This window comes from Ursus maritimus, unplaced genomic scaffold (genome assembly GCF_017311325.1).
Source record: "Ursus maritimus isolate PB19 unplaced genomic scaffold, ASM1731132v1 scaffold_9, whole genome shotgun sequence".
NCBI classification, from domain to species: domain Eukaryota; kingdom Metazoa; phylum Chordata; class Mammalia; order Carnivora; family Ursidae; genus Ursus; species Ursus maritimus.
Window position 1 is genome coordinate 45913776 of NW_024427107.1, and position 72089 is coordinate 45985864.

General features: G+C 44.7%; 1 long non-coding RNA gene across 1 annotated transcript; it reads left to right on the top strand.

Annotated features, from left to right (window-relative positions):
• Positions 1-6811: 6811 nt before the first annotated feature.
• Positions 6812-16764, top strand: LOC103661513. Its single transcript, XR_568143.1, has 3 exons — positions 6812-7844; positions 14029-14089; positions 16500-16764. It is a non-coding gene; the product is annotated as an uncharacterized LOC103661513 (long non-coding RNA).
• Positions 16765-72089: the final 55325 nt, after the last annotated feature.

The window sequence follows — 72089 nt, forward strand, 5'->3', positions numbered from 1 at the left end:
ACAGGGCACTCAGGTGAACTCACATGGGGGTAGGAGAGGGAAGTGACAAGGTTTCCCCTGCTTTTCTGAGAAGTAAGATGGTTCACCCACCCAGAGGACTGTTGGGAGTGTTTTCTGGCTTGCTGAGTGAGCTCCGCTCCCTATCTTGACTGGACTTCAGGTAGCCGCCTGGGACAGTACCGACCCAGGGCCTCCAGGATGCAACTGGCCAAAATGTCAGTCAGACAGCAGCGAAGAGTCGCTGACACCTTTCTGGAATTCTATCACGGAACACTTTTCATTCAGCTACAGGAAAATTCTTATGAAGGGGCACGATTTCCTGCTGAGGTATTTAGAGTTAATGGTTCTCAACGCTGGCTGCACTTTGGATCACCTGGGAGAAGTAAACCCCTCCCCACCTCCAGTGCCCAGACCCTGCCCCTGCCCCTGCCCCTGCCCCTGCCCCTGCCCCTTAAGTCAGCAGGCCTCAGGTGGGCCTGGGCACAGGGATAGTAAAAGTTCCGCAGGTGATTCCAAGGTGCCCTTTTTAGAATCATTCAGGCCGCTGCTCACCTGTCATCCCCCAGAAAGCCTTTCTCAGACCAGCCCACTGAAGGAGTCTGCTTATTTTCTCGAGTACCTACTGATGACAGAGATGACGTACAGAGTTATGTGTATATTTTTCTCATCCTACTGCTTAATTAGAAAGTTCTGTATGGGAAAGGACATCATTTAATCATCTGTTTTCCTCACCACCATACCCCAGCTCTAAGAACTGCTCCTGGCATACAGGAGTCACTCACTAAAGGTTGCTGAATGAATGCATTAGTAGGAAGCAGTTTTTATACATTTTATGATCCATTCACGGCTTGTGGTGACTGAATAATGTCTGTAAGATTGCAGAGGAGAGGAGAGTGGATCAGAGTGGAGCCTGGCCCCAACTCTAGGCTTTGGAAGGACAACCCTCCTGTGGGGAGGTTGTGGAGTCCCTCAAAATCACCGTTAGGTGGCCCAGCAGAGTGCGGTGCACAGCGCCATCTGCTGGATAAAACAAAACTGGGTTTGTTTTTCTCACATCTGAAGAGTTGCCTGAAAGCAGCTCTTCTTGGAAAAGAGCAGAGAAGGCAAACTTTATCCTCATCCACCATCATGAGTGTGTGTGTGTGTGTGTACAATGATTAAGATTTTACCTAATGCGCAAATGCAAAACCAAAATCCACCACTCTTTCAGGATTGATCCAGTGAAGAATCTCTGGGTCTGTGCCAGCAAAGTCAAAACTAAGAATCTTCAAATGACTCTCAAAAGTGAAGAATGCCAAGCCCCCACTCTGTGGGAGATGCTGCTCTTTCACCCCTTTCAACATCTGCTGTTCTGAGGCCAGACTGAGGTGACCACATAAAGGGCTAATTGATGGTCTTTGATCAATTTCCTGGAGCTAAAATGACAGAGGGCCCAGCTGTTAGAAGAGCTATTCCAAGTTCTTAAGTGGGTTTCCAAATGCTTACCGTATGTTCAGTCAACTTCAGACTAGTTTATTATTTTTATCCTGTAACCTGATCTTCAGAATGAAAGCTCCATAATCTCTCGATCTCTCTCAGACATGCACACACACACACGCACACCACCACATACACACACCACGCACACCATGCCCAGATCCACGCAGGACTTAATATACTTAGAAGCTCCTCTTAGACCTTGACAAGAATTGTTCTTGACCTCAACTTGAAAACATTGGGTGAGGCCAGAAATAATTCCTGAGAGAACTGAGATTATTTAACCAAGAAGAAGAGAGTTGATTTAATAGACCCTTCAAATGAAGAACAAGCCTTGATTAGATAAAAATAGGACTAAAATGTGTGAACTCGTCATACGGTGGGGGTTTCCACTTTATGAGGTTCTGTTCGGGGACATCACGCTACCCTGTGTGATCGCAATTCCTGTTGTAACAGGATTCTGAGGTCTGCCAAAAATTGTTATGCCAAATATGGACACCAGGTGTTCAGTACAGAGGTGATGAAGATGACAACCAAAAAAATCAACTTACCTGTGGCTGGAGAAGCTAAATTAAACATCAGGAAAAACGTCCCAGCAGTGAGTGATCATATTCTAGACCAAGCCATGGAGAGAAGCAGTGAAATACCTTTTCCGTGAGTCTTTTCAATATATGACAGATTTGAGATTCTCAGGAGTTGGAGGCACTGAAAAAATAAGTAAATTCTGCAGTCACTCAACAAATAGTTGATGAGTCCCTCGTCTACATCAGGGCCAGTCCTGGCCCCTGGGGGGCACGCAAGCCTGTGTATGACCCAATCCTGCCCCCCTGGGAGGGAGAGATGTTGCAAATAAGCACTAACCACCCCAGGAAAGGTTGTTTCTCATGGGCATGACCAGGTTGTCCTTGACCTGCGGGTGGAAAGATGGGTCGGATTTTGTTTGATGGGACAGATGAGAGGGAGGTGAAGCAGGTGTAACCAGGCCAAGGCAATGGTGGGAATGTAGACTCAGCCCTAGGAATACATAAGTCAGGTCTAAGGGATAGTGGGTCATGTGGGCTGGAGAAGTGATGTGTGGGGCCAAGTTGGGACAGCTGAACTGGGAAAGGTAGTTGTGGGTGGCCTGGAAGGCCAAGCTAAGGAATTTGGACTTTGTTCGTGAGCCACAGGATGTTAATTATGACCTTCAAGATGCTAAGATGCAAAATGTCAAACATAGGTGTGACTCACATATGTTCTGAGCCTGGGTGTTGGGTCTCAGAGGGGTCCTCTCTGTGTCCTGCACATCTGGGTACAGGCATGGGGGGGGGGGTCCTCTTCCGGAGGAAAGGCAGCTGTGGTGCAGGAAGATGCGGCATCCCAGCAGACATGCTCGAAGCCCAGCTCAGAAGGCATAACCTGAGCAGCTTTGCCTTGAAGTGTCATCGATGGATTTCTACTTTATTATGTTTATAGATTACAATCTTACAGAGATAATAACCCTCTATTCTAGAAGCTAAGAGGTCCATAAACCTCTTGCTATTTTTCTGGGGGTAATACCCTTCCTTGGTATTTTGAGACCGATTTATCTCTGTTATTTTAGATTTTTACCTACACTGTAATTGCTCCCTCTGAGAGGCCTAGTGCTATTTGAAGGCATGTAAAAAACTGAAATCCAGGGGCGCCTGGGTGGCTCAGTTGGTTGAGTGTCTGACTCTTGATTTCAGCTCAGGTCATGATCTCAGGGTCATGGGGTTGAGCCCCACATGGGGCTCTGTGTTCAGTGCGGCCTGCTTGTCCTTCTCCCTCTGGTCTACTCGCCACTCTCTCTCTCTCTTAAAAAATTAATTAATTAATTAAAATCTTTTAAAAACAAAAAATTGAAGTCCTTCCCATATTTCTGGGACAAGAGTAGCAAAGTTGTTAAAGTTGGGCTCTTGAGTCAGACTTCCTGGGTTCATAACTTAAAAATATATTGTAGGCCTATTACTTATCTCCTCTAGGCCTCCATTACCTCATCTGTAAGATGGACATAATAATGGTACTTACTACCCAATAGGATTGTGAGAACTAAGTGGCCTAATACATGTCAGGTGATTACAAGTGCCTAACACAGAGTCAAAGCCCGTAAATGCTCCCTCTGTCAGTCTGCAACCTGTACTTGGGTCAGAGTCAGCCTCTTGGTAACCGCGTCTGACTCCCATCTGGCCTGGTGCTCTGATTCTCGCATCAGGAGCCCCACCTCGCCTGACTCCTGCTACCTCCTGGGCCGCAGCTCCTGCCCTCTCCCTTTGCCTCCGTACTCAACAGTAATGTGTGCTTGTGCATGCTTCAATGCCTTTGCGTAGATGTTCCCAGGACTTTCACATCTCTCCATCACCCAGACCCGGCACCGGGGTCCCTCCCCGGTGAAGACGGCCTCGCTCCCCCGTCCACCCCAGAGCGTGCACTGTCTGCTGTCATGGCCTGGGCCCTACTCGTATGCCCATTCCCACATCCGTGCCGCTGGCGGGCACTCGCAATCCAATCCCACTTGGAGCTCCGGGCATGTACAAGATGCTGTCTCGGGGATTTCCGGTGGGAGTAGGGGGCACACGGACTCAGTCAGCAGCGTTCCCTGATCCTTAGGGGGGAGATAGGGACCCGGGGCCCATAGGTCCAAGGCCCGCGAGGAGTGAAAGAACAGGATGAATAAGCACACAGTCATGTGGAACGGATCGATACCAAGTGTCAAGGCTGCAGATGGGATGGGGAGAATGGGAGGCTGGGATGAGGGGAGCAGGGACCTGGGTTTGAGAAGAAGGTGGAGGGGGAGGCAGCGTGGGCAGGGCAGTGCCAGCTGGATCCCAGGATAAGGACCTCGGAGATGCCCAGGAGCCCCTGCTCGGGTCCACAGCCTCCAAGCCGAGCCAGGTGAGGGGAAGGCTCCGAAGTAAGGATCAGATGGGGAAGACTACCCTACACTTTTGGGCAACGGACCTTCCTGACACAGGTCTTGTCTGCTAGTTTTTAGGTTCTTTTTTTTTTTTTTTAATTTCACTTATTTATTTAGGTTCTTTTAATATGACCCTTTAAAAATAATTTATAGAATGAAAGGCAAGGAAGGGAGCAAGATATAGAAGAAAAAAGATGAGCTATGAACTCAAATGGACACCTGGGTTGGAATCCTAGATCCCTACCTGCCAGTTCTGTGATGTAGGCATGTTCCTTACCTTCCGTAAGACTTTTCTTTATCTGTAGCCTGGGCAATGGCCACATGCTTCATTTTGGGGCAAGGTCGGTTTTATTTAAATTTAATTTACATACAATAAAAACTTACCAATTTTAAGTGTTCAATTTGATGAGTTTGGTTTTATATGTATAATGGTGTAAGCACCCCTGCAATAAAGATGTTGAACATAATCACCTTAAAAGCTTTCCTCTGGGGGCATCTGGCTGGCTCATCAGAGGAGCATGTGACTCTTGATCTCCGGGTCATGAGTTTGAACCCCACGTTGGGGGTAGAGGTTACTTTAAAAATTAATTAATTAATTGTGAAAGGTTTCCTCATGCCCCTTAGCAGTCTAACCCCTCCTTCCACCCCAGCCCCTGGAAACTAGTGATCTGTTTTCTTTTATTACGATTTTGCTGTTTCTAGCATTTCTTACACATGGAACCATACAGTATTATAATCTTTATGTCTATTCTTTTCCCCCACTTTGCATAACTCTTTTGAAATTCGTCCACGTTGTTGCTATTATCCAGAGTTCCTTCCTAGCTGGTTGGAGTATGGTGGTTTATAATTAATTGTCACGACCAGTTACAGGTTTCTTGGTTCCTTCTTCCCTCCCCGTGCCCCACTTGACCAGCCTAAAACAAAAATAAAGTCATATAAAATAAAATAGTTCATTCTCTTTTATTGCTAAGTAGTTTTCTATTTTATGAATATTCTGCAATATATTTATCTATTCACCAGTTGATGGACATGTAATTCCAGCTTTTGGCTATTATGAATAAAGCGTTCATGAACATGTGTACGTAATTCTTTGGGCAGATGTATGTTTTCATTTCTCTTGGGCAAACACCTGGGAGTAAAAGTGCTGGGCATATGGCAGGTATGGGTTGAACTTCATAAAAAAGGGTCAATCTGTTCTCCAAAATGGTGATACCATTTTACATTCTCACTGGCAATGTATGAGAGTGCCAATGGCTCCACGTCTTCACCAACATTTGATATTATGTGTTTTTAAAACTGTTCACCATTCTAAGGTGTTTGTAGTAGTCATTTATTGCAGTTTTGATTGTCATGTTTTCTGGTAACACTTTTTATATGCTTAGTGCCATTTATATATTTTCTTTGGCACAGCGTCTTCAAATATTTTGCCCATTTTGTTTGACTATGAAGTTTGTTTTCTGAATATTGAGTGGTAAAACTGCTTTATATATTCTGGATACAGTCTTTCATCAGATATGTGATTTGCAAATATTGTCTTTTCATTTTTAAACAATGTGTTTTGAAGAACCAAAGTTGTTAATTTTGAGGTTTATTAATGTTCTCTTCTGTAGTTCATGGTTCCTGTGTCCTAGGTAAGAGATCTTTCCCCAACTCAAATCACTAAAATTTTTCCTGTGTTCTCTTCTAAAAGCTTTATAGCTTTTCTTATCCTTAGGTCTTATGATCCTATGATTCAGGGTTAATTTTTTAATATAGTGTGTGATAAAGTCAAGATTCTTTTTTTTTTTTTAACATATGGATAACCAACTATTTCAGCCTCATTTGTGGAAAAGATTATTCTTTCCCCATGGAATTGCCTTGGCCTCTTCACCAAAATCCAAATGATCATGTATGTGTAAGACTATTTCTGAATTCTCTAGTCTGTTCTACGATCTACATACCTATCCGCACCAATACCACTTTCTCCCTATAGCTGTAGATTTATAACACATCCTGAAATCAGGTAGTATAACTCAAATGTTCTTCTTTTTTTTAATTGCTTTGCATATGCTAACTTCTTTGCATTTCCATGTATATTCTAAAACCAGCTTGTCAATTTCTACAAAAAGCCTGCTAGGATTTTGACTGACATTGTGTTGAACTTATATATCAATTTGAGGAGAATTGATATCTTAATAATATTGAATCTTCTGACCCATGAACATAGTATATCTATTCTTCCTTAATTTCTCTCAGTAATGTTTCGTGATTTTCAGTGTACATGACTTGTACATGTTTTATGAAATTTACAACAAAGAATATAAAATTTAAAGTTATTGCATATGGCATTTTTTATAATTTCAGTTTATGATTGTATTTAATGATACAAATATTTTTTCTGTATTGTTGTATGCTGTGATATTGCTAAATTTACTTTTTAGCTAGTAACTTTTTTTTCTAAATTCCTTAGGATTTTCTGCATTGAAAATTATGTCTTTTGTGAATAAGTCATTTTGCACTAACCTTATTGCACTGACTAGCACTGCCAATACAAGGTTGAATAGTAGTGATGAAAAAACATCCATGATTTGTTTCCAATCTTAGGCATACAATCTTTCACCATTAAGTATAATTTGCTGGGTTTTTTTTTTCATAGAAGCTTATTATTAGGTTGAGGAAATTTTCTTCTATTTCTAGGGTTTTTTTTAAGTTTTTTAAAATCATGAATTGGCGTTGAATTTTGCCACATGATTTCAGTTCATGTATTGGTAGGATCCCATGGATTTTCATTTTTAGTCAGTTAATGTAGTGAATTGCATTGACTTTTTTATTGTTAAACTGAATTTTCCTTCTTGGAATAAACTCTACTTGGTTATGATGTATTCTCTTTCTTTTATACTGCTAGATTTGCTTTGTTAAGCATTTTTGCATCTATGTTCATGAGAGATTTGTCTATACCTTGTGATGTCTGTGGTTTGGTATCAGCTTTGTCTCATTTATGGACTCCATTGGGCTCCATCTGGGATTCCCCCACTGTGGCCTGCAAACTCTCTCAAGGTATTACACTGGGGCAACTGTAGGACTCATCTTACTCATTTTCAGTTGCACAGGGATCACTGTCCTTCATTTAGCATCATACTCTAGGTGGCCTTGGGTTCTCCAGAGCACTTTTTACCATCTAACTTGTCCCCACATACTTTCTATGTTTGTCTCTTTATCAGCTCTCTCCTGCGGTAGAACATAAGCTCTCCGCCATTGTTGTCCAACACCCAGGACAGTGGATGGCACGTAACGGGCACATAACACAATATATTGTTTATGGAATGGATAAATGAATATTTTGTGTTCTTGTACTCTGTTGTTTTATATTTATTTTTTCTCTTTTATGCTTTATCTCCCAAACTGGAGTCATAGTTTCAAGGCACCTCTCTGATCATCGATTCAGGATTATTATGAAGATTAAATTAAATTACACGTAAGTGTCTAACCCAGAGTTTGGTGTATACAGATGCTCAAGAGATATCAAGTGTTTGTTTACTAATCCATACTTTCTTCTATTCATTTAATCGAGATTTTCTTGCCAGCTACCATGAATGGATTTGCAAGGCAAGGCCCTTGGGCAAGCATGACATCTAAGACACTAACTGAGGTGTATCATCAGTGTTGCTGCATGAAATGGCCATATTTTAAACTCTGCAGTTCTGCAGGAAAGTGGTGGTATTTTTGCCACAGCCCACATCAAAGTCCAGATGGAGTGAGGGAGGGATGGAAATGGAGCCCCATAACCCCCAGGAACTCTTAAGATTTCATCTCCTAAGTAGTATGGTCCATCTGTTTCTGCAACTTCCTTAGCAACTTAACAAGTAAATCCTTAAATAGTAACTGCCAGCAATATTTCAGGGTTTTTTGTATTTCTTATTAGGTATAAGAGCCATGAAGGTAGCCCCTTATAAACTGTTCTGCTATTAGAGATGTCTATTCAGCTGCTCTACTAGACCCACATGCCCTTTCAATCTGTCTCTAAGGGGAGGTTTCTACTTGGTTACACTGAGCCAGCACTCACAAATCCTGCATATGGACATCCATTGTTTCTTCCAATCCAGCATCCAACACCCCTTCCTCAGGCAGCAGCTCCCTGGGGCTCCTTGGGGCCCTTCCCTGTCCGAGACTAATGGTTAGGGTGAAGATGGTGCCCCTTGGATAATTACTTATTTAGCAAATCATTCTGAGAAGCACGTATCTTTTTTTTATTTAAATACATAAAAGCAATGTTTGTTCTTGCAACTTTGACATCCTGGATGGTTCTATCTTTGAAGAGTTTTCTTAAAAGGTACAGGGAAAACATTTTGTTATACACGTAGTCTGATTAGAAATGTGTTGGTCAGGGTGGCTCAGTCATTAAGCGTCTGCCTTAGGCTCAGGGCATGATCCCAGGGTTCTGGGATCGAGCCCCACATCGGGCTTCATGCTGGGAGTCTGTTTCTTCCTCTCCCACTCCCCCTGCTTGTGTTCCCTCTCTCGCTGGGGGTCTCTCTCTCTCTGTCAAATAAATAAATAAAATCTTTAAAAAAAAAAAAAGAAATGGGTTGGTCAGACCCGAAGATATGATGATGAGTAAGTTCACACATCACATAGATTTCTTATCTTAGATGATGTTTTTCAAATCAGGTCTTTTGGGTTTTATTTAATGTTACTTTCAATATGACTCAAATTTCAGTCACCACCAGAGTAGTCAGTGTTGCTTATTATTCAAACTCCCAGTAGCTGGAATCCAAACCTCAGAAAATGTGTGTTCTTACATTGTTGACCATGATGAAATGACATCAGCAGATTGGAATAGGAGCCTTCGTGTTCTTCATTTTGACTCTTAGGCCCCACCAGCAGGTTCCCAGTACCTGTGAAATCCAGATATGACAACCATAGCTATTTTCAGATTTTGCAGTCCTGAATTCTAAAATGCCTCTTTGTCTCCAGCCATATCTACTTGGCCAGCTGTCTTGATTTTTAGATTGGAATTCAAAATCACTGTAAGAATAGAGCCCTTGTTTTCATCACCCAAAGTCTCAGCTCCTTCACCCCACTTCCCCTACTCCTTGTCTCTTTTGTTCTGCCTGCTTCTGGAAGGTGAGTCTTGGGCTTTCAGTCATCCCTTTGGCAAACTGATGACCTTTGCTCCAGATGACTATTGTAGTAGACAGTGTTGTGCTTCTTGATTCTCTTGGGTCCCCTAAAAAATATTATTTTGATGTGTTCAACTGCACAAAGACACAGCACTTCACGTGCTCAGGAGTTCCCATCCCCTTCTCCACAGTCGCGAGGCCGTTAGCCACTGACTGCCTGTGGAGTTAAATGAACACCCAGCTCAGGTTGGGACAACCCTGAGGTGTTCCTTACCCCTGTGGTTCCCCTGGGGGGGTGAGGCTGAAGTTGAGCCATGCAGAGCCTTCTGCCTGAGATCTCACCCTTGCTTGGTGTTACAGGTCGGATTTGCCTCCCCCCTACTGCCCAGTTCACATGTTGAAGTCCTGACCTCCAGTACCTTAGCATGTGACCTTACTTGGAAATATGGTAGTTACAGATACAATTAATTAAGATGAGGTTATACAGAATAGGACGGGCCTTAATCCAATATGACTGGCATCCTTATATAAAGGGGAAATCTGGACACAAAGGCATACACACGTGCAGAATACCATGTGAATGCGAAGGCAGAGATTGGGACGAAGCATCTACAAGCCAAGGAAGACCAAAGACTGCCAGCAAACCACCGGAAGCTGGGAGAGAGGCGTGGATTCTTCCTCGCAGCCCCCAGAAGGAACCAACCCAGCCGAGACCTTGGACTTCTAGCCTCCAGATCTGTGAGAATACATCTCTGTTGTACAAGCCACCCAGATTACAGCACTTTGTAATGGCAGCCCTGGGAGACCAATACACTTGGTTTCCTACCTTTCCCTGTCCCACTTCCCAGTCCCTTACTGGTCTTTTCTGGGAGCATTTCCATGATCAAACCACTTGCACACGAATTCTCATCTCAGGGCCTGCTTCCTGAGAACCTTGAACAGATGTCAGATTCCAGATGTCTCTCGCCAGCCTAGATCTCCCAGGCTAGACAGCGGAGCCACCTGCCCACTGGACACCTGCACCTGGACATCCCTCAGCTATTTTAAACTGAATGTGACAAAATCAGACTCGCCACGTCTGATGTCTCTGTGCAACTGAGCCCTGCTGCTCTGAAGTGTACTGGCGCCATCAAGCTTCAAATGGCTTGTGTCAAAAATTTGAAAACTACCGTTGCCCACTTTTCTTCTCACTCCCTTAGAGCTCATCATTGTCCAAAGCCTGTCAGATTTCCCCTCAGCTCCCAGGTCTGTCCTCCCTACGCCATTCCTCCCTGCTACTGCCCTGGCTTGTCCTTCATTTATCTCTCTCGGATGATTACACTAGTTTTCTTGTCCGTAGTCTTCCTTCTTCTGTTCCCCATAGGACTGCCAGAATATTTCCATGACAGAACCCAATGATGTTACTCTTTTTCTTAAATTTTGTCAGTGTGTCTCTATCACCAACAGATGAGATCCAAACTCCTTGACATGCTAAGCCTAGCTCTCGCCCCACGGGGCGTCTTCCTCATGGGCCTCACCAAACCACCAGGAGTTCCTCGGGTGTTTGCCATGCGCTCCCCTGCCTCCTGCTCTACCCCTGTTTTAAGTCTAGAACCATCTCCACCCCCCCTCCCCTACAACTTCATTCTGTGGCTAGCTAATTCTCATTCGCCCTCCAATCTCTTCTGAAGCTTGACCAGCTCCGTGGAGCCTCCCAGCCACTCCACCCGCCACCTCTGCTGTGCCCTGGATGTCTTGGCCACACTGCAGGATGTTGCCCGTAACTCTGGATTGTAATTGTTTGCTCTTCTCACTAGACTGTGAGCTCTGTGAGGAGCGAAGGAGAGAACAATGCCAGAGCCTGAGGGAGGGAGTTGGGTGGAGTCTGCAGGAAGATTTTCCAAACCCTGCTTTGTTTTTTACCAGCAGTATTTTCTTTGATAGCGTGTTCCTGAACACTGTAAGTCCAAAATTAACCTCATCTCCATCCCCCACTCTCCTTTCCTCGATTGATGCCACCCTTTCCTGGGACAGAGCATGTCTATTACTCTGGTGGCAAAGGAAAGACAAGCTTCCTTCCAAGGCTTTAGGGGTTTATCGTCATCCTCTCGAGTAACTGAGGAGGGCAAAATCAGACTCAGGAAGGTGAGCTTAAGCTCATCTTTCGGCCTGTTAGTCTTTCTGTCTTCCACCTCTTGCCTCTTGCTTTAATGTAAAGATTTCCATCCTTGAAGAAAGGAGAAGTCATTTGGACTTTGAGATTAGAATGCAGGTAATGAGTATCCTCAATTCACTCCTTGTATAAAACACATTTTATTTTATCCTTACAGACTTTACCCTGGAAAGTTTGTGCTCTGTGCCTCATTTCATTTGGTAAGCATTTACTGAGCACCTACCAGGTGCCAGGCGCTAGGTGCCAGGCTAGATTCTGGGGATGCAGATTCGACTAAGAAATGGTACATCTTCACTAGCAGACACCAAAACACTAAAGAAAACATGGTGTGGCTGGCAGATGGCCAGTTGTTCCCCAATCTGTCTTCTTTCCTTCTTCACAGTAATAGAGTTTTCTAAGCACTGTCGAGCACCTGGGGCAGATAGTGAGAGGGGACTGGGACTCTGAGAGGCCAGAAGGAAAGTGGGAGTGGGGGTAGTTCTCAAGAGCAGGGAGGAATGAAACTTCGAAGCCATAACATGTGACCCGACTTCAGAAATGAATATTGGATTTTTGTTAAATGATTTTTGGTGGTCTATTGAGATGATTCTATGGCTTTTCTTTGTTAAGTTCTTAATAAAGTGAATTACATTAATTGATGTTTGAATATTAAACCCATCTTGCACATCTGGGATAAACCCCATTTGGTCGTGATTTATGTATTGTTGGATTTGAATTGATAAAATTTTATTTAGAATTTTTACAGCTATATATATGATAGTTTTTGGTCTGTAGGGGCACCTGGGTGGCTCAGCAGTTAAGCGTCTGCCTTGGGCTCAGGTCATGATCCCAGGGTCCTTGGATCGATTCCTACATAGGGCTCCCTGCTCCATGGGGAGACTGCTTCTCCCTCTGCCTGACATTCCCCCTCCTTGTGCTCTCTCTCTCTCTCTGTCATATAAATAAATAAAATCTTAAAAAAGAAAAAAAAAAAGAAAAACACAACGTTTTGGTCTGCAGTTTTCTTACAAAGTCTTTGTCTGATTTTGGAGTCAGGGTAATATTGGCTTTATAGAATGAGTTGGGAAGTCTGGATTTCCTGGAAGATTTGGTGTTGATTTGGTATTATTTCTTCCTTAAGTGTTTGCTAGAATTCACTAATGAAGGATGTGGGGCAGGAAGTTTTGTGGGAAGGTTTTTAACTACAACTTGAATTTCCTTAGGAGAGTTAGGGTTATTCAGGTTCTCTATGTCTTCCTGAGTGAGCCCTGATAGTTTGTCTCTTTCAGGGAATTTGTCCATTTCATGTAAATTGTCAAGGTTATTGACATAAAGTTGTTCATATTATACCATTATTATTTTGTAAAAAGCTGCAGGATCTGTAGCAATGTTACCTCTCTCACTCCTGATATTGATAATTTGTGTTTTTTCTCTTTTCTTTCTGATTAGTTTGGCAAGAGATTTATCAATGTTATTGATCTTCTCAATTCTTCATCAATTTTTCTCTATTACTTTTCTGGGTTTTTTTTTTCTTTCATTGATTTTTATTCTCATCTTTATTATTTTCCCTTTCTCTTTACTTTGGATTCCACTTGCTTTTCTTTTTCTGGTTTCTTAAAATGAAAGCTGAAGTCCTTTCTTTGAGACCTTTCTTCTTTCCTAATATATAAATCTTTGGTGCTATGAGATTCCTTTTAAGCATTTCTTTAGCAGAATCCCACAGATTTCGTGTTTTCATTTTCATTAAGTTCTATTTTGCCTTTTGATTTCTTCTTGACTCATGAGTTAGTCTAAGTGTATTATTTCATTTCCACATTCCTGGGATTTCGGAGATCTTTTTATTACTGATTTCTAATTTAATGTCATCATTGTCAGAAAACATAATTTGTATAACTTGAATTCCTTTCATATTTATGGAGTCTTCTTTTGTTGCCCAGAATATGGTCTAGTCTTATAAATGTTCTATGTGCACTTGAAAAGAACACACGTGTGTCCTACTGTTTTGGGGGTTCTGTGTCAGGGTAAGTAGGTTGCTAGTGTTGTTCGAACTTTCTACATCGTCACAGGTTTGCTGACTACTTGTCCTATCAGTTATGGGTGGGGAGGGTTATTGCCCGTAATTGTGGGTTTATTACTCCTGGAAGTTCAGTCAGGTTTTGCTTTGTGTATTTTGAATATCTGTCATTAGATGCATAAACATTCAGGATTTTTATGTCCTCTTGATGAGGTGACCCCTTTGTCCTTAAGAAATTGCCTTTTTAAAATTCCTGGTAATATTCTTTGTTCTGAAATATACTCTAATATTAATATGGCCACTCCACCTTTTTTTTTATTAGGGTTCACAGTGTGTAGCTTTCCCCATCCTTTTACTTTTACTTTTAACCCCATTTGTGTCTTTATATTTCAAGCGGATTTATGAAAAGCACCATGCCGTCGGGTCTTCCCTTCTAATGCAAGCTGACAGTCTCGGTATGTATTTAGACCACTTTCATGTAACACGATTATTGATATCATTTGTTTAAATCTACCATGTTACTGTTTGTTGTCTAGTTTTACCATTCTTGTCTTTTTTCTCTCTTCCTGCCTTCTTTTGGATTACTTAAATATTTTTAATGCTTCCATTTATGTCCTTTATTGGCTTATTAACCATAATTCTTTGTTTTCTTTTATTAGTGGTTGTGTTAGGAGTTAGAGTATATATTTTATCAGTCTACCTTCCAGTGATAATATAGCACTTCATATATAGTACACAGACCTTCCAGTAGCGTATTTTCATTTCTCTCCTCCAGACCTTTGTGCATCTAGTGTAAGCCTGGGAAGTGATTCTTTATTTCAATTTACTGCTTACTATAATACTACTATTAATATGATAATAGCTAGCATATATTGAGCGCTTTGTATAGGGCAGGCGCTAGGGTGACTGCCTTACATGTATTAGCTCATTCTCATTTGGGAACTTGTTTCATCCAAGTAATCTCAGAGTGGCATCTCCCGGTTACAAAATATATAAACAACATTGCTGAGCACGCACTCTGTGCCCGGCGCTGTTCCAGCTGCATGCACTTGCACGCACTGATTCATTTAACCTTAGTAATAACCTTACAAGGAAGGTAGAGGGAATCCAAGTAGCTTGCTCAAGACTGGAATTTGAGTCTATCAGTCTGACTCCAGAATCTACCTGCTTAACTGGTACACTATTAATAGGGACTATGTTGATCTATTAAGTTAAAATAAATAATTGTAGGAGATAGGTGGGGGAAGGGGTGATGGGCATTAAGGATGGCACTTGATGTAATGAGCCATCGTTAGGATTTTTGTCGAATGCAACTAATGTCATATGCAACTGATGGATCACTAAATTCTACCCCTGAAATTAATAATACAGTATATGTTAACTACATTGAATTTAAAATAAAGAATTTTTAAAAATAAAAACAAATAAAACAGAATAAATAACTAATACTTTCAGAAGGAGATACTTCATGTCAGGAGAACAGATAAAGAGAACTAGGAAGTCATCTCTGCTCTCTGAACGGAACATTGGTCTTTTGAAGACCCACATGCCAGTCCCCTCTTTGAGGCTCGCCTGCTTTCGCAGCTCATGGAGATCATGCACTCAGGCCTCTTTAGCTGTCTGCTTCCTCAGATCAGAGTCTTGGGTTCACTTTAAAAATGAAAGTATGTTTTTAAGAGCATAACCTTACTTGACTAAATTTCATTTTTTGATAAGTTATTTAGTAAAAATCATTGTCCAAGAACCATGAAGTTAAAAAAAAAAAAAAAAGACCAAAAATCTATTCTACCATCTGAGTTCTCCTTTTACTTCTAAAGTCTTGTATGGGATTTATGCTTTAGGATGATATTTTTCTTCCCTATGACCCAGCAATTAAGCTACTAGGTATTTATCCAGAGGATACAAACAGGGTGATTCCAAGGGCACATGCACCAGTGTTCATAGCAGCCATGTCCACAAGAGCCAAACTATGGAAAGAGCCCGGATGTCCATTGTTGGATGAATGGGTAAGGAAGATGTGGTGTGGATATACAGTGGACTATCACTCAGCCATCAAAAGGAATTAAATCTTGCCATTTGCAACGCCGTGAATGGAACTAGAGGGGATTATGCTAAGCAAAATAAGTCAGTAAGATAAAGACAAATACTGTATGATTTCACTCATATGTGGAATTTAAGAAACTAAACAGATGAACATAGGGGAAGGGAAGGAAAAATAAAATAAGATAAAAACAGAGAGGGAGACAAACCATAAGACTCTTAACTATAGGAAACAGGGTTGCAGGAGGGGAGGTGGGTGGGAGGAAGGGATAATTGGGTGACGGACCTTAAGGGGGGCACTTGATGTAATAATGAGCACTGGGTGTTATATGCAACTGATGAATCTCTAAAGCCTACCCCTGAAACTAGTAATACAGTATATGTTAATTAAATTGAATTTAAGTAAAATATTTTTTAAAAATCATATTGCTCTTAAGATAGTTCTAGAGGAAATATGGTGGATGGGTGCATAGTTCACAGAACGCTTGTTTCTTGAATAAAAGAAGGCTAGATCAACATGTACGGGAACCACTGGTGCCGTGGCCCAGGTTAGGCGCTGTTTATCCTGCAGGACTGTATGGTGCGTAGGTATTCTCAGTTCCATTTTACAGATGAAGAAACTGAGGCTCAGGTTTGCACAGCTCATACATGGGGGAGGGGAACGGCAAGACCAGGTCTCTCTTCAGCCCCCCCCCCACTTCCTCTGGTTCCCTCTACCACCAGATACAGAATCCACGACTATTTTCTTCCTACAGTTCTTATTCAGTCACCGTAAAGGCTAAAGTAAATTAAAAAATAACTTATACTTGCGGTTTCTTATTTTAGATGGAAGCATATTTCTGAAGAAGGCAAGAAAGGGAACGTGATCTGACGCCGGGTGAAGCCGGGAAATGCTGTCGTTATTCGGGGCTGGGACGCAGATCTCTGAAAGGTGGAGGCTGAGACACGTTCTGCACCGGCCCCCTATGCGCACGAGGTCACTGTTTCACTTTGGTCAGCAGGTGGCAATATTGTGTCACAAGGAACATTTAATATTACTACACGCGGTAAACAGTGACTTTATTTTCATGTCAGTAACTGTATTTTACAATAAAATAGTAGGTTCTGATTTGATCTCTTGAATCCTATTTCTTCACATGAAGAAGGCAGCACAAATATTTCCGGCAGCTTCTTTGCAGCGGGGCTCGGAGGGCAGGTTGCTAACCCCCGGACCTCAGTGAGGAATGGGACCAGCGTTCTTAAATCCTTGCAGGAGAGCCACTGGACTCTGATGGTGACCCCTTGAGTCCCGAAAGCAGGTGCTAGTCACAGGGCTCAGAGTCACCTAGCGGAAAGGTAGGTTCTTGGAGCGACGATGGAGATGATAGTCACATCTCATTTCTTTGGAGATCCCCCAATTCAGACTTTCAGTTGTTAAGATCCCATTCTAAAAGTGAAGCAAGGTGGGGTGGGGGAGGGAGCATTTACACCAACAAAATGGTTGCAAAGTGGGCACATAGAGACAAATTCATGTAATTTATGCCTGAGAGAGACACTGAGCTCCTTACTAGGAGCTGTTTACTCTTAGTTTCGACATAATTCTAATCAGGCTATCTCCTTTTCTGGTACGTAGCAGAACTGGAAGACAACAATTTGGGGGGTGCAGGTGCAAAGACAGACTCAAGCTCAGAAATCAGAGTAGTAGGCCTGGGAACAGAAAGACGAAAAGAACAGAAATGAGACTTAAGGCCTGGGACTGCAGGGCTGGGACAGACAGCCCCCGGGGGGAGTCACTGTCACAGGGCTCAACCCAGTTATAAAGGCCCTGAGCCATCCATCTGAGCAAGAGTTCTAGCTGCGATGCTCTGTTTCATAAGGCAAGTAAATGCGTAATGAGATAGAGATGAAGAGATTTCTTTCCAAGTGGGGAAAGAGGAAAAACGGTCTGCTGCAAAGAGTAGTTTCAGCGGCTGGGCAAATGCATTCCTCACCCAGCGAGAGGCAGTGCGAGCCCTTGGGCTCAGGAGGCAGACAGACCTGGGCACAGATCGGAGCCGAGACATGTTAAAGGAGCAGCAGCCGCCGCTCAAGCTTCTTAAGCCTTGGCTTTCTCGTCTATAAAATGGGGATTAGAGGGTTATGGTGAGAATGCAAAGTGCTTAGCCCAGGCTGGGCATCCAGCAATCATTTTTTATTCCAGGTAAGCCAAAGTGTAACGTGTGGTCATGACCTCTACCACTGTTGGGATCCCTAGGACCACAGCCACGCCTCGGATTGCCCCACTCCTGGACAGGTGTTGGGCTGGGTCCCACAACTGGGCCCAGGGTTCTGCTGTTGCCCACAGGACACTGTTCTCTGTGCTTGCTGCACAGCGTGACCAAGGGTCCCGGCCCACCTCTGTAGTACGGGGTGCCTAGCCATACGGCTACTCAGCCCCCTGCACCCTTGGCCATTCCCGGTGTTGCTTCCGTCTTGTGCCTGGACGCTGCCGTCCCCTCCCCCCAGCAGGGGCGCCACTGAGGCCCGACATTAGCGCGACCCTCTCTTTCAGCTTCCAGCAGAGCCTCAGCAAAGCCAGTGTTGCAAGACTGAGCCTGACCTCATGGACAGCACTGACCTCAGGGTGAGTCCTTCCAACCCGGGTAGTCCCTGACAGCCTGGACCCTGTCCCCTTCTTTAGGTGAAATTCTCATTCCCCATACCAGCCCTCCTTGTTTCTCCCGGGAAAGTGTTTTAGCCTCTGGTGGCATTGATGATAGCTCAGGGTTCCCACACTGGATTACAGCATAGACCCCCGGGTGTGCCTTGTTCCCAGACTCCACATTCGTTTTTTGTGGCTGCGGTTACCAAGAACCGTTAACTGGGTGGCTTAAGTCAACAGAAATGTATTCCTTCACAGTTTTGGAGGCCAGATGTCTGAAATCAAGGTGTCGGCTGGGCCATGCTCCCTCTGAAAGTTGTAGAGAGGAATCTTCCCCTGCCTCTTCCAGCTTCTGGGGGCTCCAGACATTCCTTAGCTGTGGCTGCATTGCTCCAACTTCTGCCTTTCTGTGTCTTCTCTTCCTCCGTCTCTTATAAGAACACAGGTCATTGGATACAGGGCCCATCAGGGTAATCCAGGATGATTTCATCTCCAGATTCTTACCTTAATGACATCTGTAAAACCCTTTTTACAAATGAGGTTGCATTTGTAGGTACCCTATCTTTTGGGGGCCACCCATTCAACCCAGTACACACTCCATCCCTTAGTGACCACTGAAGGTGGAGGGAGAACAGTGAAGGAGGGCTCTGGAGTCTCTAGTTTGGGTTCACTTGGGCTCTTATACTAATCCATTTGAGGGACCTACTCACATTGCCCCTCCCCACCTTTCTTCTTAATCCCAGGGCCTTCCACCAATCCGGGCCACGGTCATGCACGCTAACAACTGATTGGAAAGATCTTCAGCATTTCGAGATGTGCCCATAGGAGACACTGTGGTCTCCACCCTCATGCCACACAGTTTCCCCAAAGCAAGCCCCTGTGAGTTCCACCAGGGGAGCCCCAGCACCCCTCAACGCTCTTATCTTCAACCTATGAACCCAGCTGTAGCCCCAGTGTTCTTCCCTGGATGTTGACATCACACCATGAGCGTCCAACCGCAGCCTCCCCAGGCTCCGTGTATTAAACCGCCTCCACCTACTGAAAGTCCATCACACACACCCACCCACACATCAATGCTTCAAGGTAAAGACTAGCACCGTTAGGGGCGCCTGGCTGGCACAGCGGTTAAGCGTCTGCCTTCGGCTCAGGACGTGATCCTGGCGTTATGGGATCGAGCCCCACATCAGGCTCCTCCACTATGAGCCTGCTTCTTCTTCTCCCACGAAAAAAAAATAAAATCTTTAAAAAAAAAAAAAAAAAGACTAGCACCGTTAATCCTCACAGGTATTCTGAAAAGATTACATCCAAATTGGACTTTTGGAAGTTACCATCCATTTTCCTATGGATCTTTAGTATTTTAGCAATGATCTACATTTCCTTTCTCATCACTTGTTTCACAATTTACATGTTTCTGTGCCACTCCAAGTTGTGATTTGTAAATGTTAAAGCGAACCTTCAAAAGTCATGCAGGAGGTGAGACGACTCTTCATCCAACAGGACTGTCCCTGACATTGTAGGATGTCTCCCAGCCCTGCCCCCTTCAAGGCCCCCTTCAAGGCCAGCAGTGCCTCCTCACCAGTGACAACCAAGAGCACCTCCAAAGAGCAGAACGGGCCAGGCAGTGGGCCTGGGAACCAGAGCCCCTTTGCTCAGCGGGGAGCAGGGCAAGCCTTCCCAGCGAAGCTGGGAGCTTGGGGGCACCCAGGCTTGTCTAGGTTTCTGAAATTTCTTCTCAGTTTCGTTTTTTTTTTTTTTTTAAGATTTATTTATTTATTTGACAGAGAGAGAGAGACAGTCAGCAAGAGAGGGAACACAAGCAGGGGGAGTGGGAGAGGAAGAAGCAGGCTCCCAGCGGAGGAGCCTGATGTGGGGCTCGATCCCATAACGCCGGGATCACGCCCTGAGCCGAAGGCAGACACTTAACGACTGATCCACCCAGGCGCCCCCTCAGTTTCGTTTCTAAGAGTATTCCCTACCTTAAAATAAGATCTTGGTTTTCTGATACACATCTTGAAGCCTATTTGTTGATTTCACTGATGGGTGCTGAATAGACTCCAGGTTTCAATCTTACTAACATCCAACAATTTGAAGACCTGCCGATCTTTATGTCTAGATGCGGAAATTTACCTAGATGCAAATGGCCACTTCTGCTGAGCCCAAGCAAATGCAAAGCAAGCCTTCAGCTCTTTCTAACTCCACCAAACCAAGGTCTCCAGTGGGGATGTCTACCCAGGTCCCCAGTTTTGCTGATTGGGCTTTCCCCTGGGCAGCTCACTTCACTTCTGCATTGTTAATGACCCGCATTCCCAGGGGGCCTGTATTCCCCTGGGGTTTGGAAGAGCCCTTAGAATTGTTACTTTTCCGAGCAAGATCATCAGGCCCCGGGCAGCCAGGCGCTCCTACACCGTCTGCTGGGAGCTTGCTTTCACCTGGCCTTGCTCTGCCGGCAGGTAACTCCCGGAAGCTGTAACCGGAGGAGGAGGAGGAGACGGAGCTCTTTCCTGACTGGTAAATATTGACTTGTGGTTTTGTATCATGGCAATCAAGGCCTTTCTTGCCCTGGCCCTCCCACACTCTGCACTCCTACTCCCTTCCACACACTGCCCCTCGCCGTTCAGTTTGTGGCTCAGCCCGACTAACACTATCCCGCACAGCAGCGCTTCGTGCCCAGCCTATGTGGGACCAGGTGTCCCGCCAGCTTTGGGCCGCCTGCCTTCGGGAGTCTCGGTTAGCTGCTCCTCACATGTGCTCTCTTAGCATCTGGGCAAACATTTCACCGGAGCCCGTCTCTGTATCATCGTGGCCCCCTGCTATCGGCAAGGCTGTGAGCTTCTGGAAGGCCGGGCCGTGTTTCTGTTTGATGGCTTGTTTCTGTGCCCCCCCCAACGCCCCCCCGCCCCCGATCCTGAGCACAATCAGTAGCACAGACAACACGTGTTCAGTTAAAACTGACTGAATTAATTAGAATGTCAAAGCTGAAGAAAAGATCATTTACTTCCGCTCGTCCGCTTCAGAGATGATCACGTGTCCAGAGAGGCAAAGCGGTTTGGCTGCGTTCACCAGCCTGTTACGGTGGCGGAGAGACTAAGCCAAATGTTGTGAGTAAACTGTTCCAGAACACTTGCCTTTTATTTAGCACTCTGCCCAGCATCATGGGGTCAAAAGAGAAACAAGAACCTTTGATGTTGTTGTTGTTGTTGTTTTTCCATAAGAAACTTACACTGCAACCCACTAACCGTTAAATCGTATCATAGCCAACCCTCAGCAAGGGCTTCCTGAATGAATTAATGAAGAGATCAATGAATGGGTGAACGACCATCTTTTTATCATTTAAACTCTCTAATGTAAAGTGCACACATATATGGGGAAATGCACACGTTTCAAGTCTATAACCCAAAATTCTCACAAAGTGAGCACTCTTTAACCACCATTCCCATCAAAAAGTGAAACTATGCCGGGACCCCAAAGCCCTCTCTGTGCTCTCTCCCAGCTCCTGCCTGTGCCCTCCTCTCCAAAAGTAACCACTTTCCCCATTTAACCATAGATTGTTTTGCCTGGTTTTGATCATTGTGTAGATGGGTAATGCAGGATGGTGCCCTTGGGTCTGGCTTATTTTGCCGAATGTCGTGTTTGGGATATTATCTCATGGTATATTTGTTGTGGCTTGTTCACTGTCATCGCTGTGTAGAATTTCATTGTACGATCACACCATCCTCACCACCACTAACTAGTCTGAACCCTGACATGCCTGGTTTTAAACACTGTCTCCACCACATGGTACCTGTATGATTTGGCATAAACTGAGAAATTTCTGGTGCCTCCATTTCTTCATCTGTAAAATGGGAATAATAGTAGTTTAAAAAATATAAAAAGGATTGCATTATGCACACAGGTCTACACCTCACTTTTTAAACCTAAAATTTTATTTAGGTTATTCTTCCTATATTTACACAGATCTTGCATGGATCTGTATCATTTTTTTTAATGGCTACACAGTATCTCGTCATATAAATGCATCATGATTCATGTGAGCAGCCTCCTGTTGAGAGACGTCTTAAGTTGTTGACAGATTTTGCTATCGTAAACAATGCAAGAATTACTAAGAATATACTTTGCTGAACTTTTGCAAATAGATTTTGGGTTAAGTTTCTTGGCAATAGTATTGCCAGATCAAAAGACACATGCATTTGAAATTTTGATCAAATTCGTCTCCAAAGAGGTGGTGCACATCATGCCTTCACGTCGGACAACCTGATTCTCATCAACAACGGGCATTGCCAAATGTGCTGGTTTTTGCAAATTGGATGGGTGTGACAGTTTCATCTTGTTGTTTGGTTTTATATTTAAAAAATCATAAGAACCATTTGCACCTACCTGCTCTTATTTTTAGTTTATTTTTCTACTAGATTGTTTTGGGTTTTGTAAGAAAATTTTAAAACTCTTTGTAAATTAAAGAAGCTTATACATTCAAGAAATATAGGGCATATAATTTCCTCCCCAAGTGTCATTTGTCGTTCAATTATGTTTAATGTACATAGTTTAACTATTTTCTTGCACAATTTATCAATACTTGCCTATGGCTCTAGATCTTGTGTTTTGCTACACCACTCGGAGATTACATATATTTTTTACTTCTATAGTTTTTCTTAATGTTGAAATCTCTGCCCTATTTCCATTTATTTTGGTAAGTGAGGAAGGCAGGCATTGAGCTTTATATTTTTTTTCAAACAGTCAGTTTTCTCATAATTTATTGAATAATCTAACTTCTCCAACTGGTTTGGAATGTTGCCTTCATAAGATACTATGTCTATGAGTTTGACCTCCCTCGTGAATTCTCTTCCATTCCTGAATTCCTTGTCCATTTCCTCTCCAGAAGAAAATGGGACTTTATTGGCTCCTAGGCTTTAATATCTGCTGGGGTCACTTATTCTCTCCACCCCTGCCCCCCCAAACTTTGTTTTCATTTCTTTGAATCCCAGTATCATTTTATAATATTCCTTCTCTTCCAAGATACTATTTTATTGAAATGACACCATTTATGGGCTAATTTAGAGAGGTTTGATTTTGTATTATTGTTTTCTGTTCCAAGAATAAGAGAAATCTTCTCTTATATTGCTCAGTTATTTAAAATTTTTCTGTGTATATGTTTTCCACATTTCTTCTATAATTTATTTCTTGATATTTTATTTTTTTTTTACTTGAGATGGTAAAACAAGATATTCTTTCTATTGCATTTCCTGGCTGGTTATTGTTTATTCATATTCAAACTATTAATTTGTATACTTTAGTGAAATCACTACCTTTTGATCCTTTTAGTTCCCAAATTTTGGAGTGAGCACCTTGACCCCTCTCAAAATATAACCCCATCATCAGTCACTCTACTTTCCAGTATTTGTACGTCTCCTTTCTTTTTCTAACTCCATTGGAGTGTGCTTCGAGAACTCTGTTAAGCAACAATGGGAGAGTGAGCATGCCATCTGTTCCTGATTTTCATGTTGTGCTTCCCTTTGGTTTGTGGGAAGACATGCGGTCGAGTCAAGATCGGACCCTCTTTTCTTCATCCTAGGCCGCGCCAAGAAACTAAACTTTGGGAAGGGAATTTTCCAGGAGCCCAGTCACCTCACAGGAGCTTGAGGTCAAAGCCCCCCTCAGCAGTGAAGTATTTGTTGTCTTGCTTCGTGTACCGAATGGGTCTGTGTCGGTTTCTGTAGAGGTGGGTGATGTGGAAAGGGTGGTGCCTGAGACCACATTTCAGCTTCCTGGTCTCCTGGCCAAGCAATTTCCCACCCTGTTACGTCATTTCCAATAATACATTTTTCACTTATTAACTATAATTCACTTACCATTTGACATTTGTACCTCATGTATGTTTATTCAGTCTGTTTTCCAACACTATTTTATGTTTTTAAAGTTCTAGAACCAAGTTGCATTTCCCCATATATACCCAGTCCCCAGTATAAAGTTCCGCAGGCAGTGGACCCCAGACAAATAATTAACTGAAGTGAATTAGGTGAGGGCACTTTGAAATTAGGAAAATATACTTTCTGTAAAACATGAAGATCTTAATAGCCATGAGAATGGTTCCTTCAGTCACCTCTTAGTGTTGTTTCCAGAATCAAATGAGACCAATGGAAAGGAGACTATTTTGATTATTTGTAACTGTTGTAGTGAAATGATGATTTTTGTTTGTTTTCTTGACTAGACCATGAGTTCCTAGAGGACAGGACCAAGTCTTATTCGTCCTTGAATTCCTGGTACCCACCCCAGGTCTTAGCATAGAGTAAGTACTCAGTATTTGTGGAGCTGAATAGAACAGCAAAAGGTCTTATTCTGATATGGGGCCAGTGGTGCTCTTGGTCTGAGGGTCACCTGAGATATGGCTCTAATTCGAAATGGCCACCAAAAATGGGACCCAGCTCTGGAGATTGTCAGTGCCTGGGAGCTCCCCACCTTCGGTTTCTGATGGTTCATCTGGTAATTAATCACATGGTGCTTGGGGCTCTTTCTTCTGCTGTTAAATGCTATTAATTATTTTATAATTTGTTGTTTTTTTCTCGTATATTTAGGTCATTTCCTAATCAGCTGGCATGCAACTTGGGGAATGGTGTATTATTATATCTCTTAAAGATTCCTGCACTCCTGGTATAAAATATGGTCCCTGGCCCTGACCCAAGCTCATCAAAAAGTCTTTTTTTCCTCTCTTCTATTTCTGGACTGATCTTTTGACTTCCTCAGCTAGATTCTTTTTATATTTTTCAAAATCCAAATTCTTTTTTTGCTACCCTTTGGATTCCTGGATCACTCCATGAGAACAATAATTACTATTTATGGAGGCCTTACCATATGCCAAGCATTGTACAGGGCACTCGTCATAGAGAAGGTATCACGACACATGCTTTGCAGACAAGGATATACTTGGAAGTTGCCTTTCTCTATTCTGCTTGAGCAGGGCAAGACAGTCTAGCTGCCTGTATTTCAGGATGCATGCGGGGTCCCCATAGAGAGCACCGAGGAGGGGTTGCACGTCTCAAGGTGAAGAATCACGTGACAATTTTAAATGATTGTTAAATTGCTCTGGTGACTTAGAAGCACCTTGAAAACTAGGTGTCATAAGCGCCAAGGCATGCGGTTTTCCAAGGTGCAAACTGTGGTTTGGGAATTTTGAAAGAGCACTTGCTGCTTTTGCTCTGCCTTTGTGAAGACCTTATTTGAAAATCGTATTCTGTGTGAGGCCTCATGATGAAAGCATATTTCAAGGACCTTGGAGAGGTCTTAGGAGAGTGAACCAAAGTGACTCTGCAAACACCCAGGAGCCTTACTGGGAAAGGCCTGCCAGGGGTTTGCATCGACCTGGATGGGAAGAGTGGGTGCTGAACTTTTAAAATCATGTCTCTTACCAGTAATACCAAAATAAACATTTGTGCCCATGCCTTTGTATTTGTACATTATTTAAAAATACACATATAGGGGCGCCTGGGTGGCACAGCGGTTAAGCGTCTGCCTTCGGCTCAGGGCGTGATCCCAGGGTTCTGGGATCGAGCCCCACATCGGGCTCCTCCGCTGGGAGCCTGCTTCTTCCTCTCCCACTCCCCCTGCTTGTGTTCCCTCTCTCACTGGCTGTCTCTATCTCTGTCAAATAAATAAATAAAATCTTTAAAAAAAAAAATACACATATACAACTATACCATCATATTATGTATGATAGAAAATACGCAGAAAAAAGGATATTTTTAAAGAATGAGAAAAGGGAAAAATAATATTTTAACAATAATTGAAATTATCTATGCAATACCAAATTACTGAAAACCGTATGACTAAAAGTCCATTCTTAGTAGTATGTTTTTATTATTACTATTTTTTTTTAAAGATTTTATTTATTTTTTTGACAGAGATAGAGAGAGCCAGCAAGAGAGGGAACACAAGCAGGGGGAGTGGGAGAGGAAGAAGCAGGCTCATAGTAGAGGAGCCCGATGTGGGACTCGATCCCGGAACACCGGGATCACGCCCTGAGCCGAAGGCAGACGATTAACCGCTGTGCCACCCAGGCGCCCCAATTATTACTATTTTAAAACCTTATTTCAACGGTTAGGCCTAAAGTCAATTGATTTTTAATACTAGGTTTTAATGGATGTCCTAGTTTTAAAATGGTTCCTCATAAAGATACACGAGGCCAAGTGCAAGAATACGCCCTTGGTCACATTTACTGAATCATAATATTTGTTTTTCAATATGTTTACATTGTCTACTTTATAGAAAAGAAAACAAAAGTGCAGGGAAGTCCAGAACTTGCCAAAGCCCCCAGCTAGGGCCAGAACCTATGTCCTGACTCCCAAGACAGCACTCCTTCCATATTCCAAGGAAAAACATTTCCCACCCAAAGACATCTTTGCTTTGCAAATACTCTCATGCCCTTTCACTTGTATATATTTGGGGTTGTGTCTTCCAGGTAAGTGTAGGATTTTTTTTTTAAGGCAAGAACTATGTCTCTATTCTGTTGTATTCCGCTGGTGCTCGGTGGCCAGTGGGAAGAAAGAAGAAGAGAGGTAAAGGACTCTGCTTTCACACCTCCACATGGGGCACCCACTAGCTGGGGATTACCAGAATATGAATGTTCCCTTCCCGGGGGGGGGGGGGGGGGAAGGTTTGCTCTTTGTACCCCAGATGCATTTTTTTGTCTTGGCTTTTCCCATATGTTCCTGGCACCCTAGACCCAGGATATAATTACCAGGGATTAAGCTAACTTTACTTACCTGTTCAATCATAGATGTTGAGGCAGTTTTTTCCTTGTGTGCAATGGCTCGTTGAATGGCACATCAATTTATTAAGCACTGCAAGGCTAAAAGTTCAAGTGGCAGATTTAAAAGAATCATATATTCAAGTTAAACCTCAGCAACAGGATTAACCAGGACCCAGCCTGCTCCTAAGGGAAACCTGCAAAATGACCCCCGAACATCTTCATGTGGCGTTTCTCCCATTTCTTGATATATTTCTTCTTGTTCTTTATGGCATACCATTTCCAAGAACACGTGAAATCACACCTGGCTATTTTCCATTGGCCTCCTGAGAGTGTCAGGTGAGACCAAGTATCTCTGAAGACAGAAAAGAATATGGTGGGGCTTGCATGGTTCCAATGCCATTTCAGTCCAACAAAACTGAACTGGAGCCCTATGGGAGAAATAAATTGTTTTGTTTGCCTAATACTCATGTTAGCTTCTAGTAAATTCTATTTCTCTCCTCACCTCTATTGGGGAAATTGGTCCTCCTCCCCTACTTCAACTGTGCAGTTCTATCCATGGCTGCCAATCACAACATCCCACTCTACTCACATTAGGTCTAGAGATGGGACCCCAGCCATGCTAAGGAGACACCTTCACTACGCCAAGGAGACTATTTAGGATTGAACGTCTTTGGTGGTGGTGATGGTAGGGGCTCTGCTATCTCCATTGACAGGTTGGGAAGATATGAGAGAGAACATACAGCAGCTGTGGTTCCTCCGTGTGGAATGAGTCCATCTGCCTTTAGAGGAAGAAGAGACGAGCTTATAAGTACAGAGAAGCAAAAATGAGAGTGGAAAGGCAGTCTTCTTTAGCTATAGATTTCCTTGTTACATAAACGCTAAATTACTCCTTTTGCTTAAACGAGCTTGCATGGAGTTGCTGTCACTTACAACCAAAACTACCCTGGTTAGGACAGCTCTCCCTTCATGGGTGCCTGGTCCCGTTCCCAGTGTTCAGGAGACAAAGAGGAATATGATTCTGTATCTGTTCTCAAGGAGCTCAGATTATCAGGGGAAGTTACCTCAACAAACACCACAAAGCAACGTGATGGCCGCCGTAATAGGAGTGAACACAGCCATAGGGTTAGGGGAAAGAATTCAGGAAATGCTAAAACTAAAGATGGAAGTTTAAACCAGGCCTTCAAGTCTCTGGAGTCAAGGCTGATAAACACCCCGTAGAATGGGCATTTGTATCCAGTCCCTTTAACCTACTAACTGGGCAATTTGCTTACCTTCTCAGTGCCTCAGTTCCTTCTGTAAAATGGAGACAAACATCCTATCTATCTCATGGGTTTGGGCAATATTAAATGCTATAACGCTTGTAAAATGCCTGGCACAGTAAAAGTTTGGTAGAAGTCAATGATTACCATCCTCCTCCCAAAGGCAAAGTCCACACCCATATATTTTTAGGGTTGTACCTTCTAAATGGAGCCAATCAGGACAACACAGCTAGGGGAGAACACGTCTGGCTCTCTATCTGCCAGATACACTGCTTCCTGAAGAGGGGTATTTTCATCCCCTCTCGTGTTCACTTGGTCACAGCCTATGTGTGGTGTCTAGATCCTTGCCTCCATGAAGAGAAGAACCTCTGAAGGAGGGAGAGACCCCCTGCTTGGACCTTAATGAGCTCAAGGTAACATCTTACAGAATCCGAAGGGGAGACAGAAAGCCCATGAATTCACAACCTTTTATGTAGGGTTTCAATCATTTCTGGCTTATTATTCTTCACCAAATCCGTGGTACTGATTTGTTCACCTTCACAAATTAATAAACAATGAGCAAAAAAGCACAGAGAGGTGTGCAGTTCCAAATTTGACTCTTTAATGGCCATCCTCCAAATTCTTAAAAAAGCCCAAGGAATCTGATTTTGTTTGGTGGGTCCTCCTGGGACCTGGAGCATGACAAGATTCTAGCGAGCCTTAATGTTTGGGTGATTAAGTTCTGTTTGTGATGAAAACCCAGTTAGTCTTGTGTGGGAAACTGCTGTATTTCAGCAGAAAGAGCATCGAACTGGAAGTCTGGCTCTGACAGTATAATGATTTGAGCTAATATGCATGTCCCTCCTACTACAAACACATAGAAATGCTGGATATAGTAAAACCACCAGCTCCTCTAATTGAAACACATAGCTGAATGAGTAGAGAGAGACTACTTGGTTTAAGCTCTGTTGCGGTGGTCTGAAACTCGGTGGTGTTATCTCTGAATGTGTGTTTTACAAGTGAAGTCTAATGGGATAATGGAGTGTGCACGTGAGCAGAGGAGAAATATGGAAGAAAAAGCTTTACGTTTTAGTCTATTTAATATACTTTATTCCTGCTGCTTTTTAAAAAAGATTTTATTTATTTATTGGACAAAGAGAGAGAGAGAGCACAAACAGGGAGAGTAGCAGAGGGAGAGGGAGAAGCAGACTCCCCACTGAGCAGGGAGCCTGACACGGGGCTGGATCCCAGGACCCTGGAATCATGACCTGAGCTGAAGGCAGACGCTTCACCAACTGAGCCACCCAGGCCCCTCTATTCCTGCTTCTTGAGTAAGAAGCCCCTCAGTTTCATTATGCACTGGGCCCCATAATCATGTAAGCAATCCTGGGTAAGTTTCTGTTTATTAACTTAGATGGTAAGTATATATGTGTTTGCTTTATTATTATTCCTTAAATCGTTCATATTTGCTTTATAGTCACCTGTATATATGAACTTTTCACAAGAAAAAGAAAAGAAGAGAAAGGGAAAAAAGGATCAAAATCCTTCCAGATCCTGAGACTCTCCTTCTATAACTTCTGGGAGGCTGGACTTTCTTTCTTTCTTTCTTTCTTTCTTTCTTTCTTTCTTTCTTTCTTTCTTTCCTTCTTCTTTTCTCTCTTTATTTCTCTCTTTCTCTCTTTCTCACTCTTTCTTTATTTCTTCTTTCTCTCTTTCAGGGAGAGAGAGCTCACACGTGCATGCATCGGGGTGGAGGAGCAGAGGGAGAGGGAGAGAGAGAATCTTGAGCAGGCTCCACTCCCATGGAGCCTGACACAGGGCTCCATCTCACGACCTTGAGGTCATGACCTGAGCCGAAATCAGGAGTTGGACACTTAACTAACTGAACCACCCAGGTGCCCCAAGTGAGGCTGGTCTTTCTTATGGAAAATGGATTTTATTTTTGGATGCAGCCAAAAGTAATTTGGCGAGGAGTCTGCTGGACGATGCCACTTGGATTCACATGTAAAGGCATTACTGTGACGGATTTTGTCATATGGTTCACAAACTAGTTCTAAAGAAACTCTAAAAAATCTGTTTTAAACCTACTTTCTAATACGTAAACATCACTAGATTGTTTAATTGCTTCCAAGTTGACTCTTCTGATTGGATCAACGACCAAGACTGTTTAGAAATCAGGCAAACTACGTGAAAGCAATGCACCCAATCCTTGACCTCTGTGAAAGCCCAACGAGGATGTATTTCACAATTTGCTCTCTTCTAAAACACTTAGAGGAAATTCACCAGGCAAGGCAGCGTAAATGCATCTTTTACTGGTGAAAATCGGTCTCTTTATCATTCGGCTAAAATTGATGTGGGAGAAATGAATGTATGATGTCCAGGGTGTCCTAAATCTGGGTCACACTCCACCTGTGGATTTAAGATAAGGCTCGAAGATAAAGTTCTTCACTTCTAACTAATCGATACCTCTCTCCTGCTTTGTTTGGCATTTGGTAGAACTCCAGATCTTTTTTTTTTTTTTCTCTCTTTTCTGTGACAATTTAATCATTCTTGCTTATTAATTTAGATCAAAATGGACAAGCAAGGAGCCATCACGTCTGAATCCGAATGTGACTTCTACTGCATTTAACTTGCAAACCCAGCTCTGCGTAATGACCTCCAGCAGTGGTAACGCAGTGGACATAATCACATGCTAACGACATCCGTGGGCTGCATTTTCCATGATGCTGGTTGCTTACTTTCTCTGGGGAAGGAGTAGGACAGAAGCGTCATATAGGTTGTTAAATAAGCCCCCCCACCCCCGGCCAGCCCACAGGAGCTGCCATCTGTCTGGAGGACTTTCTTGCTTGGCCAAGTCAGCAGTGAGCCTGCCCCTTCCCCGTCCCTGCCCACCAGGAAAAGAAGGTGTGAAACTCTGGCACAGCCATCAGGGAGCCGGTTCCCAGGGCTCCAGCCAGAGGCGTGCTAGGGCCAGCTCACGCCAGCTTGCTAGAACCGACTATGCACATCTCTTCCTAATTCAGTGTTCAGTGACCTCACTGTCGGTAAGCTTGAAATCAGCCATACGACGTTTATTTACACCCATAGAATCAGCAAGTACGAAGCTTTTCTGTTTAGAGAGCTTGTTGTTAAAATGTTCACTAGCACGCCGCTGGCTGCAGCCCCGAGAGCCGATAGCAGGACCGATCAGGAGCTGAGGGGTGACAGGCCTTCAGTCATGAGTTAGTTGGTCACATTGCAGGAAAAATCCACCCCAAGGACCGATCTGGCAGGACGGTTCTGAAGAGCACAAACCAGCAGCTTGGCTGACCTTATAGGCTCAGGACGAACGAGGTATGTTAAAGAGCCTTTCACTTTGCACCCAGCAGTTTGGGAGAAGGGAAACACTTGTTAGATGCACGTCTGGCCTGTGTTGAGAACCAAAAAGATGTCCCAGAGTAGAAATAGCCCCCCTACCCCACCCCCACTTTTTGAAATGAAAACCATGTGATCCCTTTTGATACTGACTAGTTTTGAATGAAAAAAAAAAGGAAATCAGACAAAGAACTAAATTTTACTTGAAAAAGAAAACCTTAATCAGAAGTGATCTAGGAAAAAAAAGGCTTGCGTAGCATTTTTTTTAATATGTCCTTATCATGTTGTGAAGTTGTGTCCTTAACTTTCCACTGGACTTGGCATGTGTTTGTATATCCTAGTAGAAGGTGTGGATGGAAACCATCATGAATGATAGAGCGCTGTCACCCTTGGTGACTTTGGATGGATGGAGTATCTGCTGTTTAAAGGTAAATGTTGAAAAATCCAGGATGGTCTGTCCAATACACACTCGTTCTAACCTCCGTGGGTCTGAAGTCTCAGTGTGCCGCCCCCTTTCCAGCTGCCGGTATCTGAACCGGGGAAGATGAGGGATTGAATCCACGGGACAAAATGACATAGACAAAGTAAAACCCACAAGTGTATTTTTGTCTCTGCAAAAATGAAATAATTTCTTTTTCTTCTTTCAAGACTAATATCCAGGTCCTAGACTTATTAAACTGTCATTTTTTAAAATCCCAAACTGACATTTCTGGTCACATCAATTTTATTCACAGTGAAAGTTGTGAATACTAAAAAAAAAAAAAAAAAAAAAAAAGTTACACAAAATTTCCCACTTGAGAAATGTCTGGAGATTCTTTTTTATTTCTGTGTGAATACCCATGAAGAAGAGTCTGGGCTAACAGCTGTAGGAAGTGTGGGAAATAGGTAGTGTTTAATTAAATGCGTTCTGGTTATTTGGGGAAAACATTCCAGGTTTACTCAACATTGAGGCAACCGCCATCTTTATGGGCTACAGCTAATATTGCTCTCTGGGGAAGAAAGCTCCTAATCCCAGAACTTATTAAATGCTAATACCTTGTTGAGGATAGCTCGAGGCTGAAAATGTCAACTCTAAAATGTCAGAAAATTCTGAAGTTCTCATGGCAATTTAATTTGCTCTTCTCATAAGGCATTTTGATGCTAGTAAAAATATTACTAACAGACCAGAAAAAGGCAGCTCCTTCTGAATCATGTTGAGAAAGCTCATCTTAAAACCTGGAAGAGTCCTCCGTTTGCTGGCTGGACCTGGAAAAGACTATCCTGGTGCTGTAGAACAAGAAATAGAAGTAGATTCTATGGGTAGATTCTATGGCTGGCAAGCATCAAGGGGAGAGAAGTGTTCTTGGAAAGGCTCTGAGTTCAAAAGGGCCACGGCCAGTCACACATTGTTCTATCATGAAGCAAGTTCATGGCAATCGAAGTTTATGCCAGCCCCATCCACTGGGGAAGAAGGTGGCCTTGGGACTCTGGAGGGCTTGGAATCCAGGGAGAGTCACACAGCGATGGGGCTTTGGATCCCAAGGCCCACCACAGTCTGCATTAGTGAGCTGCATCTCGAAGCTTTGGCTAACATGTCCTTGATCCCTGAATGGTTCCTGAAGCTACAGCCAATGTCGTTGGTTTCAGATCTATTCCTTCATCCTGCTTCCAGTAGATCATTAACACAGAACTGTTGAAAACAGCACCCCAATCAATGAAAAAAATCTAAAATAAATCTTGGAGATCATTTGATGCAAGTACGTCAGAATTGACCCTGGGCAGGGTGAGTGCCCCAGGCACCAGGACTGAGATTATGTTAGTTCCCGGGCCCCTGCTGGTGGACGGTGTGGTCCTGGACACATCATTTGACTCTCTGACTTGGACCTCATGTAAAATAGAGCCACACATATTCCATATCTTGTGTGCGTGTCAAACTCGATAAACCAGTAAATTATTAATACCTCGTCAGGTACCTGGGCTAAGATATTATGATTTATTTACTTAGATTCCCTCCTTCTCCCACTCCAGGTCCCCTTCTCCCTGGCTACACAGACGTGGTGTTCTAAAAAGGATTTAAAAGGGGTGCTTTATACATACTATTTACTTGACTCTCTTCCTAACCAAATTCTTGGGTTATCTACATACCTGAGCTTTCTCATTTGGTGAGAACAAGCACTGTTGTTAAAGGGATGTGCACTTGGCTGACGTCCCTTGCACTAAAGATATCCCAACTGCCACATCGATATCTGTTGCATCTGTGAAGAATTTTGATTGGGATCAAGTCCAAGCAACTCTCGGTGGCTCAAAGTATATTCCTTAGGGAACAAATCCAAAACACTCCATAAACCAAGGCAATGATTCTCCACTGTGGCTGCACATCCTGATTCCCTGGAAACCTCTAAAAGTACTGATGCCCGTAAGAATCAAGGGCCTTTAAAAATTTCATACCATTGGACTTTGAAATTCCACATCTAGGAATCAATCTACCCTTAGAGAGATGTGAACAAAGACATAGGCACAAAGCATCTCATGCATTTTTTCTAAAGCATCTTCCAACTCTAGTTAAATGAATGGAGATGGTTAGATAAAATATGATTTATCTGTAAGAAATTGCATATCTGTTAAATGACACTTGCACTGTGGTGTTAGAAGTCCGGAGATCATTACCTTTGGGGTAGGGATAGTGACTGGAAGGGGGTATGGAGGAGGTATAAAGGGGACTTCTGGGGTGCTGGTAATACTGAATTTCTTCACCTAGGTGCTGGTTATACAAGTGGAATTGCTGGAGATAAAGGCACTTTCTATATATATGTTACACTTCAATAAAAATTGAACTTGAAAAAATACTAATGTCTGGGTTTTACCTCTAGGGGTTTTAATTCAATGCCCCTGGACATTAGAATTTGTTATACCTCCTTGGTGGGTTTTAACACGCAGCCAAGGTTGAGGGCCTCTGACCTACAAGGTTCGTTGAGGGCACATTTGCTCACAGCTCGCAGAGAGCTGTGGAGAGTGGGCATCAGGGACTGGCGCATTCATTCTCCATGCAACCTATGTCATCCTTTCAATATTTTAGAGTCATTCCCATCATGCGGTGACCTGGACCAGGATGGTATGTCAGTCCATGCTTTGTGCCTCCCATCAGTTGCAGGTAAGGGACACGGCACACCTGGGTCTTCATGTCAGCCCTTGGCAGACTGAGTGCCCTGCGCGGTCTTTCCGCCCACGGAACAGGTAGTGGGAGTCTCCGTGATGAGGCTACAGGCATAGCCAGGACGGCCTCCCCAGCACACACAGATGAAATATTTCTCCCTGTAGCTTCCCAAAGGTCTTCACTTCCCTTTTTTTGTAGGACTTAAATTCCTGCCAACAAGTGAGAACCTCTTTTAAATGACAGCTGACCCTGGTGGGTTATATGTAGACCACTGGCCATGTAAACCAGATTGTGAATTAGTACAAAGAGAGGCTTTCCAATAATAAAATTATTATTTTCAAAAATAAAAAGCTGTGGTGTCAGGACACAGAAGCAGGGTTTTTTCAGCCACAGGACTGATGGCATTTGGGCCGAATGGTTGTCTGATGCGGGGAGCTCTGCCGAGCCCGGTAGGGTGTTGAGCCTCATCTCCAGCCTCTACCCACAGGAGACGCCAGCGGCGCTACAACCATCCGCTGGAATCATTAAAAATATCTCCAGACATTGATAAATATCCCTTTGGGGCCAAAATCCCCTCCAGTTGAGAATGACTATGTGGAAGGGATGAGCATTTTGATGGAAGAAGAGAGAAGAAGAAATTTTGCAACATAGGGAGAGTTAGAGGAGGCCAGGCCTGGCTAAGGTTGGGGAGACGGGTGTCGATACCCTTTTACTTCTCATGATCCACTCGTGTCTCAGCCCCAGAAAACCCTCCTCCGTGTTCTGAGAGACAGGTGCATCACGGGAAACAGCAGGGCTCTAAAGACGAGACCCATCGTGGGAAATAGGGCCTTGCACCCACGTGGAAGCTCTGTGGCCTCTGGAACACGGCTGCTCTCCTCGCCTTCGCTGCCTTCAGAAGGTGCGATGCTGTGAAGTTAGGGCTTACTGTGCGAACCGTCCCGCCTCACCCTCTCCCCTGCAATAACATTTCCGGTTTTTATGGTGACAAAGCTACCTGGTGAATGTCATAAATACGGGTGTTCACTGACACAGCAGCATCTCACTGATCACCGATGAGACCATAACACATGTTCCCAAAGTTTCTTCATTCCAATCTGCCCAAATCTGAAGGACTCCCTGTTGCTAAAATGGAGGCATTTTTGAGTACCCGGATGGACGGCAGAGGAGCAGGCTGGCGGGGCTGCTCTCCAGGGTGACCCGGAACCACTGCAAGCTGCCCTCTATCCCCCCTCAGGTCCTTTTCCCACCTTGGAGCAAGAAGCTTAAAAGCTACTTTCCAAGACCGTCTGACTGACAGAGGGTGCTTTATGCCTGTTTCCTTCCATGTCATTCTCTTCACCTGAGGGTCTGCTTTACTCACGCGATGGGACCCTAAGCCCTTCTCTGCGAGGAGTAAGCAGCCAGCACTTTCTCCCGCAGGGGGGAGAGCCAGCGCGCCGTGGAGGCAGACACTCACGCCTGTCCCCAGCCGTCTCTGTCCCCTGCTCCACCCGCTCAGCTTCTGACCCTAATGGGGCTGCCATGTTGCCATGAAAGAGGCTGAGTCAACAAAGCCCTGGCTGGGGAGGCTGGCTCAGATTTGAGAGAGGCTGTGTGCAGGCCTTCGGTGCTCCTCGGCCCACAAGCTTTAACCGCTGTACAAACTGATTTAGAACACTAAAGCCCGACTGTTTGTTTAGTGCCTTTATTGACTCAATTCCCTCCTCCAAGGCAGGTGCCTCAGCCAGCCACTCAGTCATTGTTCTGATCTGTTCTCCTTGGTGACACGGTGGCCTCCCTGGTGAGAGTTCTTTTCTTTTTTTCATTTTCTGGTCCTTGAAATGTCAGGCAATCAGCTCACGCTTACAGGTGTAGTGTTTCATTTTTAAAGAGGCATCATTCACTCCAGCTTGAATTGGCAGCTGTCGAATTGGGATTGTTGCAAAATAGGAACTTTCCTATTTCTTTGTGGAAAGCGAAGGGCCGATTGCGGGCGCCCCCCGACAACCCGACTGTGAGAAGCGTTGCCCCTGTTCCGGTATATTAACTCTTTCTGACCCTCACTTGTAAATGGTTTCCAAAGTGCCCTAATGTATAATTAAGATGGGCGAAAAAGCTTCTGCAAACCTCCCTTGGGCCTGTCTCCACTGGGAGAGTTCATGATGTGGCCCAAAGTGGCAACTTGGAAGAGAGACACAGGATTGTTTTTCTCATTGTCTGTTGGAACAATAATATCATTTATTTTATCTTTTTAATTTAAATTCAATTAATTAACATATAATATATGATTTGTTTCAGGGGTACAGGTTTGTGATTCATCGGTCTTCTGTAATACCCAGTGCTCATTACAGCACATACCCTCCCCAATGTCCATCTCATATCATTTATTAAGCATGTGTTTTGTGCAAAGTGCTATGCCTAACTTTGTTGTTGTTTTTAGACGCATTGGCTTCTTTGATCCTCACCATAACCTTCATGCTGGGTGTTCTTGCTCTCTTTTACCGGACGGTGAAGCCGAGGACAGAATAGTACCTTGTCCACAGTCACTCAGGGTCCAGAGGCACGGCGGGAATTTGATCCCAAGTCTGACTCCAAAGCCTCTGCTACTCCCTCTCCAGCCCCTGACTACTCATCTAGCAGAAAAGGAAAACCCACAAGACCCCAGGTCGCAGGCAGCATGAGCGTGGAGTGGCCCCGGGAGCGAGGCCAGCAGTGGCCCCAGTGGGTGTGCTGTGGGCAGGCCCGTCAGAGTGCGCTTGGCAGCTCCCCCTACGGCACGGGGCTGACATCCTCTCTTTTCTATGGCCAGGGCAGTCCGTGGACAACTTCCTCAAGCTTTCTTGTCAGAGAGCAGAGCTCATGTGTCACTTGATCTTGCCACCAGTAAAGGAAGCTGGGAGAACGCACGTACTCACACATTCACACACACACCACGCACACACTCAAGTACACACGCACATGTATTCATTCAGACACACACATATGCACACACTTGGACGTTCACACACATTTGCATGGACACACACGTGCACACGTATGCACACACACATCCCCACACACATGTACAAATTCATCCGGACACATTTACACCCGTCCACACACATCCACCCTCAGTCATTCACCTGCACACTCATTCACACTTCCACCTGCACACACACGTGCGTACACATCACACGCACTCATAAAAGCACTCAGGCAGTCAAACCCCTCCACTTACATGAAGTCATACCTGCCCGCTCACAGACATTCGCACACACACTCGCACACACGGGTTCGTACACACCCACACACTCACACACGTGTACCTCTTACTGCCTGCACGCAGGCTGGCTCTACACTGTGCCGCAAGTCAGGAGGCCAACACCCGGTATCACAGACTGGAAGAGGGCGGTGTACTGGGGATTTTGTGACCCCAAAGCCACTTGAAATCACCGGGGAGCTTCTGGCAAGGGCACTGGCTCGGTTTTAGGGAAATATTGTCTCTATCCTAACTTCACTTGCCTCCGGTTCTGACGCGTCCGGTGTTCGGCCCCAGGCCCTTTGCCCCGCGTACCCACTTTGGAATCTCACACACTAGCTCCGCCGCCTTCGGTGAGTAGCTTCACTTCTCTTTGCCTCTATTTTGTCATCTGTGGAATGGGGATAATAACGGCGCTTCCTTTATGGAGTTAAGAGCACGACCTAGGCTCGTGCGTGTGAAGTTCATGGGCCAGGGAAGGGCGCACACGGTTCAAGAACAGCGGGCTGTGAGTGGCCCGGGTTTCCTCAATCGCACTAACCAGGGAGGAGGGATGTCAAAGGCAGAATTCAATTGAGATTTTGATATGGAAGCAAGGTCCAGGGAGACATTTGCCAGGTTTTAAGGGTTTTCTGCCCTTGTGGCTGTAGTGGATACACTCTTACACTTGAGAAAGTTTCGGCGCGGGGAGAGCGAGCTTCTCTCCTCATCCCGAGGGTCCTCGCGGCCCCTAGACGAGTGAGTGGGGACGCAGTCACGCGGGGCAGAAGGGCAGCCTCTCAGCTGCCGAAAAGGCCAGCTTTGCCCCTTACTGTCCACCCCCCCCCCCCATTAAATAAATCCTTATCTCGTGAAAATGTTGTTACACCCTCGGAGAAGGAGCCATGCAACAAAGAGGAATTTTATTTTTGGGCTCAGCTCACTTGTGTGCAGCTGGAGTTAAAGAATTAGCACATTTAATCAGCAATTCCAAGACATCTCCTCTTCCAAGTTGCGGAAGAAGGTAGAATTATTTTCATTAAGAGTAGTTAGACCAGTGACACCCTGTTTTGTTCTATTTCCTTCCTTAGGTCGAATTCAGGGTCACTCTCCAAAACTTCCAAGTCTTCATTATCCCAGTCACTTTTCTCCTCCTGTTTGTTCATCGTCGCAGGGCACACACACATGCCAGTTTATCGCTTTAGCAGCAGCTCTGGATCATGCCTTCTCTTCCCTTCTTCGCTCTGTGCCGGTCCACATCCTGGTTCCGTCTTTCCTTCCGAACGTCCCCATAGGGAACGGGAGGCTGTTCCTCTCCTTCCATCCCACCTCCCGCCTGAGGGGGCCCACGCTTGATCAGAAGGGCACAATTTGCCTTAGAATTCCAACTATTTTGTTATCAGAGCACTCATCTCATCAAAGGAATGGCCAGAAAAAAGCTATTTTACAGTGTCCGAAAGCACAAGTTCCTCTCTCCTTGGCTGCAGAGATAAATGGAGCTTTCCCAAGCTGTTTTCCTTTGTAATTTGTTTTTTACATTCGCACCCATGTTTACCAAATAATTTCTATCTATGCCTAAAGACTAATTGGAATGAGAGTCCTTAAGGCTAATAATAGTTACTTGGGGAGGTGACATGGGGTGATTTTTATGTGATATATTGATTTCTGCTTTGTACTGTTCCATATCAATTGACTTGACATGGAGAAAAAATTTAAAAAACATATACACAGCAATACAGCAATAATTTTTCCAAATTCTTTAAAATGCACCATTTTTCTCTGCAGTCGTTTTTGAATACCTCACTCAGCTGGCCAGTGAAGCAGGACTTTTTTCTGAGCTCTGTTCACGACAGGTTTTGAGGTAAAAAGAAAGTTACTCTGGATATGGGGCCAACGTTTTCCTTCATTTTGGAAGGCATGGTTAAATTATCAACTCTGAAAGCTCTTATAAAATACACCCATGGGGCGCCTGACTGGCTCAGTTGGTGAAGCATGTGACTCTTGTTCTCAGGGTTATAAGTTCAAGCCCCATGTTGGGTGTAGAGATTACTTAAAAATAAAAATCTTTTAAAAAAATTAAAAATAAAATAACTAAAAATACACCTTATGGACATATCTTTTTTCAGGTATTGTTTTGTCAGATTTCCCGAAAGACACCCAACATGGTCAGCTGGGAACAGTGTTCAGGGGCTACTGTGTGTGGGTTCTTCCGGCATCTTTAAAAAGAAAGGGTGTCCTTCTATAAATGAATAGTGGCTTTCCCTTGGTAAGCATCACCAGCCATATTTTGGATAGATATTCTTGGGGTAAATTCCATCTTCCAGCTGAAGTCTAGCTTCTTTTATTCAAACTCATGTGTACAAAATTCATCTAACTTTATGATTGCGGATAATTCATTTTCTTTGTTGTGTGAACATCTTACGATTTATTTATCCATTCTACTGTTTGTGGTTGTTTGGGTAGTTCAAGTTTTGAGCTATTATGACCTGTGAGACCGTAAATATTCTAGTATATGTATTTTGGTAAACATATGGGTTTTTTTGTTTGTTTTGTTTTTTAATGTTTTTTTATTACATTATGTTAGTCACCATACAGTACATCCCTGGTCTCTGATGTAAAGCTCGATGATTCATTAGTTGCGTATAACACCCAGTGCACCATGCAATACGTGCCCTCCTTACTACCCATCACCGGTCTATCCCATTCCCCCACCCCCTTCCCCTCTGAGGCCCTCAGTTTGTGTTTCTGTTGAGTACGTGTGTAAGGGTGAAATAGAATATGCAAATATTCAGCTCTACTAAACACCGCTGAACAGTTTCTCAAAGTGCTTGTACCGATGTACATTTCTACCTGACGAGTATGAGGATTTCGACAGGCTGCCTTTTTCCCAAGATTTGGGATGGATGGTAACCCTGGAGAGAAATACTCACCTGACCCGGCAGATGATAACGCACGTGAGTCCTTCCAAGAAGTCCGAACACCACTCATTTTCACATGGATTTTCAGATCCAAACATTCCCTCTGAGAGAGGGAGGTATGTCGTATGCCACTTCCTCTTGAAGCTGGAGGAAATTCTATGGAAGCAACTGAAATGCTTTTTCTAAAAGCCTTTCTAAGCTCCATATCTCCCACTCTTGCCCAGAGCTTTGATTTTAGCTCCAAATGCCTGTCTGTGAATTTGTCAGGGGAATGTCCTGCTCATGCTAGCATTTCTACTATAACGTTGCTAGCTGCAAGTAACAAAGTCTAACGCCACGACCCCTCCGCATTTTCCAGGCAATCAACCAGTAAAAAGGGGCATATTCATAAACTCTCAGGGCTGACCTCGAAGGTCTGCAGACGGTCTTAAATGGAAAAAGAAGCCTGTCTATGTTTCCTGGCTGGCTGCCCACCAGACTCATCTGGGCAGCTTTTCAAAATACAGAGTCCCCATCCCCACTCTACAATTGAATGGAATCCCTTGGGGTTGGGAGTTGGGAATCTGAATTTTATAAAGTTTTCAAGTGATTCTGATTTGACTAGAGACAACTAGTCAAACTTTGGAATCACTTTTGCCACCAGATAGTTAAAAAGATTGTCATCCAGTACAAATGCAACAGCAAAATCCCTGCAATAAGAAGGAAACCGAGGGAAAGATCAGATCTTTTCCCCTTCTTCAAAACATTCAGTTGAAGTTGGCTCTGACTCCAGGGTAATAATAATTATAAGCAACAATTACATGGCACTCAGTAGTTTGCTGAATGGTTTCATATATATTATTCCCGTTATTCACTCAAGACTTCCAATTTATAGAAGGGGATACCGAGGCTCAGCGGTTCAGTTCCTCCTCTCATGATGTACATCCATTAAATGGGAGAGCCAGGACACAAACCCAAATCTCCAGATCCCCAATTTTATGTATTTCTTACTACCCCCCAATACTCAAAAGCATCAGAAAGCTATGTGGAGGCCAGCAGGAGCTAAGTGTTCTAACAAGTCTGATGGTGCCCACGAGTCTTACTGGACCCCCTTCCATCTCCTCCCCCACCTCCCTTTCCTGGAATATGCTTCTAGTATCTCTCATGCACCAAGTACCCTGCAACATGCTAGGGAATCAGAGATTTTTTAAAAGTTCGCCTTTCAGCGGAAGAGAGACAAATCCTTGTGTGGGGATGAGCTGAGTGTCACAGTCATATCTAGAGAAACGACAGGCCGCCACGATTTGGCCAAAATGGGAAGGGGAGATTATGCCCTGGTCGCTCATTCAACTGGGCATGTGGGTCCATACTCACTACTCGGGCAAAAGGTCCGAATGATTAAAGGTGAGAAGAACTTGCTTTGATATAGTCTCACTTCGAATGGGGAACTGTTTTATTCTGACTGTTAGTAGACCCTTCAAAATGTGCCATTCAGTTTCTGATCTCTGCTCTATAACATGCGTTTACCTTCTCCTGACGAAATTTAGAAGCATGCAGTCTTATTAGTGGTTCATTTACAGACTCTTTAAGGAATTATGATGTTCAAAAGGGGTATAGAGGCCTTAAGTAAGAGTAGGGAGACGCTCAGGGATTCCCTGCCAGGTGGGTGCAGAGGACAAGCAGCTTCCCACATACCAGGGAGTAGCTCAGATTATGCTCAGCAACTGGGCTAGCCAGACGGAGGAGGGGCGGGGACGTGTGTGTGTTGACGTGTGCGGCACAGATTGAGGGCACCCAGATTTTTCCAACATCCTATTTGGATGTGACAATAAACTACCCACTTACTCTTCAAACTCCTAAGAGTTACTCAACAATAATCAATAGTTGTCAGGTGCCCAGTGGGCACCGACGGCTTCTTCAGCACCGAGTCCACGCTGATGAAGGAGACAGATACGTTCCTGCCCACATGCCCCACTTTCCAAGTCAACTACTGAGGGCCAGTTAAACATTTCTGGAAGAGTGAAGGGGAGCAGTGCTCTCAAATCTGACGCTTCACTCGTTGCTTCACGTGCTTGACGTCTCTCTGAAGCACTGCGCGTGGCCGAGGGCTCATCTCCTGCGCTCTTGTTCACAGCCTTTGGTTTCCGCGTCTCTGCTCTTTCCAAGTCCTCATTTTTAGAAGTGCTTGGTCTCCTTCTCGTCTTCATCGTGTCTCCCCTGGACAACCGTGACATCCTCTTGCCTGCTGTCCCTGCTCCAAGGTCTCTAACTTTTTTCCCATCTTTCCCTTTTTCTTTGGAGTTATATTTCATTTTTCTCCTTTCCAACTCAAAATAATTGTAACGAACAACTGTGTGTGTTTTAAAAACATTTACAGAGAAAGTTCTGTCCATTGTCTGAACCAACAAGCAGTCCTTGAGAGCCTTGTGTGGACCAGGCATGGCACCTGGTACTAACCCCAGTGGGCAGTACTGAGGCGGGTCCAAGATAACACAGTCTGGATGTGACAGGCTCGAACACTGTCTTCTCATCCTTAATTCTGGCTCCCTCCATCTGTTGCAAAGTGGTTCCCCGGGAAGAAGACCCTGCGATGATGATTAGTGTGCGGGAGCGTCGTAAGGAACGCTCTTGGGACCAGAGCCTGTAGATGGGAAGGGGAAGGTGGGCTGGGCAGAGGGAGAAGTTGGGTGACAACGCAGTCTCAGAGAAGTCTTAGAGTTCTGAACATGGGGTGGCTTTCCAGAATGGTCTACTTTGAAGTAAGACTCAAGCAGGAAAGGGAGTGGGTTCTTCAGTCATGAAGGGCATCTGGGTGGTTCTTCTCAGCATCTGCCACACCCCCCACATTGCTAAGATTCAATGCAGGTGATTGATTTGACGTGTGGCCTTGAGCTTTAGATAAAGGGCAGGGAGCTCGTGGAGAAAGAGAGCTGAGTTCCTGGGGCCAGGACCATTGCCTTAGGTGATAGTAGAGCAGGAAGAGGCTGGAAGGGGTCTGATGAAGTGCAACCAGATTAATGAGCAAAGGCCAAGGTCAAGCCAAGGTGGGCAAGTCTATTTCCTGGCTCAGGTCTTCCTTTACAGATGCTGCCCCTTCTGCCTGGAATGTTCTTCACTCAATCATCAGGTCTCTGCTTACATGGGACATCCTCTGTGCTATCTCCTTGGGCCCAATCTAAATTAAAATCTTGGAGACCCACTTGCTTAATATCCTAAAATCTGCTTTTGTCATACCCGTCACTCTAGGGCCCATTAGGGGACAAATTATTCAGTATTTCCCTTATATTTTGCTGAGAACCTCATGAAGGCAGACATTTTTTTACGTGGTATCTCCCATGCCTAGTGGGTGCCTAGTACACAGTAGGTGTTCAATAAACACTTTTTAAATGACTGAAATTGCAATAGGAGCTGCATCAGGGTTTTTTGTTTGCACCAAATGGAAACTGACCCTGGCATGATTAAGCAAAAAGGGGGTTATAGGAAGGGTATGGTGAACCCCCAAAGTCACAGAGAACAGGGTTGAAAACAATAGCTGCTCTGCAGGGGGTCATACAGCGGGAACTTCTGGACAAAGCCACTATTTTTAATCTCTGCTGTTCAGCCCAACAGTCGATTTCCACAGGGGAGAGGGGGTGTCTGACTGGTCTAGCCTGGGCCCTATGCTCTCTGAAAGAGAACAGAGAGATGAGAATGACTCCACCCGATTCTATCCAAAAGGAAACTGGGGGAAGTCGAAGGAGAAGAAATGGATGGAGGGCAACCAACCAAACAAAACCAAACCCAGCCCCATGGTAGGAGCCAGAGTGCAGAAGGAATCTTGACGACCCGGGGGTACCAGAGAAGAATCTATGGTGGCAGGTAAGAGTCTACCCTGCTTTCCTTTATCCCAGTGCCAAGCTTTATGCCTGCCACCCTGCAGATGTTTTCAAAATCTGTGCGTTGATGGTTTTCCCATTGTAAGCGTTTGAGGCTCTTGTCACTGGACCCTGCTTAGTCCATGGGCGGGCCTGCTGGAGAGTTGACACCCTGCAAGCAGCCTGCAGCCAATGACAGATGGGAGTTGGTGGGTGAATATCTCCATTTCCTCGCCCTTGTTCTGCAACATCAGCCAGAGGTCCCCCTGGGATCGACCCCCAGCTGTCCACAGCAGCAACCTGCCCTTTAATGCACCGTACACGCTTCCTTCTCCTCCCTGCCTCACTTCCCCGCATCCCTACTGCTGCTTCCTAGAATTACTTCCCAAACAAGCCACTTGCACTCAAATCCTTGTCGCAGGTGGGCTTCCTAGGACAGCAGGCAGGACGGCGGGGGCAGGGAGGAGTGGCTGGCTCTCAGCAATGACACGAAGGGGAGCAACACTGTCAGGAGGCATCAGAGAACATCTGGTCTCAGTTTGATTCATTCTTATGTTCTTCCCACCCTTGCAACCTTCCCCCCGACGTTGAGGCCACCATGGTCACGTACACTGCTACCAGTGGGCATGGACTCAGAATGGGAACTCTGTTTGCAGCGAGTCCGAGAGAAATGTAGTCAGGCGGTGTCTCAGTGCATTCAGGCTGCTGTCAAAGAACACCGTAGACCGGGTGGCTTAGAAACAACAAATATTTCTTTCTACTGGTTCTGGAGGCTAAGAACTCCAAGCTCAAGGCACCAGGGCCAATGCAGTGTCTGAGGAGGGCCTGGCTTCTAGTTCATAGGTGACTATCTTCTCTCTGTGTCCTCACATGGCGGAAGGGATAGGATCTCCCTGGGGTCTCTTTCATAAAAGCACTGTCCCATTCACCTCTCAAAAGCCCCACCTCTTAACCCCATCACCTCGGGGTTAGGATTTCCACATATGAATGTGGGTGAGGGGGACGAATATTCGATCTACAGCAGACAGGTAACTGCTGGCGAACAGTCCCCTACACACTGCCAAGGAGGACTGGACATGCTCTGGGGTCTTGGCGGCCTGAATGGCCTCTCCTGTGGCTCCCCTGCTAGCCTGGGATTTCCACAGCTCCTCTCCCAAAAGATCACCCACATCACCTCTAAAGTGTGGAACCCCCTAGAATGATATCACTTCAGGATCAGGTCAAGGATTGAGGCCCTGTCTCCCAGTGATCTTTGTTTTCTTTCTTTTTTTTTTTTTAAATATTTTATTTATTTATTTATTTAACACAGATAGAGACAGCCAGCGAGAGAGGGAACACAGCAGGGGGAGTGGGAGAGGAAGAAGCAGGCTCATAGTGGAGGAGCCTGATGTGGGGCTCGATCCCATAACGCCTGGATCACGCCCTGAGCTGAAGGGCATGACCTGCGTTTGCTCAACACAATGACTCCACATTGTTTGTAGGATGACCTTCAGATTTCTAAGTGTGACTCTTCTGGCTGTTCATAACATGCCCCCACCAGCCTCTCCAGCACCTTCTCCCACCACTCCTGCCTGTGGTCCTGGGGGAGCCACACCAGACAGCCCTTCTCACTATCCTGCGAATATGCCACCTGTCGCCCTCTCCCTGCAGCTTTGCTCTTGAATGCCCCTCCCTCTCATCTGGGTCTGGTACAATCTTTTCTGTAAAGCTGTTCAGAATGCCTCTTCCACACCCAGCTGGAAATTATGGCTCTGGTTTTACTGTTAGCAAACTTCACTGCAGTTAGTTGCATGCAAATCCGATTTCCCTAATAGAACTGTAACGACCCAACGGCCAGGCTTGTGGCTTCAGATTCCGCGTGCCACCAGAGCTCCATAAATGCTTTTCTGCTTTAAGTGAATAACAATAAGTAAAAAACAATAGCAATTTTTTACTTTAAAAAAAAAGCAAACATGAAAGTTCCACAAAGGAAATGAGGCTCCCAGTACCAGGATCTTGGGCCGTTTCCTGGGGTGATCTCTCTCTCAGAAAGTTTTTTCTAAAGATTTCTTTATTTATTTTTGAGAGAGAGAGAGAGATCACAAGAACAGCTGGGGGAGGGGCGGAGGGAGAGGGAGAGAGAATCCAAGCAGACTCCGCACTAAGCGTGGAACACAGAGCCTGACGCAGGACTCGATCTCACCACCCTGAGATCAGGACACTGAGATCACAACCTGAGCCGAAACCAAGAGTCGAATGCTCAATGGACTGTGCCCCCCCCCCCGCCCCAGCACCTCTGAGAAAGAAAGTTTAAAAGAAAGAATGAAAAGATTTCAAAAGAAAATTTCAAATACAATCAATGCCTGTATTCAGTTCCTCAAAAGGAGCTTCACAGCGTTCCCTTTCTCCTGATGATACCGTCTTTAGCCAGGAACCCTTGGCAACTGCGATTTCATTAGTCTTCATTTTGCTGAGAAACTGCTGCAGCCTAAGGAACAGTTAAGAGTATTGGCACCAACTGGGTGTTATACACAACTAATGAATCATCGAGCCTTACATCGAAAACCGGGGATGTGGGGCGCCTGGGTGGCACAGCGGTTAAAGCGTCTGCCTTCGGCTCAGGGCGTGATCCCGGTGTTCTGGGATCGAGCCCCACATCAGGCTCCTCCACTATGGGCCTGCTTCTTCCTCTCCCACTCCTCCTGCTTGTGTTCCCTCTCTCGCTGGCTGTCTCTATCTCTGTCAAATAAATAAATAAACTCTTTAAAAAAAAAAAAAAAGAAAAAGAAAACCGGGGATGTACTGTATGGTGACTAACATAATATAATAAAAAATCATTATAAAAAAAAAAAAGAGTATTGGCACCAAAGGACACCTAGGCTCTAAAAGGACAAGCAGGTGCTTTGCTAAGCAAAATGGCCTCGACGAGTTCATATTCAACTTCGACAAGCATTTAAAACATCTTACATACGTAAGTAGAATTAGCCTAAGCTACATTCAAAATACATCTTCAAAATTGGAGCACCTGAATCAACATTTGGGAGAAGGGAGGGCTGGAGAACAAGGGAAAATGGCGGAGAGGGGCCGAAGGGTCCACCTAGGGCTCTAAAGAGCCACCTGACCACCACAGACCCTCCTTCCTTTGAAAGAAGGAAGAACATCTTAGGGCCTACTTAGAAAATCCAAGCTCCTTCATTTGAAAAAGTCATGGCACAGGGATTTATAAGCATTATCTTTCCAATTCTCTTCTTTCTGAAAAAGAAATCATTTTTGTTTTCTGTCCATTGACTAGCTTCTGCCTCACCACCGACCTGCTTTTTTAAAAAATGTTATTCTGCTCTCCTGACCATGCTAGAGATGGTCTCTGTTTAACCAGCCATAGTCCCTTTGTTGGTGACCTCAGCTTGATCTCCTTGTCCCCACGCCCACCTCCAATTAAACCATTGTTTTAGGTGCTGGCCTCATTCCTATTGTGGCCTGTGCTCGTAGTCGGTGCCCACCACATCCCCCCACCGAATCCTCCTTTCCCACCCTCATCTCATCCTGTGTCAGGGCTTGGTCCCTGTGGCAGCCTATTGGACTGGGGGCCCTCAATAAGCCACACCCCCAAATCGTTGCCACCTGTGCAGCCCCTCCTGCCCTGACCCCGGGGTGGGCCATGCGACTTGCTTCGTGAGCAAATATGAAGCAAGCAGAGGCCCCCTTAGGCCTTACCCATGGAAGCTTCCATTCCAGCAGCCAACTGCCCACTGTGAAGTTGCCCAAGCTAGACCACTGCATAAGGAGAGAGACCCTGACGGATGAGATGACCCGCGGGGCACCAGTCCAAGCCAAGTTCCCAGTGGAATGCAGCCACGTGACGTCAGCTGCAACCGGTGAAGCACCAAAGCTGCCCGCCTGAGCCTGTTCAACCCTCAGACTCATGATCACACAACAAATACTATATTGGTTTTAAGCCACTAAGTTGTGTGGTGTTTTATGACACAGAAATCGATAACAAGAACAATCCCCATCTGATGGGGATGCAAAGCAGGCCCGGCCAGGACAGCGGCACACCTGCGGCAGGGTCTGTTTCTGTGTGTCTCCAGGCTTTCTCCAAGACCGGCTGCCCCAGCTGGGACGCCACAGGCATCTGCTTGGGGACAGTGCAGCGTCTGGGCTCTCTGCGCAGGAAACCGATTGAGAGCAGACTGGGAATACAAATATTCGTAATTCTCACGCTGTGTGCTGACTTACGCGTGACTCCCCTCATTCATCCCTGAGCCTGTACTGTATCTGTCATGATGCTGAGTCATTGTTCGGAAATGAATTCAAACCTGCACGGTCTGTCAGACAAGGAGCCCGGCACTGACGGCTTGGGGTGGGTTGGTTGGTTTCAAAAATGCATTCTTTGTAACAGTGTTGTCGTTTGTATCGTTTTCCTCCTCCCCACATCTTTTAGGGTAAGAGAGTGTCCACAGCTTTATTATTTTTTAAAATTATTTTTTAAAGGATAACATGTATTTTTTTAAGATTTTATTTATTTATTTGAGACAGAGAGTGGGAGCGAGAGAGCACAAGCAGAGGGAGAAGCAGGCTCCCCACTGAGCAAGGAGCCTCATGTGCGACTCAATCCCAGGACCCTGAGATCATGACCTGAGCTGAAGGCGGACGCGTCACCAACTGAGTCACCCAGGCGCTCCTCAAGGATAACTGTTTTAAAACAATTTAAACATTTTTTAATTAACTCCAGAAATATTTGAAAAAAACAGATACTTACTTTTCAGTAAGAAAGCTACATTTTCATCTGTGAAGGGCTACTTGCAAGCTCAGGCTAATAAACTTATTTTTGTCCATTAAATGTGCACTAAAGGGCTTTGGAATTTTGGAGGAGTGGCCTTCATTTGAGAAGTGGTCACCCTGTGGCCCGAGCGGGGGATTGCCAAGATAGCGACACATCGGTGGGAGCGCTCTGGCCGTGAGCGCCAGGGCAAAGGTGACCTGTCTCGCCCGTCCTCTGTTCTCAGCCGTGGGCACAGTACAGGCACTGAGGTGTGTTTCATAAATATTTCCCGCAAGTGAATGGATTATCTCATGTATGAGGAATGCAGGGCCTTGGAAACGATGCTCAGTTTTCTATAGGAAACCATGCATCTTGATAAGTTAAAAAAAAAAAAAAAGATAAGTAAAGCGGGTGCTCCAAAATTAGTAAAAGCAAGTTCGTACTTTCCTTCAATTCCTATGTCAAGTATTGACGTGAAAACCGTTCAATGTACAAACAAATGAACTCTACAGAAGAAGGTCAGTAAGAAATGCATTTCATTTGAAATATGAAAGGGAAGGTGACATTTTGAAAGCAAAATAGATTTTAAGTACCCTTTTTCTGATTAAAAGGGATAATTGGCTTTATTTTTAAAAATACAGATATGTACAAGTGAACAAAATAAAAATGGCCTCTACAAAAAATAAAAATAAATTGTTGTCTATCCTATGCACACATAACAAAAGTGAGGTTATGTTTTTGCAACATTCATTATTTTCTTCCCAATGTGTCAGGCATAACTTCATTTTGTTAAATATTCCCCTTGTTATAGTTTCAAGGGTTGAATGTGTTACTCCATTGAGCGTGGGTACTAAATTATTACAGCCAATTTTGGATGTTTGTAATTTTTTTTTACTATTATAAATAGTGCTATTTAAACATACTTAAAAATGAATCTTTGCAAATACATATGAATTTTTATGGCCAAATTCCAAAAACTGGATTTCCTGAATTAAGTGGTATGCATTTAAATTTTTTGATACATGTCGTTATATTGCCCTCCAGAAAAATATTGTACTTATTTCTATTCCCCCCACTTAGCTCCTAGACATTCCTCACCACTAATTATTATGAGTGTTTTTGTTATCTTTATAAGTATGAAAAAAAATAATATCTCATATTTGAAAATTAGCTGATTATTAGTGAGATTGGGCATTTCTCTAATTATTTCTCTGATTATTAGTGAGATTTGGTATTTTAATATGTGCAGGGACCATTTATGCATCTTCTTTTGTCAAATACCAGTGTATATCTTATGGCTATTTTTTCTATTGTAATGTTTTTCTTTTATGTATTACATAGGAATGATATTAACTCCTTGTGATGTAATTTGCAAATATTTTGCCTGTGTGGTCATTTGTCTTTTAGCATTGCTTGATTTTTTACTTTTTTCTAAGACAATGCAAGAATCTTAGAACGATTTTCATAGACTTTAGTAATATTGTTTGGTCTCATTTTCACTTGATTATTTTTATTGAGTTTCGGATACTGTTTTTGCAAAATTGTAGAATAATTTTTAGGTCTATGAGGATACTGTCTTCCTTCAGGGAGGACTTACACTTGCTTCTGAAAGAAAGCTTAGGGTTCTAACAATCCAGGACCAAGCTAATCTAATTCCTGAGTTGAACATGATCGGAAGCTGGGTTCAGTGTGAAGGCTCATCTATTTCCACACTCTGTCCAGATCAGATGGACCCTTCAGGATGCCAAAAAGATGCATGGGAGTTTACAAGAGGCTTCCCTTTTCAGTTATCCTTGTACTCTAATTTTTGTCCCCTTCACTCTTCAGGGCTCTCAAAAGAGAGGTTGTAGACAACCTCTCAGCCACCTAATTTGGAATTAGCGAACCCTTCTAGGAGTAAAGCATCCCCAGATGCTGGGTTTATGCCCCAAAGTTTCCTTCTTCTTTTAGACTTTGGCCATGCCATTCTTCACATGGTTTTTAGCTCTCAGATAACCTTCAAGCAAATGTATTTTAAACTGTTCAGTTTTTTAAATGGTTTTCAGCAATATGGTTGATCTCAATTGCTTAGTCTGCCATTACTGGAAAACTGAAGTTCTTTTGAAAACAATTCAGTTGGAATGTATTTAGTGTTGGGGTGAGTTATCCTTTCTTTCTCAGTATAATTCATTGAGTAATATTTTTATAATGACATGAACTATCACCATTATCATACTGTAAATGATTATATAAATCATGATTATATAAATATTTGGGTCTATTTCTGGACTTTCTGTTCTGTTCTACCTTTTTGTATATCTCTGCACCAGAACCATGTCATTTACTGGCTACAATCAATTGCTTTAATTTTATGATACATTTTGATATCTGGTGAGAGTTCTCCTTTTTCCTTTTTGAAAATTTTTTTTGGCTCTTCTCATGTCTTTGTTCCTTTAAGGGAATTTTAGGATTTTTAAATTACCACTCTCCCCCCAAAAAATCTCATTGAAACTTTAATGAGAATCTTAGTAAATTTATATATTAATGTGATAATTCACAATTTTTAATAGTTAGTTCTTAATGCAGAAGCAGGGCATAAAATCTATCTAGACAGGTCTTTTAAAATTTATCAAAGTCTATAAGTAAGTTATCTTTTATTCCTGAGCTTTCTTAATATATTTCCTTCAATACATTGCCTGGGGTTTTTCAAGTAGTCAATGTCTGCCGGTAATGATTAATTTATCTCATCTTTCTCAATATTTATGCCTGATTTCTCTCTCTCTCTCTCTCTCTTTTTTTTTTTTGTTTATTGCATTAGCTAGAATATCCATTATCCAGAACAATGTTAAATAATGATGATGATAATGGACATCGTCGTATTCCTTCTGATTTTTGATTGGATTGCTCGTAGGCTTGTCTGGTTAAGTATAATGTCAGCCACTGACTTGAGAGAGGTACTCCATTGAATGAAGTTTTGAAAATAAATATTGATAAAAGCTGCATGATCTCATGTAAAATATAAGATATAATATAGATTATAACTCATCTGCTTCTTATGGCTTATATTTGCCTCTTAAGTTGGGGTATATTAGCTTCTTAGGGCCGCTAAAACAAAATGCCACCAACTGTATGGCTTAAAAATGACAGAAATGTATTCTTTCACAGTTCCGGAGACTAAAATCCAAAATCAAGGTGCCAGCAACATCAATTCCTTCTGGAGGCTCCGAGGAAGAGTCTATTCCATGCCAATCTCCCAGCTCCCGGTGGCCGTTAGCAATTCATGGCGTTCCTTGGCTTACAGATGCTTCACTCCACTCTCTTCCCCCATTTTCACATGGCTATTTCCTCTGTGCCTAGGCCTCGGTGTCCAAATTTTCCCCTTCTTAGGAGGACACCGGTCGTATTGGATTTAGGCCGCACTCTAATCCAGCATGACCCACATCCTAATTGGTTCCACTGGCAAATAAGGTCACCCTGACAGGTCCCAGGTAGACATAAATTATTTCAGGACATTATTCAATCCAGTGCAGTTGGGTTCTCCTGTGCAAGTCGTGTATTTAAGGAGTCTCCCAGAGGAGGCCAGTAAGACAGCGAGAAAGCAGAAGGAACCAAGCAAGGGTGTGATGGCAGGTCAGCCTTTGGAGAGAGATGATGCTTTGATATAACCAGGGAAGATCTGGCCTAATAAAAATTATGCCTCACAGTTGTCCCCACTTGAGGCAAGGGAGCTGGACCATCATACCTCCGAACCATGTGCATCATGAGATAAAGCTTGTCTGGGAATGTGGAAAATCCCAGGCACTTCTGTCTCTGCATATGCAGTAAAGCCTTCCAGTAACGTGAGGGAAACGTTCCAAAGCAAAGTCATAGTCACAAGCTGTGAGAGTAAACAGTCACCAAAACTAGGTGAAGAGTACGCAGGGATAGTGAAGAGGGCCCAGGAAAGTCACCAATGTCAGCCACAACATGTGACTATTTCCGGTGTATGCAGACTCATCAGTCAAAAATTTCATCAAGTGTGCCCGTTATTTTTCTGGAAATCCGCCAAGCCTACTTAGCGTAGCTTCTGACATTCTTCCCTAGGTAAGCCCTAGATTCCTTCAGGTTCCTTCCCCCCGAATTTAGTCACCATTTACAAACCCTGCTTTACTGTACTCCCCTGTAACCCTTCCCATTTGAGTACAACCTTAACCCTAGATGCGTCCAACAAAGCTCTGAAGTACGTGTGACAAAAAGTTGTCAAGTGGAAATATTGGCAATAATAAGAGAGCATCAGGAGTGGAGGCAGTAGGCTGAGAAGGTAACAGGCAGTGAGAGACAGATAGCTTGTCATCGAAGTGATGGAGGCAGGGACCTCATTCACAAGGCAGGAGAGAGAGAAGCAAGGATTACACAAGTTCTGTTACACTCTCCCACACACACACACACACACACACACACACACACACACATACAGAGCAAACACAAACAAACGAATCCACAAAATCCCAAAATCCAGAATATGGTCAGCCCAGTTTGGGTCTTCGCTATAACCGCTCTGAAATCAAGACATTTTGGAAGACCCACAAGAAGACTCTTTGAATGAAGTCTTGTAGGAAAGCATCCATCTGAAGAGATAAGAAAGTCAGGCTCTCCCAGTGTTAGAAAGGAAGCACAATTTTGTAGATAGCATGTCTGGCACAGAGCTGGTTCTTTAGTTGAGGATTGAGTCTAAGTTCAAAGGAAAGGAGACTGTGCGTAAAAACTGGAATGACCTCTTCTCACAGAAAGTGAAATGTGACAGTGGGAGCACCGGGCAGCTCTGCACAGGGACCCTGTAATGAGGGTGAGGGAATCATCCAAGTAGACAGGCCTGGATACTTCCATCTGCAGCGGGCATGGCCTCAGGTCAGCACAGGGCTCCGGCGTCTTGTGAGACCCACAGCATCGGCAGAAGTGGGTGTCAGGGGTCCCACAAGTAGGAGCTGATGTGGCACAATAGTAGGAGACTTTGGGAACGTCAGAGGCTATGTGCCGGCGTCTCCCCAGGAAGCCAGGGCTGGAGCGGGAGGGGAGGACGAGAGCGGGTGTCGTGCAGCCCACATCTGAGAACTCATGTGAGACCCTCCAGGAAACAGCCAGGTGTGGGTGAAACCGAAGTTAAAGGAGAACAGGGTAGAGGTTCCTGTGTTTGTGCAGATCCCCTGAGGAACAGACACCACACCAGGGTGAGACGTCAAGGGAGCGACCTAGGACAACACCTGTGAAGGGAAAAAGACAGAGTAAACAGACCGTGTTGCATGTCTGACCCCCGTGAAGGAAATAGGAAGAGTCTCCAACTGCAGACCAGTCCTCGGAAGGTGTCGGCCAGGCTGAAGGGAGTTCTGGAGCCACCATCTCCCGGTCGAGGAGCCTTGTGTCCAGCCATGCCCTTGAACTCCATCATGCTCCGTCGCTGGCTGGGTGCAGCCCATGGGAAACATGGCCACACATGACACATATGTGACAGCAGATCCAGAGGGACTGCGGCTGGAGCCATCAGACCATCCTGCTCCCCTCTTCACGACTACCACAGTCCCACACTGGCCGGTGGGGCCACCACAGAGAAATATGTGTTACAGTCTGTGAGGCCTGTGTGACCTACATGGAGAAACTTTGGCTGCCAATGGTTACAAACTGTAAAACTCTTTGGAGCTTAAAGAGTTATACTCCTGCAGTTATGTGGACTCCTTTATCCAGAACTATGCCCTTGTTCCCTCATGATGCCTGTTAACTCGGGTGCATCTATGGTAGATAGTATTAGAAGGCATCAAAGAGATTCTGGAATTACTGATAACTTGTGCAGACATGGTCAGAATGAGAATTTGGGCCTCAGAATATCAAAAGATAACAGAATTGTTTGCATTTCTCTAAATGTACGTACGGTTTGCTAGGGTGATAAAAGTGAGTCGATGTGAAAGACCTCGGGTAAAAGAGAAACACCCAACATCGCTACTCCAGCTGCTCAGAATTCTCCAGCTGTTCAGCTGCCTAAGGAATTGAAAGACTGCTTTATAGGCCCAAGATTTCAGAACACCACTGAGGGCAAGTGTTTAAGGGGACAGAAAACCTGACCCAGTATGCATCTGCAGTGACGCCATTTGTCAGGACCATCAGCTCAAGAATTGTTTGTTCAACTGGTGCTTCTGCCACATCAGGTTGAGCTTATTTACCAACATACAGCACCTGGGGGTTTTACCCCTGGAAGGTGTGAGAGGTAAATACAGGACGGGGGAAAAAGGAAGTGCATAGTGTTAGCAACTTACTGAACCAGTTATGTCAAGAGGCGATGACAGCCCAAATCACGAATAGCAGCACTAGTAAAAAGTTTAGACAAGCTATGCCTGACAGATGATTACCTGTGATTTGGGGGTGCCCTGCTTGGGTCTTTAGAGGGTGACATCAGAGTGATTGTCCTGTTTGGGCCATAACAGTATCTACTGGGGCCTCTGTGAAAGCCAGACTGCTGGACCAGATGTACGATGGCTCTAACTTAAATATTCTCAAGTAAATGAATGAATGTGAGGAAATTCTAAGGCAGCCGGTAACGTCTGCGGTTGTGCTAGCTTCCCACCATCACACTTTTGGTGGCGTTGCCAGGCTTTTCAACCAAGAAGACAATTTCACGGGCACCACCCAGATATCTTCATCTGCTCAGCTCTGGAGGATCCTGCAGCCCACCTAGTTTGTGAATTTCTTTTTACACAAGGTGGTGAACCAGAAGCAACAGCACCTGGAAGAACAGAGGTTGTGGAAACCTTTTTCTTTTCTTTAAAGATTTATTTGCTTATTTGTTTGTTTATTTATTTATTTATTTAAGAGAGAAGGGGGGGTGGGGAGAGGAGGGACAGAAGGAGTGAATCCTCAAGACAGAGAGAATCTTCAAGAGAGAGAATCCTCAAGGACATTCTCTGCTGAACACAGAGTCCAAAGGGGGGGCTCAATCCCAGGACCCTGAGATCATGACCTGAGCTGAAATCAAGAGCAGGACGCTTAACTAACTGAGCCACCCAGGCACCCCTGTGGAAACCCTTTTCAAACACATGATTCCAACCCATAGAAATGGAGCAATTCTGGTACAGAGATGGTTGGGAAAGTATTAGGGATTGAGTGTGTAGAAAGCATGTCACCCACGGCCATCCTCTTTCACTGTCCCCAGTGAAGTCCCTGAGACCCCTCTTCAGGGCATGTGGCAAAGGAAACCAATGTATTTAGAGCTGTTGAACTGGATGCTCTTTGACTGGCTGATTATAGAATGCCACACCATACATGGCAATCAGAGTTTTCTGGTGAACATCAATGAGCTTTTCTGAAAAGCAGCATGGTGACCTGGATAAAACATACACTTTGGAGTCAGAAGACTCAGATTCCAGTGTTGACTCTGACACTAGCTTTGTAACTTTGCCTAAGAACTTGCCTGTTTCACTTTCCTGGCCTTTATGATGGGGAGAATAACATCTCCCTCAAGGAACTCGAAGTGAGATGCCCACATTGTTTTGGCCCAGAAGGGATAGTCCTGCCCACACAAACACTCTGACAGCCTTTTGTACCTTGATTCCCAACATCCCCCTCAGGGCTCCTGTCTTTGGCCATCCACTCTGTAGATACCATTGCAGTCCAAAATCAGTGTTAGCTGGGACACAATCCTGGTATCGTCCTTTGACTCGACCTACCATGACCAGGTGTAAAAGGCATCAGGACGCTCCTTGGACTAGCCCTGTAGGACTGGCTGCCGGAGAGGGGACAGTAGGTGGGACTCAGAGTCTAAGGCCTGCTTGGTTTCTGAACTAGCTCAGAGTCAGCCTTCCCACTAAGACTTGGGTTCCGGGTGCTACCCTAGCTGAGAGCACATGCAGTGACTTCACCCTCCCAACCATAAAACCTTCTGTCAGTTGAATTCAGGCAGCCCGACTCTTCACCCCAAATAAGCATCTGTCCTGACTATAAGCCACAGGGGGAAATCTTTAGGTCTGCAGTGGACAGTCTGCACAGGGAAGACATTAGCCAAAACCAAAGAGTAAGAAGCTGGGCTCACCCCCAATGAGTCCTGGCTGCAGAGAACAATAGGAAAAGTCACCAAGGAGAATCCACTCCAGCCATGAGGCAACAAGGGCTCTGAAGAGGCAGGAGTGGTAGCCTGAGAGTCAGGAGGCCTGGGCTCCTGTCGGCTTGGCTAGAATCCAGCTGTCACCATAGCTCCTGCTTTCCTCATCAGTAAAATGAAAAAGTTGGATGAAGTCATCCCCTGGTCTTTTATAGGAAAGACTCTATGAACACAGGGATTGAGTTACATGCATTATTTATTCCCCAGTGGCGTCCCTCCCCCAGCCCCATATGGGAAAATGGAAAGAAAGCCAAACTTTCCAATCTGGCTTATTTGGGAAAAGAGGCCGTCAGTTCTTAAGAAATTGAGTAGAAGCAACACCTTGGCCTTATCACAATTTATGCTAAATGCTGCACCACCGAGCTCTATAACACATGTTCTCGTAACTCCTGATCTCAGGAGACAGGCTCCCTTCTGTTCATTGTGAGGGAGTTAGCCGAAGTGAAAGGATGTGGGTAGCAAGTAATAGGGAAAGCAGGTTTGTCAGGCCCCATCACCGTGGATGCCTGGGAATTCAATCTGGGGAATATCAGATAAGTGAACAAATCTGTTAATGGTCGGAAAAGGAGTCCAGCTCCGCAAACTAAGAAGAGAGACCGGGCCAGATACTAAAGGCCCCTTTCCTTTCCAGAGGCCATCGTTTCTATCTTCTCGCTGACAACGAGGATGAGACAGGAGCTTACGTTTTACCTGGAACTCGAGGTGGTACTGTAATCGCATGTTCCGAATGTTGAGCAGCCCTACAGGAAACAAGAATAACAGAATTTGGCAGAAGGAAGGTGGGAAAGCAAGAAGCCAGAATCCCAATGATTCTGAAAGAGAGAATCAAAGCAGTCAGATGCACGTCTCTTCTGGGCTCGGAACGGAAGGACTTTGGGGTCGGAGGAGGCCCCGGGCCAATGGGGAATGCCCAGTGCGTACTCCTCCAAAATCTTCCTTGCACCCGCATCTTGTCTCTTAGCTGATCGGAGGAATTTCGTGACAACCCAAACCTATGTTACCACTGTTGGATCAAATCATTTATGTGAAAAGTCTTTATTTCTTGCCTGCCACGTATGCCTCTTATATCATCAGGCTTACTGTGTTTCAGCCTGCCTTCAGAATGTTTCTGGATATTAGGGGACCAATAAATAATAATAATGACCGTCATCATCATCACCATTGTCATAATAGATAAGTGCTGGAAACTCTCTCGTGCACTTGGAGGCTATTTCCTCACTACGCTAAGTATTATTATTATCACTGTTTTACAGATAAGAAACCTAAAGCTCAAAGAGTTGACGTAATTCCTCGAGGTTACAAGGCTATTCAGTGGTGAAGTTGGAACTCTAACCCAGAATCCATATTTTTAGTAAACCCATATTCTCAAATAGGCTGGGCAATGCAGCCCACAGCGAGCAGGGGGCATTTACTGAGCACTTACTGATTCTGAGATCTCCAACCCATTTTTTTTTTTAAAGATATTATTTATTTATTCGACAGAGATAGAGACAGCCAGTGAGAGAGGGTACACAAGCAGGGGGAGTGGGAGAGGAAGAAGCAGGCTCATAGCGGAGGAGCCTGATGTGGGGCTCGATCCCAGAACGCTGGGATCACGCCCTGAGCCGAAGGCAGACGCTTAACCGCTGTGCTACCCAGGCGCCCCTCCCACCCACTTTCTATCAAGAATCTCATTTAAATATTCATGGAAGCCTGCAGTGTAGGTGCTATTGTTACCATTCTTTGTTTTATTATTGTTATTGTTACAGAAGACAATGAGTCTTGAAAGGTTCAGTAATTTACCTGGGATTACCTTGAATCCAAGCAGTGGATTTGGATGTAACCCTGGGCAGTCTGAGTTGTAAACTCAGGCGGTTAGCTGCTGAGTTAAATTTCGGGAGAGACCCAGCAACACCTGCTCCATGTTGACAATAATCTGAATTTCCAGGGCAAATCCCATCTGTTCTGAAAGTTCAATTTCATATTTTAACTGCTTAGGGCTCTTCCCACGAGAGTAATGTTTGGTACCTGGTGGGTCACCAACAGTATGTATCTTGGGGTAGTTTCTTGGAGTTTCATGCTTGGGCTTGAAATATTTATTTCACACCACCAGTAACTTCCCAGGCAAAGGAAATACTCCTGTGTGAAGTGAAAGGTGATGAGCTTTATCTCCCCATGAAACTTTGTATAGACCTTCCTAAAATCGATCCAAGGCCAACTCCATACTTTCTTTGCTCCTAGTTCCTGTCCTGCCAAGGCATGAGCCCTGCCTTTAGTAAAGGCCAGGCTCTCAGAACTATGCTGGCTCTTCGATGGAGAGCCTCTGTGTCATAAAGGGCTTTGGGGTTTTCCAGGGCTAGGTTTCTATTTGACCAAAAGTTCGAATCTATTCCAGGCTTCCTGCCCTCAGTCACCATTTCCAGACCTCCTACACTTTTGAAAAGACCCACTAAAGCGTTTCTAATGTTCACTTCCATTTCCTTCAGCGAGTTGGTAGGTAAGTTTCCAAGAGTCTTATCAGCATGAAGAATCTTGAGCCGGTTCTGATGTGATCTGCCCACTTTCCAAATCCCCCACAGGAATCCGTCGTAATTTGATTCCAGATTTAAAAAAAACATCGGTTCTTCCGTACAAGGAAATGCAGGGTGCTCCAAGGGCCTCACAATTTGTCCTTATCTCTTGTATAACTCATTATCCACTGTCATTTGAGGAAGAACTTTCTTTTGCTTCCTTCACCTTTCGTATATTGTTCATTGTGTTTGTCCTTTTGGATGCTTCAGAATGGCCTTTTGCATCTTTCTTTCTATAACTATGTTTTTGGCTTTTTGAACCAGCACTTGCCCAACCTTCAATTTTTTCATCTGTCGAGCAGTTGGACCAGATTAGGGCCAACAACCTTTTAAATGTAAAAGACCAGACAGTATTTTAGGATACGGTCTCCATGGCAACGATTCCGCTCTGCCCCTGTAGTGCAAAGGCGGCCATAGACAATACACGAGCAAGTGGGAATGCCTGTGCTCTAATAAAACTTTATTTATTGTGGCTGAAATGTAAATTTCATGTAAATTTCATTTCACGAAATACTATTTTATGAACCATATACAAATATCAAAGCCATTCCTAGCTTGCCATTTACAAAATCAGGCAGTGGGCCAGACTTGGTCCCTAAACTAGATGATTCTAAATTTCCTCCTTATTCTAAGTATCATGGCATTTTAGAGCTAGAAGCTATCAAATCCAGTCACGTGTGTCCCTCAGAAGGGACAGAGTGGCCCTGAAAGGCAAAGGGACTGACCCGCACTTACACAGCCTGCAAGTGAATGACAGTTCAGGGCCATGGCAGGAGTCTGTCGGCTCAGTCAGGGTCACCCCCGCCACGGTGCCCTGCCTACGGCATGTAGACACGTAGGCTGCGTTCCCTTTATTAGCGGAGGAGATCACCTTAAAAAGTTACAAGTTAGAGGTGCCTGAGTGGCTCAGTCAGTTAAACATCCAGCTCTCGGTTTGGCTCAGGTCGTGATCTCAGGGTTTTGAGATCGAGCCCCGAGTTGGGCTCTGTGCTCAGTGCAGAGTCTGCTTGGGATTCTCTCTTCCCCTCCCCTGCCCCCCCTGCTTGTGCTCCCTCTCTCTCTCAAATAAATAAGTAAATCTTAAAATAAAGAAGTTCTAAGTTAGGGTACCACTCTTTCCTCTTCCCTGGAAATTTTATATCCTAGTATTGTAGTAAAAATGTGACCTTGAACACTTGATTTGAATAAATGTATAAAGTACTGGCTTCTGACAAAACACTAAAGAATTTGTGTAGCATATGCTTTTTATTGTTGCTGTTAAGGTCCAATTAGACAATGGCTTAAATCAACTCAGAGCAATTTTTAAATATCCAACACTCGTGACACTTTGATTTAAAAAATAAATAAATTAAGTAAATGTGTCTAGAAAGTTTTCTTGGGTGATGTGGACTGAAGTACTAAATAAAAGAATATCCACACAGAGGAAGAAGGAAAAGTTTTGACTTGTCCCCTCAAAGACTGGTAACATTAGCACAAATAAGTTAAAAACTACCTTAGGTGAACTGTGTAGGGAACTTGCCACCCGTACCCTCCAAGGAGCCCTACAAAGGATTAGTGACAAAAGCCTTGTTGTTGCAGCAAGATTGAGTCAATCACAGCACAGTCAGCCTGAAATCTGAGGCACTGTCATAAAATCTATCATTCCCCATCCAAATGGATTGACCAGGCAATAAGGTAGAGCATCGAAAACACCACATTTTCCTTTCCCTTTTCATCGACTAAAAATGGATAAAGTGTTTTGGAAGGTTGTGTGTGTGTGTGTGTGTGTGTGTGTGTGTGTTGGACGGGGAAGAGCGGCTGCTTTAAAAATTCCATGCTCTCCCTTCTCTTTTTGGTGACCAGGAAAATAGGAAGCTGAAGTTGGGAAAAGAGGGAATTTCATTCAAAAACAGCCTAATAAAACAAGTTTTAGAATGGTAGTGGAGGGAGGAGGAAGCGGCCCAGAAAGAGAAGACTGTTCCATCCATTCCCATCTGGAACCTGGCTTACACTTCCTGATTCTTCACACAAAGTCTACAGCTTCTTAACTCCTGGGAGCGTCCCCGCCTTAGCAGCCAGTTCCAGCGGCTGATCCAGGGAGAGACAGTATTGCAAAGACAGAGATGAGAGACGCCTCCAGTAGCTTTGCGGACGGCCCACATCTTTCCGAGGTCGCGCTGCTGTGAATTGCAGGCTCCCTCACCTCTCTGAACGCTTCCCTGAGGCTGTCTGCACACCGCTGGGAAGAAGAGAGATCAGGGGCTGTAGCAGCAGCAGCTCCAAACGGTGCAAGCTCAGATCACCACGTACCAGACGTAAGGCTGACCTCATAACTAGTCAGGCCTCGGTGATTCAGGATTCAGCAGAATGCACTGAAACCCCCAGTCAGGAGTCTGGGATACATCCTTATAGGTAGAAACCGATTTTGCAGCTGCTAAACCATTGCCCCTCTGCTCCCCAGGTCTTTGGGGAGCTCAAGGCTTCATCCCACAAAAGGAAAGGATCCAGGCGTACTCTGCAGAGTAGGAAATGATTGGCTTAGCTTTTCCTCTCGGGTCAAGAAGCCCTTGGCCTTGGTTTACCAACTTGAATGTGGCGGCCTGCCTTCTGTGTTCCCCTAGCCACACAACCCACGCAGTCGACGCCGGGAAAGGAAAATCTGGGCTCCCCACATCCACTCAATCAAAAGTCCTAGGTTTTTTTACTTTCTGCTCACCTGGCTCCATTCTTGGACATCTTTGATTCCTCACCTCTCAGTACTGTCTTCCTTTTCCTACCCATCTCTAGATCCGGGGACCGTTATTCATGTTTGTTTATTCTTCTATCATGTATTCCTGCCACCAGTATCGGATGCCACCACGTGCAGACACGGCGCCAGCGCTGGTGGAGAGCAAGACAAAGGCGGTCCCGGGTGCGGGGCCGGAAAGCTTGGCGATGACCAGGACAGCCGAGAATGAATGCCCAAGTGCTCTTACATCCTTTCCGTGTGGCGAGGGCTGTGAAGGCTATCAGCTCACTAAATATTTATAGAGAACCTACCAGAGCCAGGCTGAGGACCCAATGGTGATCATAAAGAGACCCTCCCTTCCCTATTTTCATGAAGACAGACTATTAATCAAAAAATCACACTCATGAACGCTACAATTTCAATCGGAGTATCTAACAGGGGAACTTAGAGTCCTGGGTGGCAGGGTGGCTTCTGGGAGGAAATGTTGTTGAAACAGAGACTGAAGTGAGGGTAGGAGCCAATGAAGCCCACCGAGCACAGGGCCTGCGCTAATTATCAGCCATTCACTAAATAGTAGTATGTAATATAAAATAAGTAATTTGCATTTCTTGGATAACACTCTGGTCCTCTGGGTGAGGGTCCCCACTGACATCATTTTCACATTCATTTGCTCTCTGGGAAGAACTTATTGCTGACATGCTTCTATCGGCCTGAGCTAATTACTACCCACAAATCTAAGACCAATAGCTAATTTATATTTTGGCTTCTGGGGTGGATGTCTCACTACTTTGATGAACTTAAACCCATAGCAGTCCGTCCTTCCTTGGCCTCTGTTTGTACAAGCTGGAAGATTAAGCTGGAGGGGTAGCTACGGCTTGATGGATTTGTACCACAGGAAGCTCAGGGAGTGGGCAGGTGCAGGGAAGTGTGGCTATGCACTCAGGGCAGAGCTTGGGTCACAAGTCCTCACGTCCCTCCGCTGCTTATCCTTCTCAGTGCTCACTCTGCTGAAACACTGGCCAGGCTCGGGGAGCTCAGAAACACTCCCCAGCCCCAGGAACACAAAGTTCTTGTTTTCGGTCTTCTCCCAGGGGGGGTCTCTGAGCAAGCCACTTCGGGACCTATTATACCTGCCTAGAAAGAAGAGTCCTAGGACAGCCCTGAGCTGACGTCCCAGAATGTGGGGGAGAATCCTCATTAAGATAATTCGGAGGCACTTAGCAAAGATGAAGTTCAGGGTCAGTACTCAGTGGCTCCTAATAAAACCCTTGGAGCTTTTAAGAGGAGAGCTGTTGAGGAAGGGAGTGGATACGTAGTGGGAGGGTTAGCGAGGGCAGTGCCTGGCCAGGAGACTGGCAGCTGTGCTCGCTGGGACAACATGGCCCAACCTCTTCTCCCATGATTTCATGGCAGTATTTCTGCAATGGGAACAGGCTGCAAGATCTGATCGTGCTCAAGTGGTCACCCCGTTCTCCAGGACTTTACTGAGGGACTGTAATTCATGTCCCAGCCAGTAGGTGGGCGTCCCCTTTGATGAACACACCACATCCTCTGATGGCCTGCTCGGGTCCCAGTTCCTTTGATCCATATGATCTGTGATGATTTGAGGGCCTCACAGAAACTACCCAAATTGCTCAGATGTGAGCTGTAGGAAGAAGAATTGTTTTAAATTGTCTGCATAAGAAAGCCATGTTTTAGAAATAAAATAGGAGAATTAGGGGGGAAATACCCATGATCCCATGAACCTAACACATTACTGCTATTCCCATTTTGATGTATTTTTCCCATCTTTTCCCAAACGCATTCTTTACAATGCTATGATCGTGTGCATTAAAATCAGTGTTCTGTTTTGCTTTATGTTTCTATGTAGTCTTTATAATAATCAGTTTGAATAGCTAGATACAGTTCATTGAAAGAATAGACCATATTTATCTTAATTGTTTCTTATGACTTTACATTTCCTCGTACCCAGTTTTCCCAGTACGGTACTGGTATAGGTCCAGGAGAGAGCCTGAGTCAGGTGGTGACTCTCTGCCGAAGGCTGGCTCAAGTCAGGGATGCCTTCTTGGGTATCTGGAGTGACGCTAATTGCATATCAGTCAGGGACCGCTCCATATTGTAGATAATATGTCCTGGACCCTGGATTTGCAAAGTCAACAGGAACCTATCTCATGTCTCATCTCTGCAGGCTCTTGCTTCACGCTCTCTCCACTTCCTTGAACACATGGTGGATGGAAAGGGCCACTCCTTAGTTCCTGGGTTTAAATCACCATTCAAGAGACATTCCCAGACTGACTTCTGTCCCTTAATCCCTACTCCCAAATCCAGAGAGGGAATCTGATGGCCCCATTTAGGCCTGATCTATCTCTCCTCTCTTCTGTCAAATACAAGCAAGGAGGTAGAGTCACTTGGTACCCACTAGAGGCCTACACTGTTTCTACTATGGACACTGGGTCCCGGCCCCTATCCCAGGCCATCCCTCCAGCTGTGCCCTGCATCCTGCTCCTTCTCAAAGCCATGACTCCTGCAACTGTCCCAGCCCTCCCGTAGGTCTCACTTCCCCCGTCCTTCATGTCATTTGTGGCGTCAGCAAACATGTTCTAGTATCTTCAGACTTAAACAACAAACCTCCCTTGGCTCCACGTCTCTCTCCGTTTAATACCCAATCCCTCCGCTCCTATTAGCGGATAAGATTCTCAGAAGAATTATCTATATTGCTGTACCCATCTCCTCATCTTCCATTTTCTTCTCAGTCCCTTCAGCTGGACTTCATCCTTCCAGTCCCACTAAAATTGCTCTGGTGAAGGTCACCAAGAACTCCATCTTGGCATATTTCTATCCTCCTCTGTGTCAACCTTTCAGAAATATTCCATACAGTCCACCACTCCTTTCTCAAAATATTCTCTCCTCTTGGATTTGAAGATACCGTGTATAGATGCTCCAGTGAGCCTCTCAGAAGCCCCCGGGAAGGCCAAGCAACTCATTCCTCCAGTTGTCAGGTGTGTTGGTGGTTGATAGCTCAAGGCTCAGTCCATCTCTGAGAATTGCTCTCAGATAAACAAACTGCCTTGCCCAAACTTAAGCCCCTTCCCAGGGAGAGCCCATACCCAAGGACTGGTGGATCCCATCTGTGAGCTGATGGGAGGGTGCAAAGTTCAGGCCCCTCGCCTCAATCTGGGACAACTCTATGCTCCATCCCAGCTCCAGAGCTCTCAGTTGGCCTGGACAGACTGAGGCTACTGTAACATCACATCGGAATTTCTCCCTCTGCCCAACCCTCTTGTCCTCATTTCCTTAAAGATGTTATTCCTGAGAGGTCCTGAATCTCCATCTCAGGATTTCTTTCCAGGGGACCTGACCTAGGATAACAAAGTCTCCTGGTTTTCCTCTTACCTCCTTTTCTGCCACCTGGATGTCTTCCAAGTTCATTCCTGTATATCTTCATCCCTGGTTTCTTCTCTGCCTCAACAACTTTTTAAAAAACTCCTTTTTCTCTCTTCCCCTCCCCCCTTCGGATGTCTCTTCAGCCTTCTTCTTTGCTGTGTTTGTATTATCGGGTTGTTACACAGGTGCTAAATAGAGAACTGATAAGATAATGGTCCCAGTCTATTAGTTTTCCTTAGAAATAGCCACGTTACCCAATGGCTGTACTCCGGTTGCCTGAAAGCTAAGGAAGAGAGAAACTACCGGATGGATTTTATCCACTGGGTCAAGTGAAATGAGTGCAGCAGTATTTATTCTTCCATAATTGGTTAAGTAAACAGTATTTACCCACGGGCCCCTGAGAGGACCTGATAAACGAAATCAAACCAGTGATGGTGAAATTATGTACTTAGCTGCTATTCCGCTGTAAGTACATCTCATTCTTTCTCTTAATTCTATAATATAGAATTATACAGAATTACAGAATTATAGAATTCTATAGAATTCATTTCTATAATAAAGAAGAAAAGGACCCAAAGTTTGAATTTGCAACAGCTGTAAGCTTTCCAGCAGGGCCAGGGGAAATAGAACACTTTGTCACAAAGAACTCTGCAAGCTAAGGCATCAAGAAGAAATTGGCTTCCAGGGGTGCCTGGGTGGCTCAGTCGTTAAGCGTTAATCGTCTGCCTTTGGCTGAGGTCGTGATCCCAGAGTCCTGGGGAATCCCTGCTCAGTGGGGAGCCTGCTTCTCTCTCCCTCTCCCACTCCCCCTACTTGTGTTCCCTCCCTAGCTGTCTTTCTCTGTCAAATAAATAAATAAAATCTTCAAAAAAAAAAAAAAAGTAATCAGCTTCCTGGACTATTATGTACAAATGAGATCACCTAGCAAAATAGGACCTAGCTGTTACTGAACGTAGTGCCCCCGTCCTCAGCGTATCACGGGTAGGCAGACAGAGGATGTGGACCTCCTCGTTCTGACCGAGGCACCCCGGTTATGTAAGATGTTGACATCAGAAGCAGCTGAGTGAAGACTATAGGGGAAGTCTCTGCATCAGCTTTGCAACTTTTTGGGAAATCTAAAATTAAAAGTTTCAGTAATACCCAGCTTAATCTGTAAGTCCAGTTTGATTAGTCCCTCTGTGACGCTGAAATTGGGTATTCAGGGTATTGCCATGAATACCGAAATCAGAGAAAAGGTCTTTGGGCTGCAGAAAGCTCTCATGAACTCACAGGAAAGGCAGAGGCGTCCTCAGGCCTGCTCATAGCAGCCGTGCACGAAGGTACTGTGGAGCCTGGAAGCTGCCAAAAAGGACAGACCACAGCAGGCAGTGATAGAAGGAAAAGTACCAATAAATGCACTGCTGGTGGGGGACATCTGGGGCACAGGCAAACAGAACCACATATCTCATGGCGTGTGACTGAATTATAATGCATTCAATGGAAGACATTCATAATGATATTCTTGGGTGACAGAGAAAGGGTGAAGTTATTTTTGGCTTAGACAGAAAATGCTTCTTGGACCGCCCTGTTCAACTCTGCTCACACACCCTCCACCCGGGAGAAATGTAGTGGAGAAGGAAAAACATGGGCTTTGGAGCTAACATCCCGCACCATCTGAGCTTGGGCAAATTCCTTCATCTTTTTGAGTCTTCGTTTCTCCATCTATAAAATGAGAATGAGGATAGCTAGCCTATACAGGTTTTAGGAAAGATTCTGTATTAAAATCTTTATGAAACAGAGCAAATGCCTGCTATTCAGAGGGCATGAAGCGGTCAGGAGGTGACAAATATTTATTTGCACACCTGACTGTCTGCGATTTAGGGTTGATGCTCAGATCAGCTGCGGCACTTTGGGGCTCCCTCCCTGTGTGATCTCTGGGCATAGGAAGAACTGATATGGGTCAGGTCAACAATGTTGTCAAGTCCCAGTGATCAGGGTGAAACTTATGGGCTGAAGAGCAAAGAGGTTAGGAGCCCTGGCGTCTTTGTGGTCTTGGCTTGACTCGGTGTCATCTTCCCTCTGCCTCCTTTCTCACCCTTGAAGTTCCCATGAGGCTGTCAGAGTAGATGGGTCTGGGGCTGCTATCCTCCTCCAGCTCCAAGGTGGTGGTGGGTTGCTCATGCTCCCCTCTGATCCTTCAGGAGAAGCACTCCTCCTTTGGATTAATTGTTCCCGACCCTTTTCACCATAAGGGCGATAAGATCTGGAAAGCCATGGAAGCCATTAGCCTGGGTTTAACTGAGGCCAAAAGAGACTTCTCTGCTCTATGAGGTCCAGCCTCATTCATCAGAGCCAAAGGCTCCAGGTGGTCATTTGGGGCCAATGCCTAGAACAGAGTCTTATCTGCAGAGCTCCTTCAGAATCCTCAGTGTAGAAAGAAGTAGAGGGTTCTCTCATGACTAACATGGTTTCCTGAACTTCATCAGTCCGCAGGCATTACTTGATGCCCTAGAATGGTTATCTTTTGCCTGTGCTGGTTTTTAGGACCTGTCCACATCCCTGGTTTGGGCTGAGCCCTGGTTTACCAGTGTTCCCATTCTATCCTCTAAGTCTTGCTGCAAAGAAGCTTGTCCCAGCCTCCTGTTGTGTGTCTACGATCTAATGCCCTGGCAAGAAATGCATGCCCTACACCTTAGAAAGATACCTGTTCAAAATGGCTCAATAGACAAGGATTGACAGTCAAAGAAGAAAGTGCCAGATATCATGAATATTGATGCATGGGGATGTCTTATGGATCCAAATGTTACTGAGCACACAGTGGCCGAGCATACTTTCCCTGCCTGCGGCAAGAGTTGGCAATTTAGAGGGGCTGCTCGAATTCTCTGGAAAGTACCTGTCGTTTCCTACTTCTCACTTTGCTATTGATTTCCTGAGTCCCTGCTCCTATGCCCTTATCTTCTCCACCTCCTTCTGGGACTTAGAATTGAGGTCAGTCACTTCCCAGCATACTTAAAACCAATTCTCAGCTGCCAGGCTCTCGTTTCTGATCACAAATGTACTTCACCTTTTCAGGTCCAAACATCGTAATAGTAACACATAAGATTTTGTTGATAGCAGTGTCCTGGGTTGAACTGCTTATAAAAAGAGGTCAAAATTCAAATGAACTGGCCATGAAGTTGTGAGTCTTGTTCCCTCTGGAACTGCTTACATTCAGCTTATTTCCTTTTGCAGGAGGAGGGAACAGCTTCCCAGTCTTTGATCTCCTTGCCTCTCCGCTGTCAGGTCTATCCTTGTCAGTGTCCACAGGCATCTCCTCATTATGCTACTGGCTTCCTCAGCCCTGCCAGCTCCTTTCATTTGTTCCTTCTCCTCCAGGTTCATCTGAACAGTATCACCCTTGCCTCCCCACTGAGCATAGTTGCTGAGATCTTTGGGTCCCAAACACTCTTGCCATCACCTACCTCCCCTGCTCAGTGGGCACCATGATAACTAGCTTGGAAGGGGTGAGTAAACAGGCTTTCTTCTTTCTTTCTTTCTTTCTTTCTTTCTTTCTTTCTTTCTTTCCTCTCTCTTAGATGCAAGTGTGGATAATGATGCAGGGAGACAGGAATTCTATTTCAACCAAGCAACGGGCAGTTGTCAGTGCACATTGAAAAAGTGAACCTGGGGAGGCTGGGTAACTCAGGTTTTGATCTCATGGTCATGAGTTCAAGCCCTGCATTGGGCTCAATGCTGGGCATGGAGCCCACGAAAGAAAGAAAGAAAGAAAGAAAGAAAGAAAGAAAGAAAGAAAGAAAGAAAGAAAGAAAGAAAGAAAAAAGAAGGGAAAAGAAGAAAAGAAAAGAAAAGAAAAGAAAAAAGAAAAGAAAAGGAAGGTGAACCCAACAAAAGGCTTTAGAGCACCCAGCCCCACAAGTGTAAAATCAATGTATGGGAGAACCCAACTAGGAACACAAAGAAAGCATTTTGTTTTAAGATGGTAAAAATAGGGGAAAATGGGCAGAACATGCTTGTCTTTAGCATTCCTTTTTTCACCTTCCTGCATCCCCTCTTCCAAGATTCAGAGCTCTAGCTCAACTCCATTCTGCCTGCCTAAAAGCTGGACCCATGGGTTCACTTTCACAATGGGGTCAGAGAATCCCAAACCCGTGGTAGGGTTTGAAATAGAGGAACAGGTTACTAATGGAGAATTTAAAAGATCCTGAGTGTTGATTTGTTTGAATTAAATATGGACCATGAAGATGGGAACCAGGCTTTCCTAGCCTAGTTAATTACTGCATGCTGACTGCTGCTGGTATCTTCCGTGTAGCAAACTGGCCCAGGGAAGGGGAACAGCTTAGACACGTGCAGAGACATTCCAGGGTACCAAATCATCAAGGTGGGACTTTCTGAATCTTTACCCATCTTCATCTTGTCTCCCCAATCTTCAGATGGGTGGATGGCCAAATAAATGCAAGGTTCCAGGTGCTGGGGAGAAAAATATGGTTAAGCCACGTTTCTGCCCCCTCAGAAAGCAGCCATTTTCATGAGAACAGTTTCAGCGGAAAGAGCGCAGGACAGGACCACCAGCACAGGGAAAGTAAAAAGGGGGATGACCAGAAGGAATAGTTCTCCGCTCCAAACCATCCCAAGACTCAGGGAGTCTTGGGTTCTGTCCACCTAAGCCTCCAGAGATTCCTAGGTGGGGTGGGCAGGGGGGAGAGTGGGGTTGGAGAGAGTCCCAGCTGGTCTCCTCCACTTTTCTGGGGGAACATTCTCTCAGGGAGGCCACTTTCTCACGTTCTCTTTTTCCCATTCAGCTACGTGAATTCTTAGACCTCCTGGCTCTGAGGCTTGCTGTGATTCCTCTGGGGGTCGACTGACCCTCTCCTCAACACCTGGAGTTCTCAGAAGACACCAGGGCATTTTTCAAGAATGTTCTATATGAAAGCTGAGCATCCCAGTAAAATAACAACCTCATCTTTCCAGTTGCTTAGGGTAAAGCCCTGGGGTCATCCTTGGCTCCTTCCTTTTCTCGCGTTGCACTTTTAATCAGCAATATCCTTTTGGTCCTACCTCCAAAATATGTACTGAAAATGATATCTTCTTTCCATTGTTACCACCTTTCCTAAGCCACCATCATTCCTATTTTGGATGTTTGCAAAAGCGTCTTAACTGGTTTTCTGACTTCATTCTTGTCCTTCTGCAATCTATTCTCAACACAGCTGTCAGAAGGATCTTATCACTCCTTTGCTACAAATGCTCCAGTGCCTTCCTATGTCATTCAGAGAAGTCAAAGTGCCACAGAGTCATGACCAGCCCAACCCAATCTTGCTGGCTTATCTCCTTCGTGGCCTCACAAGTCTCCTTCCCATTTCTTGGAGACACCAAATACATTTCTGCCTCAAAACCTTTGCACATGCTCTTCCCTTGGGTAAGACACTCTTCCCCGAGACCAGCCCAGCTCCTTTCTCACTTCATTCATGACTTTACTCCAATGTTGCCTAATCAGTAAAGCTTTCCCTCATCACCCTCCTTCCCCCCCTTACCCCGATTTATTGCTCTCCTTAGCGCTTATTACCTAACATATGTATTTTAGTGTTTGTATTTGGTTTGGTTTTGGTAGTCTTACCCACAAGAATGCCAGCTTGGTGAAGACAGGGACTTTGTCTGCCTGATTTACAGCTGTGTCTCCAGGGCCATCAGCAGGAGACACCCAGGAAATATTTTTGAATGGCAAGTGAATAGAGATTAGTTGGGGCACTGTAAGGTACAGTGAAGTATGATGGCAATCTAGATCTATAACCCTGGTTTTCAAACCTTCTTTAAACTTAATCCCTTCTTTAAGTGAGACAGAGGGGCTGAAGAATGAGGAAGAGTGGAGACCCATTCATTGGTCTCCCTTCCCACTCCCTGAGGAAGTCCTCAGCATACCTTGGCTGA